The sequence below is a fragment of the Ctenopharyngodon idella genome, chromosome 16 (assembly GCF_019924925.1).
Source record: "Ctenopharyngodon idella isolate HZGC_01 chromosome 16, HZGC01, whole genome shotgun sequence".
Lineage (NCBI taxonomy): Eukaryota > Metazoa > Chordata > Actinopteri > Cypriniformes > Xenocyprididae > Ctenopharyngodon > Ctenopharyngodon idella.
This window is the reverse complement of record NC_067235.1, coordinates 31400696-31472784: the sequence shown is the minus strand read 5'-3', so window position 1 is coordinate 31472784 and position 72089 is coordinate 31400696. Positions and strand designations below refer to the sequence as shown.

General features: G+C 35.6%; 5 protein-coding genes across 8 annotated transcripts in view; 4 read left to right on the top strand and 1 right to left on the bottom strand.

The window, feature by feature from the left end:
* Window positions 1-1407, top strand: part of grinab (glutamate receptor, ionotropic, N-methyl D-aspartate-associated protein 1b (glutamate binding)) — a 10087-nt gene extending 8680 nt beyond the window's left edge. The window contains exon 7 of the mRNA XM_051865772.1: window positions 1-1407. This exon is cut by the window's left edge and continues 357 nt beyond it. The gene's annotated coding sequence lies outside the window, so the exon portion shown is untranslated.
* A 10867-nt stretch (window positions 1408-12274) lies between these two features.
* Window positions 12275-22729, top strand: smpd5 (sphingomyelin phosphodiesterase 5). 2 transcript variants are annotated; one of them, XM_051865642.1, is made up of 9 exons: window positions 12275-12469; window positions 13386-13488; window positions 15648-16740; window positions 18982-19057; window positions 19902-20042; window positions 20162-20251; window positions 20366-20429; window positions 20931-21090; window positions 22153-22729. In XM_051865642.1, the coding sequence occupies exons 3-9, from the start codon at window positions 15715-15717 to the stop codon at window positions 22252-22254; spliced, it is 1659 nt and encodes a 552-aa protein (XP_051721602.1). In that variant the 5' UTR covers window positions 12275-12469; window positions 13386-13488; window positions 15648-15714; the 3' UTR covers window positions 22255-22729. The 2 variants fall into 2 exon arrangements, with proteins under 2 accessions (XP_051721602.1, XP_051721601.1); XM_051865641.1 differs by lacking the exon at window positions 13386-13488 and having other exon boundaries at window positions 12276-12469.
* Window positions 22730-23175: 446 nt separating this feature from the next.
* Window positions 23176-29078, top strand: gpatch3 (G patch domain containing 3). The gene is made up of 7 exons (XM_051865643.1): window positions 23176-23581; window positions 24985-25442; window positions 25596-25770; window positions 25891-25950; window positions 26073-26194; window positions 28428-28555; window positions 28759-29078. The coding sequence occupies exons 1-7, from the start codon at window positions 23212-23214 to the stop codon at window positions 28943-28945; spliced, it is 1500 nt and encodes a 499-aa protein (XP_051721603.1). The 5' UTR covers window positions 23176-23211; the 3' UTR covers window positions 28946-29078.
* Window positions 29079-29760: 682 nt separating this feature from the next.
* On the top strand, window positions 29761-48792 carry sacm1lb (SAC1 like phosphatidylinositide phosphatase b). Of its 2 annotated transcripts, XM_051865224.1 has the most exons (20): window positions 29761-29893; window positions 31331-31428; window positions 32365-32439; window positions 34722-34849; window positions 35951-36100; window positions 36732-36791; window positions 36973-37006; window positions 37185-37286; window positions 37360-37445; window positions 40055-40141; window positions 41292-41360; window positions 41448-41527; window positions 41613-41711; window positions 41796-41934; window positions 42280-42349; window positions 42433-42505; window positions 42594-42687; window positions 43914-44006; window positions 44471-44528; window positions 45556-48792. In XM_051865224.1, the coding sequence occupies exons 1-20, from the start codon at window positions 29865-29867 to the stop codon at window positions 45690-45692; spliced, it is 1761 nt and encodes a 586-aa protein (XP_051721184.1). In that variant the 5' UTR covers window positions 29761-29864; the 3' UTR covers window positions 45693-48792. The 2 variants fall into 2 exon arrangements, with proteins under 2 accessions (XP_051721184.1, XP_051721183.1); XM_051865223.1 differs by having other exon boundaries at window positions 41292-41527.
* Window positions 48793-52438: 3646 nt separating this feature from the next.
* On the bottom strand, window positions 52439-68571 carry LOC127497072 (sodium- and chloride-dependent transporter XTRP3-like). 2 transcript variants are annotated; one of them, XM_051865226.1, is made up of 11 exons: window positions 68323-68571; window positions 64908-65048; window positions 64723-64814; window positions 63693-63920; window positions 62108-62218; window positions 61776-62017; window positions 58009-58171; window positions 57336-57540; window positions 55911-56070; window positions 54447-54612; window positions 52439-53171 (listed from the first exon to the last, which is right to left on the bottom strand). In XM_051865226.1, exons 1-11 carry the CDS (start codon window positions 68444-68446, stop codon window positions 52998-53000), a joined length of 1806 nt encoding a protein of 601 aa, XP_051721186.1. In that variant the 5' UTR covers window positions 68447-68571; the 3' UTR covers window positions 52439-52997. The 2 variants fall into 2 exon arrangements, with proteins under 2 accessions (XP_051721186.1, XP_051721187.1); XM_051865227.1 differs by lacking the exon at window positions 68323-68571 and adding an exon at window positions 65325-65599.
* Window positions 68572-72089: the final 3518 nt, after the last annotated feature.

Below are 72089 nucleotides of genomic sequence, written 5' to 3'. Positions count from 1 at the left end.
TGTATATATATATATATATTTCTGTCATGACAACTCTCGGGAGATTGGTATGGTAATGGAGATTGGCATGTTTATGGATATGGCAATGTTAATGTATTTGGTCTTGGTGGAATAGATCTGCTACGCTGCTGCTGCTGCTGCTGCAGAGCAAGTACCGAGACTTGCTGCTGCTATATATGTAACATACATGAATTAACCCCTGTAGCAGATCTATACAGGTGGAGCTGCGGAGGTGGAGGGTTTCTGAAGCGCGCTGCACACTTTGACCAGCAACACACCAGTATTTGTTAAGCCGCAGTTCATTTGCCACTGATGCAACAACAACCAATCAGCTGCTATGTAGATAATGACATGATCACTATCAAATGAGTTGGACCTATCAGCTTGCACATCTAGGGCCCTATCGTACACCCGGCGCAATGCGACGCCCGGTGTTTTTATGATGCAGTTATCATTTTCACGTCCAGCACAACGTTGTTTAAATAGCAAATGCACTCCACCCATCTGTTCGCCCATGGGCATGCTGGTCTGAAAACGAGGTGTGCGTATTTTGAGGCAACTGAAAATGACTCGTAGTATTTTTTTTGTTATTTAAAGGGCACGTTAGTAATATGCGCCTATAGGCGGGTACACAATGCGTGTACACTCTGCTTATTACACACACAGGGACGCGCAGCAACACACAAACATGCCAAATATTAAAAATAAAAGGATTACAATGTAAAAGATTATTATTGTGTACATAGAGATAAAAATGCCTACATGTCATAATGGATAGTCATTGCATGTATCAGAGTGACCTATTTGCAGTAATGACGAATGAAATTGGCTAATTATTTGACCAATGATGGTGCAAGCACACCTGGCTTTTAAAGGGAATGGGAGATGACTGATTAATTGCACGTTATGCCCAAAACACACCCATGACTCATTAAGAGACTAGGTACAACACTTTTGGACCATGCGTCTGGTGCGCCGACCATTTTTTCCGTCGTTAAACTAGCAAAAGTAGATTCGGACACGCCGTAACTGCACCTGCTCCATGCGCTTCAGACCATGAGCTTAGATCATTAAAATAGGGCCCCTAGAGTTTCATATATATATATATATATATATATATATACACACACACACACACACACATATATATTTACAGACTTTTATGTTAGATGCGATTAATCGATTTGACAGCACTAAGAAAAATGTGAAGCTTGTAGTCTCTGCTCATGCGCTCATTTATATGATCTTTTATACATCTGTGTAACCTGTCAATCAGTGTTAAGATAATCTTGAGAAAATACACTGATTCATTTTCCCCTTTTCTGCACTTCTGTTTATGTTACCCATTCTTTTTATGCATTCCATTGTACTTTTGAAAAGGGAATAAAGACATTTTTAATGTACAAATTCATTGTTTTGGACATTTTTTTTTCTCATCTACAGTTACATTTAGCTTCCATTGATTACATCATAGTAGCGTTCTGATTCTGATTCTTGCATTTCTCTCAAAGACAGAAGTAAAATTATTTGTGTTTGATCTGGTGGAGAGTAAAAGTGGATAAGGTAAAAAACGGTTCATTGAGAATGGATGCTGAGAAACGGTGGCATGAAATGGATCATTTGGATGAAGAAAATGCTGATCTGCAGTCAGAACCACACAGATTTACATCAACCGATGGTCCGATCACTCATACTGGTAGGAATTTTTGTTTTGGCACCATAGAAAATTGTGTATTTAATATAGATGAAGAAACATAATTTATGTTGGTTGTGCAGCCAGAGCTGATATAGTGCAGATCAAGGTTGTTATTACCTAAAACAAACTATTAAAAAACATTTCTGTTTATTGAAATAAAGCTGAATAAAATAAGATATAAATATTAGTTGAAAAACGAAAATGTTGCCTAGGCAATAAATAAGTTGAAGCACTGAAATTATTAACTGGAAATAAATAAAATTATATAAAAACAAATAGCAATATTTAAAAAAAAACTAATAAAATGGGAAAAAAGCACACAACTAAAAATATATAAATTAAAATTAATTCAAAATATTAATAAAACTACATGAATATGAAGCTATACTGTAAATATATAATACATATCATAAAGCACATGGCCTCTTTATAAATTCACATATTTTTAATCTCTCCTACACCCCAGTCCAGGGAAATGCATGTTAGACTTTGAGTTCATTCATTCGTTATTTTTATTGTAAATGTCACTGTGACTGTAATTCAGGCAGCAGATCAAATACTGAATGGAGCACCACTGTGGATGAGGGCAGATTCAGTGATGAGCTAATGAAAGGAGCCCATAAGACATCCTCACCGCTCAACCTGCTGCACACGGACGCTTCAGCTGTCAATCAAGAGGAGCTGCCCAGCTGCTCCTTCACACACCACACACTCAGAGGTGCGCAACCTTCATTTCACTCAGGGTTACCATACAAAACATTTCTGTTACTTGAACTGAAATCAAACATAATGGTAACACTTTACAATAAAGTCTCATTTGCTGTGCATTAACTAACATAAACTAAAAATAAGCAATATATACAGCATTTGGGTCATTGACGAATAAGGTTTTTAAAAGTGTAAAAAAAAACATAATGGAGATATAATTCATTTTTAAGTTTTATTAAGTGTTAACAATGAGATTATGTGGTTTTTTATAATCAATTAACACTGCTTTTGTCATTTTTTACAAGATGGACAAAATGTGTCACCAAAAAAGTCATCCCGTTTAACCAAAATTTCGGTTTTACCAAATGACACTTTTGGTTATACCGAATGATGATATTTTCAAACAATGCTAACAGGCTGATATCTAGCTAGGACAATCAAACATTTTATATTTAGTACAAGTTTTTAAAATATTACAACATTTTCCATGTTTTATAACGGTTGTACTGAATGACCTGATGTTTCGGGACATGCGTATGAGCGAGTGAAAACATGAATTTTTCAAATAGTTAAAAGAGAGTTAGTTACTTTGCTTCACGACCATGTGGTCCTTTGCAGGTGTCTGAATGATGTCACATCCTGTCACATGATATTAAACGCATGACTTGAACCAAAATGGTCCCTTTATATTGGTTACTCCGAATGACATCAATGAAATTCATTTTTCCGGACATTCTTTCTCATAACAAAGCAACGACTTCTACACATAATTTTAATACCATTTTGCACTATGTTGATATATGATGATATAAAATCAACCAGAATAAAAAATATATACGTTTATTACATTTTAAGATGTTTTAATCACAAATGAAATGGCTGTATTGGCCTTTGGACAGTTAAACCGAATGACCTTTTGACACTTCAAAATCTTTAAAATACCTTTATATGTTGCAAAATATAATTAAAACCTTTTGGATTCAATAAAAGAGATCTAGTTGTACTACCTTACATACTTTGGATGTCATATCTTTGTTTTTTATTATTATTAAGGCCTTTGGACAAAAAAATGTCATGTCATTGATCCATTTATTTTTTTATGTTCACAATGCATTAATTAACTAATGCCAACAGATACAACTTTTGATTTTAAAAAAGTATAAATAAATGTTGCGATTAACATTAACTAAGATTAATAAATGCTGTAGAACTGATGTAGTTAACTAATGTTAACAAATGGATCCTTATTGTAAAGTGTTACCAATAAAATATATATATAAACATATTTTATTTTAGTTAGTTGCAAAGACACATGAAGAGAAAAAACATTTCTCTTTATTTAGACTTAAATCAAAAATGAATAAAAACTTAACTTAAACTTAAATAAAAATGAATAAAAACTATATAGACTTTATTTATTTATTTGTTTTAAATCAAAAACCAATAAAAAATTAATTAGGAAAATATAAAAATATAAACTAATTCAAAATATTAGTAAAAAAATAATAGTATCTATAATAGTAACACTGTTTCACACAGTGTCACGAATGTGGCTCCCTCGGCCCTTCCTCCGGACCACCGGAGGGAGCCATCACCGGAATACTGATCAGTTCTCATTCGGACTACGTTTCCCATGGGCCCTCATTCCTGGGACTGATTGCACACACACCTGCACCGCATCACACTCACACTATTTAAGACACACACACACACACACACACATCGCGAAGTCTTGATTTGCCTTGGTGATCATTTCTGAGCGTTTTTCTGTGGACTGTTTACCTGTTATCGATTGGACTGTTTATTCCCTGCGACCCTTTGCTGCCGACCCTGATCTTTGCCTGTTTCCTGGACTGTGAATGTTTTGCTGCCTGCCCTGATCCTTGCCTGTACCCTGATTCTGTTTGTCTGCCGCCTGCCTCGACCATTGCCTGTTACTGTTTTTGCCTCTGCCTTTGCCCTGTCTACTCTGTAAGTACTTTTAATAAACTAGCTGCAAATGGATCCACATTCTGTCGACCCATCATTACAGAAGACTTCGCCACACAGTGATCCAGCAGCCCTCATGCAGATTTCATCTGAATTAACTGCCCAGGCCAACCAGCTGGCGGTGCATCAACATCAACTCAACCGCTTGACTTCCCTTACTGAAGAGCTGGTGAAGACGCTTCAAGACCTCCGATTCAGTCCTGCCGAAACCGCCACGCCGCCGCCCGCTGCTCCCGCCAATCCAGGCTTCGCGGCCTCTCCTGCAGTCAATCCTCGCCTAGCGCTCCCAGAAAAGTTCGACGGCACTCCAGCCAGATGTAAGGGGTTCCTTCTCCAATGTTCCCTGTTCATCAACCAGCAACGTCCCTGTACCCCACCGAATCCAGTCGGATATCGTTTGTGTGTTCCTTGCTCACCGGCAAAGCACTGGATTGGGCCACCGCGGTGTGGAGGGATGACAACCCCGTGTTTTCCACTTTTCAAGATTTCTTGTGAAACTTTAAAGAAGTCTTTGAACATCCCGAAGGAGGCAGAAGCGCTGGCGATCAGTTACTTTCTCTCAGCCAAGGTAAACAAACAGCAGCCGAGTACGCGCTGATATTTCGTACTCTGGCCGCTCAAACGAACTGGGTTGAGGACACTCTAAAGCTGTTGTTCCGAAGGGGCCTAACACTGGAACTGCAGGCCGAACTCGCATGCCGGGATGAGGGAAGTTCGCTCAACGCTTTCATTGAACTTGCCATTCACATTGACAACCTGCTACGAACCCGACACCCCGTCCGGCAATCCTCCTCAGCCAGTCCCGCTCTGGAACCCATGCAACTTGGCTATACCCCACTACTTCCCGAAGAGAGAGAAAGGAGACGACAACGACACCTGTGTCTCTACTGCGGCCAGGCTGGCCATGTCAAGATCAATTGCCCCGTACGACCTCAGTCTTCCAATTCCAAAGCGGTGAGTTCTCCTCATCACTCTAACTACTCTTCCAACTGCTTCAAAATCCCAATTCAAATTACCGTTCATGGCAAAAATCTATCCACTCACGCCCTACTGGATTCTGGAGCCGCTGGGAATTTCATGTCAGATTCATTCATCAAAGATCATAACATCCCTCTAACAGACTGTAATTCCCTGTTAACAGTGGAGGCGCTAGATGGGAAGCCCATCGGTGGAGGCAGAGTAGTCCATATCACCGCCGAGCTCACTTTGCAAGTAGGAGCTCTTCACCATGAACAAATCCGCTTCTATGTTATTCACTCACCCAACAACTCAGTGATCCTTGGTCTACCGTGGCTCAGAACCCATAACCCTCACGTTTCCTGGAAAGATGGCCAGATTGTGCAATGGGATGCTAACTGCCATAAAGGTTGCTTGAAACAAATCACCCCTCTGCCAGTTCAAACTGCTTCACTCCACGATTCTGACACCGGAAAACTTAACATACCCGAAGTATACGCTGATCTGGCTGTGGCATTCAGTAAAAACAAATCCACTGAGCTACCTCCTCATCGTCCCGGTGACTGTGCCATCGACCTGCTGCCTGGTACCACGCCTCCCAAGGGCAGGATCTTCCCCCTGTCACAACCCGAGTCGGCAGCAATGAAAACCTACATTGAGGAGGAACTAGCCAAAGGGTTTATCCGCCCGTCCACATCACCAGCAGCATCAGGGTTCTTCTTCGTGAAGAAAAAAGACGGCGGGTTAAGGCCCTGTATTGATTACCGTGGATTAAATGACATCACCGTCAAGTTCCGGTACCCCTTGCCTTTGGTTCCTCCAGCCCTTGAACAACTCAGACAAGCCGCATACTTCACCAAGCTGGACCTCCGTTGTGCATACAACTTAATCCGCATCAGAGAGGGGGACGAATGGAAGACAGCCTTTTCCACAGCCACTGGTCACTACGAGACCCTCGTCATGCCGTTCGGGCTGTCCAACAGTCCCTCTGTTTTCCAGTCCTTCATTAACGACGTCTTCCGTGACATGCTCAATCGCTGGGTCATAGTCTACATAGATGACATCCTCATCTATTCCAACTCTTTTGAGGAACATGTTCAGCATGTACGGGCAGTACTTCAAAGACTGATACAACACAGACTATATGCAAAAGCTGAGAAATGCGAATTTCACCAAACCTCCACAACCTTTCTGGGTTACGTTATCAGCCGTGAGGGCGTGGCCATGGATGACAGTAAGGTGAGGGCGGTACTGGATTGGCCACAACCTCGCACACTGAAGGAATTACAACGGTTCTTGGGGTTTGCCAACTTCTACAGGCGATTCATACGGAACTTCAGCGGCGTTGCAGCCCCGTTAACGTCCATGACCAAGCGGCAGTCCTCACGTCTCACCTGGTCCTCTGAAGCAGTACAGGCTTTCCAGGAGCTAAAGGAGCGTTTCACTTCAGCACCCATTCTCCGTCACCCAGACCCTGAGCTCCCTTTCATTGTAGAAGTGGACGCCTCCAGCACGGGCATAGGGGCCGTCCTTTCTCAGCGCCAAGGTAACCCAGAGAAGATGTACCCGTGTGCCTTTTATTCTAGAAAAATGTCGGCGGCTGAACGTAATTACGATGTGGGCAATCGGGAATTACTGGCTATGAAGGCAGCACTGGAGGAGTGGCGTCACTGGCTGGAGGGAGCAAAACATCCGTTCACCATTCTCACAGACCATAAAAACCTGGAATACCTGCGTTCCGCCAAGCGTCTAAATCCACGGCAAGCTAGATGGGCCTTGTTCTTCACACGCTTCCAGTTCTCGGTAACTTATAGACCAGGCTCTAAGAACACCAAGGCAGACGCGCTGTCACGGCAGCATGAGGAGGTGGAACGGACAGAGAACGCAGAGAATATAATCCCTGACACTTTACTGCTTGCTCCAGTTCAATGGGACATTATCACAGAGATCACACATGCTAACGAACAGACCGCTCCTCCTCCAACATGCCCACCTGATCGCACCTACGTCCCAGCACAGCTCCGAAATAGGCTACTTCATCATGTGCACGACTTCCCAAGCTCAGGTCACCCAGGTGTCACAGCCACCTTCCACCTGCTACAAAACCGGTTCTGGTGGGACTCTATGCTAACCGACACCTCCCGCTTCATCTCTAACTGCTCACTCTGTCAGACCACCAAAGCATCACATCAAGCGCCAGCCGGTTTGTTGCAACCGCTACCCATTCCCCAACGTCCCTGGTCTCATATCGCCATTGACTTCGTCACTGATCTCCCAGAATCCCAGGGCCACACCACCATTCTCACCGTCATCGACCGTTTCTCAAAAGCCTGCAGACTCATACCACTGGCCAAGCTCCCCACAGCATTCGAAACGGCCGAGCTTCTCTGCAATTATGTGTTTCGATTCTATGGACTACCCGAGGACATTGTGTCAGACAGAGGCCCACAGTTCACATCTCGAGTCTGGTCCTCCTTTTTCAAAAACCTCAATATCAATGTCAGCCTCACTTCAGGGTACCATCCAGAATCCAATGGCCAGACAGAGCGCATGAACCAGGAATTAACACGTTTTCTACGCACCTACTGCCAACGCAACCAGACGGACTGGAGTCGTTATCTGCTCTGGGCAGAGTATGCCCAAAACTCCCTACAAAAACCTGCCACTGGTGTCACGCCCTTTCAATGCGTCTTGGGCTTCCAGCCTCCATTATTTCCTTGGTCTGGGGAACCATCCAATCTACCATCTGTCACTGAATGGATGCAAAGAAGCGAGGAAACCTGGGACCAAGCTCATCAGCACTTACAACGCGCCGTAAGAAGGCAGGAGATGCAGGCCAATCGTCACCGACGTCCCAATCCCCAGTACGCCGTGGGACAATGGGTTTGGCTGTCCACTAGAGACCTCCGGCTAAGGCTTCCATGCAGAAAACTCAGTCCCAGGTTTGTAGGGCCCTTTCAAATTATCAAACAAATAACTCCAGTATCATTTCGTTTAGATTTGCCTGTTAATTACCGTGTCTCTCCCACTTTTCATGTTTCGCTGTTGAAACCCGCCGGGGGTCCGAGAGGGGAGCCAGAGGGAGCCGAGGTCCGCGCCCCCCCACCCTTGATGATTGAAGGTGAGGAAGCCTATCAAGTACGAGAGCTGCTCGATTCCAGGCGCCGGGGTAGGAGACTACAATACTTGGTCGACTGGGAGGGGTACGGCCCGGAGGAGCGATCCTGGGTCAATGCGGATGATATCCTGGACCCCTCACTCACAGAGGAATTTCATCGGACGCACCCGGAGAGACCGGCCCCTCGACCACGTGGTAGACCCCGGCGTCTGCTTCCTCGCGTCTGGAGCCGCTCACAGGGGGGGGGCTCTGTCACGAATGTGGCTCCCTCGGCCCTTCCTCCGGACCACCGGAGGGAGCCATCACCGGAATACTGATCAGTTCTCATTCGGACTACGTTTCCCATGGGCCCTCATTCCTGGGACTGATTGCACACACACCTGCACCGCATCACACTCACACTATTTAAGACACACACACACACACACACACATCGCGAAGTCTTGATTTGCCTTGGTGATCATTTCTGAGCGTTTTTCTGTGGACTGTTTACCTGTTATCGATTGGACTGTTTATTCCCTGCGACCCTTTGCTGCCGACCCTGATCTTTGCCTGTTTCCTGGACTGTGAATGTTTTGCTGCCTGCCCTGATCCTTGCCTGTACCCTGATTCTGTTTGTCTGCCGCCTGCCTCGACCATTGCCTGTTACTGTTTTTGCCTCTGCCTTTGCCCTGTCTACTCTGTAAGTACTTTTAATAAACTAGCTGCAAATGGATCCACATTCTGTCGACCCATCATTACACACAGCAGTCAAAAGTTTAGACTCACAACTCTGACTATTTTCCATCTTAGAATAATAGTAATGTGATCAAAACATGTGACCCAAATGTAAAGTCTCTTATATTTGGGCTTCATAACTTGCACTTTTCTTTCACTGCTCGAGTTCAAAAATAAATAATTATACTTTGTAACATTTATTTTATTTTCATAAAAATATTTTATATTTGTCTACAAACTAATGTCATGCATTTAATCACTTCCAATTTAGTTATTTTACTATTAGTTCAGGATAATTGGGACACTTTTTCCAACTCATCTCAACGGCAAAAAGTGTACCAATCACCCTGAATTCACCCTACTTTATTTCAGCTTTATGTAAAGTGTTTTTAATAGTTCTAGTTAACCCTGAGTGAACCCCGAAAAATGAATTTGAACTTTTAAAGCAAAAAGCTTTAGCACAGTCCTTATCTGGTCTCCTGTGTACTCCTGGATAATCTGATTAATTCCCACAGATCACAGCAGGTTACTGGGTGAAATTGCCTTCCAGCTGGACCGTCGAATCCTCTCACATGTTTTCCAGGAACAGTCTAGACTGTATGGATTCACCGTACAGAACATCCGAGATAAAATAGAGCAGGTGAGCGGGACATGATTTTGAGACACATGTAGACTGACTACGAAAAGAAAGTTAAAGGATTAGTTCACTTCAGAATTCAAATTTCCTGATAATTTACTCACCCCCATGTCATCCAAGATGTTTATGTCTTTCTTTCTTCAGTCGAAAAGAAATGAAGGTTTTTGAGGAAAACATTCCAGGATTTTCTCCATATAGTGGACTTCAACAGTTACCAACGGGTTGAAGGTCCAAATGTTTCAGTGCAGCTTCAAAGAGCTCTACACGATCCCAGACGAGGAATAAGGGTCTTATCTAGTGAAACAATCGGTCATTTTCTAGAAAAAATTTAAATTTAAATACTTTTTAACCACAAATGCTTGTCTTGCACTGCTCTGTGATCCGCACGCATTACGTAATCACGTCGGAAAGGTCACGCATGACATAGGCGGCAGTACCAATCCAGTGTCTACAAAGTGAACGTGCAAAGTCAAACGGCCTTTACAAAAAAAGGTAAAACAATGATATTGGACGATTTTTGATTTTGAGATGGAGTTTTTCGCCCTACCGTGGTACTTCCTACATCACACATGACCTTTCAATGTGTTTACGTAATGCGTGGCACATCACAGAGCAGTGCAAGATGAGCATTTGTGGTTAAAAAGTATATAATTTTTATTTTTTAAAGAAAATGATCGATCGTTTCACTGGATAAGACTCTTATTCCTCGTCTGGGATCATGTAGAGCTCTTTGAAGCTGCACTGAAACTGACATTTGGACCTTCAACCCTGTTAAAATCCACTATATGGAGAAAAATCCTGGAATGTTTTCCTCAAAAACCTTAATTTCTTTTCAACTGAAGAAAGAAAGACATAAACATCTTGGATGACATGGGGGTGAGTAAATTATCAGGAAATTTGAATTCTGAAGTGAACTAATCCTTTAACAACTATAAGTGATTCATTCATATTTCCCCTTCAAATGCAAGTGGGATTGTGTGGTTGTTCACTGGATATTAAACAAAGTGTTTACTGGCTGTAGATTCAGACCTGTGAGATCTTCTGACAGTATCTGCTGTGTCTCATTCAATATTTAACATCAGGTCTCCATTCACCCCCTGACCGGGACGGTGGATGAAGCTTATAAGTTTCAGCTGTTGGAGCGACACACAGAGATCACGGACAGGCTTCATACGCTGGGCTACAACATGAGTCTGCACCCTGCCTTCAGCGAGTTCATCGTCAACACCTACGGGATCCTGAAGGAGACGCCTGGCGCCCGGGAACCGGCCTACACCAACTCCGAGTTTTTGCGTAGGGTGATTGTTGAAACTGCCCCGTCCAGGTTGCTGAAGGATCTTCTGCTGCTGCTCAGCTGCTTGTGTTTCATGGCACGACTGGATGGACGGAGTCTGTTCCTGTGGTAGAAACATCTCAATCCACATGTCCCTTCCCTGATTTGCTCCTTTCTGAAAATAAACAACTTAGATATGCAAGAAAACACTGAGTCTGGAGGTGAATGGAAAGAAAACACACGTTCGAATGGCGTTAAATGTAACATAAATGTTACATAAGCTGGATGGGAAAAACTTCAAATCATTGTTCTGACATGCTAATAGTAACTCTTCACTCATATAGTGTATAAGAAACTATTGAAAGTAAAACAATATCATGAGTTTTATCTTGATATCTATAAAAAATCTAGAATTTTTTTGTTTAGTTTCAGCTAAAACATTATACATTTCAGCTAATACCTTATACAAACATTTTAGCCAAAATAAATAAATAAAAATAAATAAATAATGACATTTTGGCAGCTCTTGTGCTTTAAGATATGATGAATTATATTTTTAAAGACCTTTTAGTTGCTAGTCTATTTTATCTACCCACCATTAGCTAAAACTAGGTTTAAGCTAAAAATATAAACTGAAATATTTATAAACGTTAAACTTTAAAGGCATTTGCTGGGTCCCTTTATTAGGCCTAAAATTGTTAAAATATTATTGAGAAAATGTAAATTTAAGCATGGACATGTCAACATATGAAAAAATACTGTAGTATTTACTATAGTATACGTTATATATTATAGCATTTACAACACTTTGTTAATGAATACTGTAGTATTAACTATAGTGAACTGATCAACTGTAATAAACACTGTAGTATACTTTAGTTTTTACTACGGTAAACTGTAGTGTATTCACTGTAGTATAATATAGTTGTAGAAAACTTACAGTATTGGGTAAAGTAATTTGTTTATATTACTATAGTTGTTATATTACCACAACAAATTAATTCAAGTAGCTACTTTACTATAGTACGGTTAAAAAACACTATAAGTTTACTATAAATTACTATAGTATTTTTTTCATGTACTGTATGTATACTCTATGAAAGCAGTAACACCAAAACATCCAAAAAAGTAAAGTCAGTTTCCGCAGAAAGGCTTTGCGGAAGCGCGCGCACACGCGCGGGGATGTGGACGGGCGCGCGCATGACCCATTATACTGTATGCGTGCGCGTAGAAACCGCTGGAGGGACACGAGCAGCAGCAGAGAGACTAAATGAAACGAATTCACTGAATCAGAAAGGTGTCCACTACACGGGCGGACCGCAACATCAGCTCATGTTCAAAAGGAAGCCTGTCGCGCGCCACAAACCGAGTCAGGTAAGTGCCCAGATATGACAGGTAAACTTTACCAGCTCGCGACTGCTGCCATTATCCGCCCTGCTAACCGGGATCTGGTCACCAGTGACACGTGATTGTTGGTAGATTACAGAAAGCGGTAACGGGGTTTAGACGGGGAAATGACGGGAGAGAGAGAGAATAATATGATAATAATATGATAATGTCGCGCAGATGCAGGGCGACGTCTGCACACGTGTGGAGTTCATGTTTGCATTGGATCCAGTGCATGTTTTGAACTGTTTCCTGCAGTGCAATTACATGCGTCTGATTTCATTATTGATCACTATGCATCAGTGTCGTAAATGCTCTCGATCAATACATCAATAGGTATTAATCCAGTGGAGTATGCGGTTTAACTGCAGATCCCTGCTGTAAATCTCTAATCTCTGGTGCACTATTGGCTCCAGAACAGCATACTACTGTTTCTGCAGTACATACTCACGAATTAATCAGGGATGCCTCTTAGTGTATTTCTGTCAGCAAATGCACCAAGATCCTCTTAAATATTCGATACATTTCATAATATCCTGTTGTAGTTATGGGCAGTGCTGTTTTGCTGACAACATTTTATGGGTGAGTTCCCTCATTCAGAAACTCAATGAGTCAGACATAATCCATGAGACCTGGGTGATATTTGATACAGACAGTTGTGAAAAATCAAAACACAATTGTGGAGTGGAAGGAGGCGTTATTGTTACATTTGTCTTTACTTTTAACGCCAAGGTCATGGGTTCAATTCCCTGGAAATATATGGAAAAGAGTCTGCTAAATACGTAAATGTAAATGTACAAGATTTATGACCTACATTTTGAAAACCGCCAGTTGAGAACTGAATAGACAAATGAAAATAAATTCCAAACAAAGGTTATGAAAACATGTTTCTCCTGTTCAACAGGCTACGTGGAGAATGGAGATCATTGTGTTTGTCAAAGCCATTCATGGAACAAATCCATTGAAATGAAAAGGGATAGTCAACCAGCCGTCCACCAACTGACTAGGTGTATAGAGAGGTCTACTAGTTTATCTATATTATTTTTCACATTTTTAATATTTTTAAAGGGGATGATTTGAGAGACGCGACTTCTCTTCTGGGCTTTCATTAAGACACTAGTCAGTTGTTCAAACTTCAAACCAGTGTTATTTTAGTATCATTGAGATGCTATTATAGTTTTTATAAATCTTTTTAATTTTTAACTATTATTCTAACATAATAGTCAGAATTGTGTGTCTGAAGTTTTGACTGCTGTGTGAAACAGGGTTGTTTTAGTATCACTGAGATACTAAGTTTTATTAGAATAGTTTTTATTAATATTTTGATATTTGATTATTCAAATATTTCTTTATATTTTCCATTTTCAATTTTAGTTAAAGTTTTATATATTTTATTTTGTCATTTTGTAATTTTTTAATGTCTGTAGTTTTATTTATTTTTATTTCAGTTTTAGTTTTAGTAATTTTAGTACTTCAAGCTAAACTAAACTTTTTATATTGTATTTTCAGTTAAGTTTAATTTTATTTCAAGTAACACATTTTTTTAATGGTTTTAGTTAACGATAATAACCCGGGTATTTTATTTCAGTTAATGTTTATTTTATTTCAAGTAAAACAATTTATGGTTTTAGATGTAGTTAAAAGAATAGTTCACCCAAAAATGAAAACTATCCCATAATTTACTAACCCTCAAGCCATCCTAGGTGTATATCACTATCTTCTTTCAGCCGAACACAGAGTTATATTAAAAAATATCCTAGCTCTTCCCAGCTTTGTAATAGTGTCCGAGTTTTTGTAAGCAAAAATATCTTATATTTAAAACTTTATTTTTATATTTACTTTACTTGAGTTCTAAAGAGAGTCGAGTTCCGGCGGACCTCTGACCCTACGTATGATTTAGGCGTAGTGTACGCTTAGGTGAGAATAGACGCCTCTCATGCATACAGCCGTTGCCAGTGATTATACTTTATAAAATTTTAAAGGGGTCCTTGATTATGATTTCACTTTTTTAACTTTAGTTAGCGTGTAATGTTGCTGTTTGAGCACAAACAACATCTGCAAAGTTACGACGCTCAAAGTTCAATGCAAAGGGAATCGCTTATTAAGGACTACAACAAATGGCTGGTAGGGACTACAACGAGCTTCTTCCCGTGTTGGTGACATCACTAACCCTAAAATTTGCATAAACCCCGCCCCCGAGAACACGCAACAAAGGGGGTGAGGCCATGTTGGGCTGCTTTACAGAAGAGTTGTTGTAGTAGAGTGTTGTTGACATGCCGTCATTTTACGCCGGACTGCTTCACAAACGAGGGTCAATTCAATGCTGGATTTGCACAAAAGATTAACATGACGGCACATGCTAGTGGATGAGTTGAATCAATTCCACAGCAACTACATAAATTTATCCACTAACCATTCAGAAACGTCCAGTTGTAACTTCTTCCTGAGTCTCTCCATCAGTGTCGACTCCGGTTTGAACAACATAAGGCTGAACACCGTTACTGACATTCCTCATTTTGTCTGCGTGAGATTCTCCAACTTTGTTGTTGTTGAGCAACTGAAGCGTGAGCTGTTAAAGCTCCACCCTCTTTTGGAAAGGGGGCCAGGAGCAGCAGCTCATTTGCATTTAAAGGGACACACACAAAAACGGCGTGTTTTTGCTCACACCCAAATAGGGGCAAATTGGACAAGCTATAATAAATGATCTGTGGGGTATTTTGAGCTGAAACTTCACAGACACATTCTGGAGACACCAGAGACTTATATTACATCTTGTAAAAAGGGCATTATAGGTCCCCTTTAAATATGGATTTTTTTTTTTTTTACAAAAAACCCATTGCTTTTGCTTCAGAAGGCTTTTATTAACCCACTGGAGTTGTATGGATTACTTTAATGATGGATAGATGTGCATATTGGAGCTTCAAAAACTATTCAATGCCATTACAAAGCTGGGAAGAGCCAGTATATTATTTAATATAACTTCCAATTGTGGTCCGCTGGAAGAAGAAAGTCATATACACCTAGGATGGCTTGGGTGAACTATTCCTTTAACAATAATAACCCTGGTTCACTGACTAGTTGATTAGGTAAATAAATATATAGCTTTTCAATTTCCTAACATTGCAAACATTCTAACATTTTTACCTTATTTGTCATTTTGCTACAGAGTTCAAGTGGTTATGTGGAAGATCTGAGATGAGAAAGCTTCTTTCCGTGGCGTGCGGTGCTGAGGCATGTCTTTAAGAGAGTCGCCTTTCCCCAACTGTTTTTTGGAAGGTCTCCATGCTGTAGGATGGGGTCTCATCTTCCCTTGTTTCTGGTTCCTGGACCGTCTCCTCGCCGTTTGCGTCTCCACCAGTCTGGAGCGCATGTGGAGGATCGAACAGGAGTGCTACCTCCACCCGCTTAAGGTCGTCTTTGGCTCCATCCTGTTCTTCATCCTGTTTATAATTTCTACACCATTCGCCCTCCTGGGATTTGTACTATGGGTGCCGCTCCAGGCCGTACGCCGACCATTTTCGTACCACCATCAGGTGCAGAGCATTCACACGGAGGATCGTAATGCTAGATGGGAGGAGACGAGGAAGGTCAGTTTTGGGTTTCTGACAGGCAACCTGTGCCTTTTGCCCGACGGCGTAGCTCGCTTCAACAACCTCGGGTATACTCAAAATCGCGCATCATTCATCGGGAAAAGCATCGTGCAGGGTGTCACTCGCCCCCACATTCGTATTTACGTAGATTCTCCTAGTAGCTGTGGCACCATTACACCGTCCAGCAGCCTGATCCCGCAACCGACCCCGTCCTCATATGGATCTGTAGACTTTTCCATCACAGGTCAGAAGGACGAGACTGAAGCAGATGAAACCAATGGCCCAAACCAGCAGCAGCTTCCCAAACCCAACTGCAACCAGAACTCCAACCAGCACAAGCATCCGCCTCGTTCCCTAAGAGACGGCGATGTGCTGATAGAGGTGTCCTCTTTGTTCCCGTCCTCTGTGGATATAGTTTGCCTCCAGGAGGTTTTCGATAAGAGAGCTGCTCTGAAGCTTGCGCGGGCTCTCGGGCCTCTCTACGGACACGTTCTCTATGACGTCGGCGTTTACGCCTGTCAGCCTGCTGGAACTTGCTCCTCTTTTAAGTTTTTTAACAGTGGTTTGTTACTGGCCAGTCGCTATCCCGTGATGGAGGCTCAGTACCACTGCTTTCCCAACAGCCGAGGAGAGGACGCACTGGCTGCCAAAGGCCTGCTCGCTGTAAAGGTACGGCATTCAGTTTAATATTTGATCTAGAATGTTTTATACATTTTATATCGGTTTGGAAATGCAAGGCCCTGGTATACTCATGGCAAAGTTCTTTTTCGTTCTTCGCTTTAGTTTATTACCTGCATTCAGATTTAGCATTTTCCTTCTATGTTCATAATAAAAAATCTGTTTAAATGTCAGATGTATTATCTTGTCCTTTTAACAGTTAAGGGGTTTTCCCGTGACTGACAGCGCTAGTCAAAGCATTTGTCAGTTGCGTCTTGTTCCGTGTTCACAACAATTCAGTCTTTTCAATGTAAAAGTCTTCGCTACTGACTGACACACTCATAAAGACAGTCTTTGCCGCCATCTAATGGCGTAATAATGTAACTTCTGTTGCTGTTCACGGTCAGGGACTATTTTTTTCTGGCGGAAGGAAGGCTTTTAGTAAAGTTTACTTCATGAAAGTTGCATTAATACATATTTTTGGCTTTAATATTTGTATTGTGGTAACCGTTTTATAAAAGCAATAAGGTACTCAAGGCTAGTGCTGTATCGTGAATAAGTCACGGCTGAGGGGCTTCAACAACCCAAGTCAGCCGTGACTTATTCACAATACAGCACAGCCTTGAGTACCTTATTGCTTACATATTTTAAATATTTGTTTAAAAGCTATTAATTTCAACATTTATTAGGCTTTAAAAAATAACTTTTAATTTAAGTGAACTTAAAACAATCTTCACATAAACTCATTATAATAAATGTCATATTTACCTGTGGCCTTCCTGTCTATAACAGGTAGGAAATATACATAAATTGAATAAAGTTATCAAACACTTCACTGCATAAATTATAAAGTAAAATATATTATTCCTTATTAAAGCTACAATTTTCTCTGTTACCTTTGTTCTTTAATTAACATTAATAACAGACATCACAGCAACTGGTTTATTAGGCTGCTGTCACTTTAAGAGCTTCCGCTGCCGAACATGACACGGATCTGACGCGCATCTTATTTTCTCCACAACTCTTTAAGTTTATTTAAGACGTTATTCATTTAAGACGTTATTAGACTGCTCTTATGAGGATACTTGACAAAACGGGCATTTGCATGAATAAGAGCGTGATCATATAATGTAACACTAGCCAAATTATGATGGAAAAAGCGGATGCTGCGTTAATTAAATTTTAATTAAACATTAAATATTTTTAACACTAATAAAATGAAAAGATTAATCGCATGCGTTAACACGCTAATTTTTGACAGCACTAGTCTTTAATAATGTTCTCAAAACATTAGCCCAAAAATGTTATTTATACATTGTTTATGCAACTTCTTTTTTCTGAAAAGTTTTAGTTGGATTTTTTAAATGTTACTACTTGTTTTAGAACGTTCAGAGAACATTCAGAAGTAACGTTCCCAAAATGTTTGTTGAATGATAAAATGGAATGTTTCCTTAACGATTGCATAACCATGAAGGAAAAAAAGCTTTTAAACATTTTTTTTTTTGAACGTTCAGAGAACATTGAGAAATGACATTTTCATAACTTAATGGGAACATTAGCAGAACATTCTTAGAACATATTTTTGTTAACTGGGATACTTTTAGCGAACATCCAGACACTACTAACGCTGATGAATATTTAATACAGATTGTTTCAAAGTCAATACATGAAATACGTGCTGCACGCTTTCCTCTCAATAACAAAGTAAACACAACTAATATGACAGCGGTGAGAAAACAGCAGTTAAGAAAGCATCTGATTATAGCGACGTGCATATGTTTGCACCTGCTCTGCAATTCAGCACTCCAGTCAAGTCACGTCACGTTTATTTAGATTGCTTAAAAAGCAATCAGCTTTACATTATTAAACATGAAAAACTGTGTCTGTGTCACTTTCAATTAGAATTACATCTTCAGTTTCTACTATGAAGCAGTGTGTTGATGTTTGTACTCGCATCTGACCTTGAAAGACTGAACAGAAGAAATGAGTCATAGAAGGCGAAGCCTCAGAGCCACACCTGCCTATTATGTAATTGCCATGGACCAATGGTAATTCGAAGGTGTTTACCAGCAGGAAGTTAGTTTGGAATTTGTTTTAAACTCCCAAAACAAACTCCAAACGAGCTTTATTTTGGCCTGATTTTGTTCGAAATTAAGTCACACCAGTTTGTTCTTCTATTTTGCCTGCAGTATATCAGGACCTTAAACTAACTAAACTAAAAAGTGTGCCTAAACAAAATTGTTTTCTCACAAGGTGGAAATAGGGTTACAAAAAGGTGAAAAGAAAATGGTTGGGTATATTAACTGCACTCATCTGCACGCTCCTGAAGGCAAGTGTGTTGTTATTGTTATGATGCATATATAGAAATAGTTCACCGATAAAAATAATGTTTGTGTTTATTTATTCATTCACGTTGTTCCAAACCTGTATGCTGTTATTTATACACGTCTTTTCTATACAGCAGGGATTCTCAAACTTTTTGTTGTCAGCCTAACTCTTTTGAGCTGAAATATTTACTATATATTTTAATAATATTTCAACAATTTAACAACACATTCACGTTTACAGTTCTCTGATGTCAGTTAATGCTTGCATTACATGCAAATAAACACATAAAATATTTGATCTTTTTAGTGTTTTATTTTGATTTTTTTATGATTTCATTTGAGTTATTAGCTTTTTATCAACTCACAAACTCCAGTTAGAGAAACTCTGCCATACAACAAGAGTTCATAGTGACCATCTCTTCTCCAAAAAGGACAAAAACACCATTAAAGTGCCATAAAAGCATCAAAACAGTAGTCCATCCATCCATATGACTTGTGTTTTATATTACGAGCCATATGATAGCTTTATATAAAAATTAAATCACTTGCACCAAAGCTCTCAGATCTCAAATACAGGTTTGGAACAAAATAGGGATGAATAAATAATGACAGATTATTAATTTGTGGATAATTTGTGTAATGTAATCCAATCCAATTAAATTGTCTAGAATCCTAGTGGTCAAGACGGATTGTTTTTTGCATACTTGAGTATTATTGTTCTGCTGTCAGTTTGAATCATGTACAACTAATAATACTAATAATTGCAAATAATATAATTGCGCAAACATGTATAATAATATGCTTTGAAGCATATCAAATATTAAGACATTTGTGGTGTTTGATCAGGGGATGGAGAGATACGCTTTGAGCAGCTTAGCATGTTGACCAAATGGATCAGTGAGTTTCAAGCAGTGACCAGACGAGAAGATGAAATGGTGATGTTTGATGTGCTTTGTGGGGATTTTAACTTCGATAACTGCTCTCCTGGTATGTACTGAACAACAACACATACTGTACGTCTTGATCAATATTTCTGCAAAGGAAGTTCAGAAAAAAAAGGCTCATTAAATCATCATTTTCATGTGTCTTTCACGTGTTTTTACTAGACGACAGGTTGGAGCAAAGCCATAGTGTGTTTGAGGAATACACAGACCCCTGCAGAGCCGGACCTGGGAAAGAGAAGCCCTGGGTCATTGGTAACGCTCTCATTTGCTTCTTAACCACATTTGAACACACTTTATGAAATTAACATGCACATTTTGGAGTGGAAAGCTGCTGTTTCTAAAATCTTATTGTGGTTTTATTTGTAGGAACCCTGTTGGAACAGCCAACGCTCTATGATGAGAACATGAGGAACCCAGATAACCTGCAGCGGTGAGATATATTGACATTAACTTTTTTGTTCCATTGTGGCTGTGGTTTTCCAAAATGACTAGCCACTCAGCATTTTCACTGGCCACAATTTTGACATCAATACCGTGGGGAAAAACTGCCATAAAGATATTTTTTAATATTATCTTATAATTTGGCAGCAGGTATATTAGGCTGCTGTCACTTTAAGACCTGACGCGCTGATCCATTATACTGTTGCACATGCATTTTCTTTCTCAACAGTTTACATTCACTTAAACCATAACTGACTGTTTATGTGAATACTCGCCAAGACCAGCATTTTGACATTATTTTGTGTGTATTTGACTGTTTGAGTGCAATAAGCAGCAAAAAAGAATCTAATTTAATACTGAGAGGCGACTTCATGTATATCAAGTTTATGATGATATGAAGCCTTCACAAACTAAAATCTGCATTGTTTGAACAGGTTTTGATTCAGTCAGAGCGTTCCGTAATCTAATCAGTCGTTGATCTTCTCTGTAGAACTTTGGAAAGTGAAGAACTGCGCAAGGACTATTTATCTCCACCGGTGCCAGTCAACGGCGTTCCTCTGGTTTATCCTGAGCCTGATCAACCCTGGGTGGGTCGACGGATCGATTACCTTCTGTATCGAGAGAGCTCTGTCTCCAGTCACTGCAGAACGGTGCGTTTCCTGCAAATAATGACATGTTTGTGTTTACTATGAGGTCTCAGTGGTTAATGTTTGTTAATGCAATACATTTGCTACAGTTTTTTATATTTATTAATGTTAAAGGATTAGTTCACTTCAGAATTAAAATTTCCTGATAATTTACTCACCCCCATGTCATCCAAGATGTTTATGTCTTTCTTTCTTCAGTCGAAAAGAAATTAAGGTTTTTGAGGAAAACATTCCAGGATTTTTCTCCATATAGTGGACTTCAACAGTTACCAACGGGTTGAAGGTCCAAATATCAGTTTCAGTGCAGCTCTACACGATCCCAGACGAGGAATAAGGGTCTTATCTAGCAAAACGATTGGCCATTTTCTAAAAGACATTAAAATTATATACAAATGCTTGTCTTGCACTGCTCTGCGATCCACCACACGTTATGTAATCACGGTGGAAAGGTCACGTGTGACGTAGGCGGAAGTACCGTGGTAAGGCAAAAAATTCCATCTCATTTTCTCCTCCAACTTCAAAATTGTCCGACATTGTTGTTTTACCCGTTTGACTTAGTCTTTGTACGTTCGCTTTATAAAAACTTGCTCGGTACTTCCGCCTACATCACGCGTGACCTTTCCAACGTGATTACGTAATGCGTGGCACATCACAGAGCAGTGCAAGATGAGCATTTGTGGTTAAAAATTATAGAATTTTTTTTTTTTTTTTTTAGAAAATGACCAATCGTTTCACAAGACAAGACCCTTATTCCTCGTCTGGGATCATGTAGAACTCTTTGAAGCTGCACTGAAACTGACATTTGGACCTTCAACCCTGTTAAAATCCACTATATGGAGAAAAATCCTAGAATGTTTTCCTCAAAAACCTTAATTTCTTTTTGACTGAAGAAAGAAAGACATGAACATCTTGGATGACATGGGGGTGAGTAAATTATCAGGAAATTTTAAGTGAACTAATCCTTCAAAATGATGATGCAATACACTTGCTGTAAAAGTACTTTCAGATTTTAAAGGGAATAAAACTGAACTGAAGTATTTAAATATTTGCCTTTGTCCTGTGTAGGAGGTGGAAGAGTTTACATACGTGACTCAGCTGGCTGGCCTGACGGATCACATTCCTGTGGGCTTTAGACTGTCTGTCTCTCTGGATTCAGAAGAGATGTAAAAACATCAGGCCATGTGTGCTTTCCAGTGGACCAGACTGCTGACACTTTAAAATATCTATGATAAAGTAATGAATGCTTTAGAAGAATAGTTCAGCCAAAAATGATTATTCATTCACCCTCATGTGGGTTTGGAATAACATGAGGGCGACTAAACGATGAGAGAACCATTTTGTGATGAATTATTTTTTTTTAAGGATCAATAAAAGAGAAGGCCTATCATTTTTAAATGCTTGCCATGTGAAGAAAACACCAAATATCACTATATGATTCACTATTTGAACAAAGCAATAGTTCTGACACTCTGTCACTCTTTCCTATGCATATCTTCTCTGTACAGTGCCAGTAATGTGGATAGATATTACACACATAGTTTAATTTCTGTTTTTTTTTTTTTTTATTACACTTTTTTTCATGACAACACAGAAATGATTTTGGAAATATATTTTAATAAAAAGGTAGAATTCTTTTTCATAACATGCGTCTCTACATTTTTTTATAGTGATTTTTGCAGTTCTCTCTGAGATGGTATTTAAATATGTTACAGTATAATAATATATATCAAACACCACGGTATTATCATCTGATAGTATCCATGTACCTGTACTTAATTGTAAGAACATATTTGAAATATTTTATTTAAAATCTAGAATTTACAAATATTTGAACACTCACAAATATAATGTTTCATTTTATTTTTAAATAATTGCTGGAACTATGGAAGCCCATTTCCGCCACATAAAAAAATCATACTTTTGTAAATCTTAATTGACATAAAAAGTCAAAACTATGATTATGAGATTAAAAAGTCATACTTATAACGCGATTACAAATATAATAACTATCAACATACTGTACGTTATTTTAAAACCTTTTTTTTGTTTTGCTTTTACTTTTATTTTGAAACAATTTCTGCCTGCTGTATCAGAGGCGTGGATTCTGGCTTCACAGTCACAAATATGGCGGCGTCGGGAGAGGTGACGTATTTTGTTGTAAACAACATTCCTTCCCGGCTCAGATCCGCAGATCTTAGGAACTATTTCAGTCAGTTTATAGAAAGTAAAGGCTTCTTGTGTTTCCATTATCGCCATCGGCCGGAGGTTAGTGTGCCGTTTACCGCGGCAGATGCTGGAGCCAGTGAGCGGGCGGAGGGTTCCGATGGTCCTGGTGGGAAACAAGCGGGTTTGTGTTGTTGTGTGGTGTCGGTTCGCTCACGGGAATCCGACAGATTCGTGAAGATGTATTCAGGGAACCAGTGGATCGATTCGAAAGGAAACTGGCTGCGGAGAAAATGTTTGATTCGGAGAGTCAGAGTGTCAGAGCAGGCCGGTGAGTGACCTTTCAAAATAAAAGTACCACGATATACGTTACGATGTTTTGGACTTTGGTTTTTCTGCTTGTGTTTTCACTGGCCCACACACGCACACACACATTATAAATGCACTTTTTTGATAAATTAAGATTTATCATTTTATGTTTATATTTCTATGTTTCATAATTAAAATGTAAAAGTAATAAATGCTTTTTTCATAAATTAAGATCGACCAATATTTACAGTATTTTTAATATTTACAGTTATACATTTTTATAATTAGTTATATATTAATATATTTTTATAATTTTAAGATTAATTATTGTATAATTATTTTGTTATGTTTTTTAAATTAAAAAGTTAAATGAAATAAATGTTTTTTTTTTTCATTAATTAAGATGTATCATTTTATATTTACATGTATCATTTTGTAATTAACATTAAAAATTATACATTTTTTTCCCATAAATTAAGGTTTATCGGTATATCTTTGTTTATAATTTCTTATGATTAAAATAATTTATTTATTTATAAAATAACATTTATATATTTTATAATTAAAATTAAGAAAATGTAAATGTAATTTTCATAAATTAAGATTACTGTATCTTTATTTATATTTTTTAATTAAAATGTTAAATAATATATGAGGGGGTTTTTTTCCATAAATGAGGATTTATTATATATTTACATTTATAATTTTATAATTAACATTAAAAAATTATGAATTATTTTTTTTCCCCATAAATTAAGGTTTATAATTTTATCTTTACATCTTTAATTTCTTATAATTAAAATAAAAAATATAAATGTATTTTTTTCATAAATTAAGATTTATCATTTAATATTTATATATTTTATAATTGAAAGAAAATAAATATGAATGTAATTTTTAATAAATTAAGACTAATTTTTTTTATTTTCATTTATTTGTAATTAAAATATATATGTATTTTTTCATAAATTAAGATTTATCACTTTTAATAATTAAAATGAAACAAATCATAAATGTTTAGAATAGATTTATCATTTTATATTTAAATTTATATATATTTTTAATAATAATAATAATTTAATATAATAATTATAATTTAAAAAAAGTATACATTTATTTTTCAATAATTTTTTATCATGCTATTTACATTTGTATTTTCTATCATTAAAATAAATTAATTAAAAAGATTGTTAGACAAACAAAGCTTCTTCTAAATGTTTTGTGAAGTTGTTTAGGGGTGAACATAAACCATCTGATGGTATTAAATTACAAAGAGAAAATGGGAATTATGGATAAGAGTCAAAGGTCACCCGGTTTGAAATGTCTCTTACGATCTAAAATGCCAATGGTGCTCTAAACTAAAAGTCAACACCCATCTGATTGTTGCATGAGCAGATAATCATCATATTTTATTTCTGTTTATAGAGCATAATTCATTCCCCTACAAGACAAAGAGTGAGATGAGACGCCACATTGCCCAATCAGAGCATTTCACCATGACTGACCTCAAGGGCCTGCCGGAGCTCAATCCGCCCTCCCTCATGCCAGCGGGGAACGTCGGCACCCCCGTGACTGTTTTCCTAGAGCTCATTCAGTCCTGTCGCCTGCCGCCGCGCCTCATCCGCAAGCTGGGTCTCACTTTTCCCAAGACGGGCTCGAATCGGCGCTACGGCAACGTTCCCTACCTGTATCGCAACAGCACAGTCGTGACGCCTGCAGAGGAGAGCGTGTTCACCGCAGGAGGAGTGGAGATCTCGGGCCCCGGCGGCCTGGACACGCCCACAACCACACTAACAGAAGACGAGGACACGCCCACTTCTCCACCTGTCAATCAAGAGTCACAGGAAGCAGGAAGTGAAGAGGAGCTGTCAGGCCCTGATGATGTGAGTTAGAGCTGGCTGATACGTAGAACTAAATATCGCAATGTCAGTGTTTTCCAATATCGTGAGGGACTTTAATGTGCCAATGAATGTTTTTGCGGTCAGATGAATCATATTCGATCAAAAAGCTGCATGTTGAACATGTGTCCTCTGCAGGACGATGACCGCTGTGAGGAGTGGGAGCGTCACGAGGCCCTCCACGATGACGTCACCAGCCAGGAGCGCACCAAAGAGAGGCTGTATGAGGAGGAGATCGAGCTCAAGTGGGAGAAGGGCGGATCGGGCCTCGTCTTCTACACAGACGCTCAGTTCTGGCAGGAGGAAGAAGGAGGTACCATGTACTTATTGGTGTCATTCGCAAACATTTTTTGGTTGATGAAATTTCCAAGTTGTAATAAAATAGTCCATCCATTCAGTTGTTGCTCATTTCACCCCTTTGATTTTTACCCAGATTTCGATGAGCAAACAGCGGATGACTGGGATGTGGATATGAGCGTCTATTATGATAAAGGTAAACGCTTCATGATTAGATTGTTATGACAGATATATTACAGACTGACAGCATCTGTGTCCTGTTTATATGACATCAAACACAAGCTGTAGTGATGCATTACTGCGATTGTTTCTGCTCAGACGGAGGCGACATGGATGCCAGAGATTACGTGCGCATGCGCTCTGAAAGGAGACTGCGGGAGGGTCTGGACGGGCTGCCGGGACGGCAACAAAAAATCGGCAGCTTTGAGAGGTTTACAAAGGTTTGGATGTTTTTATAATTCGCTGCTCAATAACTCTGCAGTGTAGACTAGTGATAGTTCTTTACTTACCGTTTTGAATGTTTGAAAGCATTCATTACTTTTGTACCTTTTAGTCTCACTTTAAATAGAGAAACATTTTAAAAACTAGTGTGAACAATAAATAGCAGGGCTCAACAAAAAGGTTTTTTTTAAAAACATTTTTAAACAGTAGTTCAGATTTCTATTTGCCCTGCCAATATTTTCACTTGCCACAAAAGTGGCACAAAAAATTATTAATGCATTTTTTTTCATAAATTAAAATGTACTATTTTGTATTTACATTCATATTTTTATAATTAAAATGAAACCATTATTAATGTAATTTTCATGAATTAAGATTTATTATTTATTTAAAATAAAAAATTATAAATATATTTTTTTCATAAATTAAAATGTTCAATTTTATATTTACATGTATATTTAATATTAAAATGAAACAATTATTAATGTAATTTTTCATGAATTAATATGTATTATTTATTTTAAATAAAAAATCATATTTTTTTTCATAAATTAAAATGCACCATTTTATATATACATTCATATTTTTATAATTAAAATGATGCCATCATTAATGTATTTTTCATGGATTAAGATTTATTTATTTAAAATAAAAAATTATAAATGCATTTTTTTATAAATTAAAATGAAACCATTATTAATGTAATTTTTCAGGAATTAATATGTATTATTTATTTTAAATAAACAAAATCATATATATTTTTTCATAAATTAAAATGCACCATTTTATATATACATTCATATTTTTATAATTAAAATGATGCCATCATTAATGTATTTTTCATGGATTAAGATGTATTTATTTAAAATAAAAAATTATAAATGCATTTTTTTATAAATTAAAATGAAACCATTATTAATGTAATTTGTCAGGAATTAATATGTATTATTTATTTTAAATAAACAAAATCATATATATTTTTTCATATATTAAAATGCACCATTTTATATATACATTCATAATTTTATAATTAAAATGATGCCATCATTAATGTATTTTTCATGAATTAAGATTTATTATTTATTTAAAATAAAAAAAATTATTTTTATAAATTAAAATGTACCATTTTATATTTACATTTATATTTAATAATTAAAATGAAACCATTATTAATGTAATTTTCATGAATTAATATTCATTATTTATTTAAAATAAAAAATGTAATTTTTTCATAAATTAAAATATACCATTTTATATTTACATTCATATTTTTATATTAAAAATGATGCCATTATTAATGTATTTTTCATGAATTAAGATTTATTATTTATTTAAAATAAATTATAAATGTATTTTTTTCATAAACTTAAATTTACCATTTTATATTTATTCATATTTTTATTATTAAAATGAAACCATTATTAATGTAATTTTCATGAATTAAGATGTATTATTTATTCATAAAAAAATTATAAATGTATTTTTTATAAATTAAAATGTACCATTTTATATTTATTCATATTTTTATAATTAAAATGAAACCATTGTTAATGTAATTAATTCATGAATTAAGGTTTATTATTTATTTAAAATTAAAAAAAATATGTAAAAGTTATTTTGTTCATAAATTTAAATTTACCATTTTATGTTTACATTTATCATTCATAATTATTTTTTTCAGAAATTGGGACTTACCTTTTTATGTATACACTTAATTTTTCAGAAATAAAACAAAAAAATCTGTGACACAGGGTTTGAAATGTAGTGTGTGTGTGTATATATATATTATATATATATATATATATATATATATATATATATTATATGAAACATTATGAGCATGTAAGATTGTTAGACAAACAAATGTTTTGTTAAGTTTTTTATGGGTGAACATGAACCATCTGATACATGAACTATCATCACCCGGTCGCATCACACCCTGAAAGATTAAAAACAGCTCATATGATCTCTCAGATGCCATTGCCAAGTAAACAGCTCTCTAAACTAAAAGTAAATGTAACACCTGTCTTAACAAGGTCCAGATTGTTGCATGAGCAGATAATTATCATATTTTGTCTTGTTTTGTGGAGCATAATTCATTGGTACAAGATGAGACAAGTACTTGATTATACAGTTGAACATGTTTGAAAGCATTCATTATTTATTAGTCACACCTTTAAATTGTAAAATCTTTTAAAACAACCTGTGCTTAAAAGCTTTGGTGTGTTGTAGGGATTCGGCAGGCGTGTGATGGAGAAACAGGGCTGGAAGGACGGAGAAGGGCTCGGGAACAGCCAGGCGGGAATGACGGAGGCTTTAGAGAGTGAAGGGCAGCATCCCAACTGTAAGAGAGGCTTTGGGTGAGTGTGGACTTTCACACATTACATCCTGCTACTATTCTTTATTCACAATGGATGCTTTATACATCCTTACTGATTTTTATGAAGTAAACGTAAGAATAACTTCTATATTTTTAGTAATATTTCAAGATGAACACTTACTGAAGCAACTTAGATTCACTCTAGACATTATCACTAATTATTTGATTTTATTTTTTTTGCAGGTACCATGGAGAGAAGCTCAGCTCATTCCTTCCACTTAAAAAACCCAGAAAAGAATTTCATATATCAACAATTTATGATGAACCTAAAGACATTGATAAAGGTGACGAAGTCCTGCGGCGTCAACCCAGCACCAGCATGAAGCACAGACACTGGCGGCCAGGGGGCAGCACTAACTCAACCAGCTGACCGCTGCTTTCTAGTGATATTCACTAACATTTTATAAAGACTGCATATTTATTGTCTGTCAAAGAATGTTTTTACACAGATCTGTAAATGTTTTTCTGTGATTTCTGTATTAAAAGTGTTCAAAGGAAAGAAACACGCTTTGGTTTTGTCTTATTAATCTTTACACTGTTAGGAATTTTGTGTAGATGTGTATCATCATCATCATCATCATCATTATTACATAGCAGCTGTATGAATTGTTAGATGTGTTACAGAAATTACTTTCTAAAGTATTGACAATGTAAAAAATGTGTGAAAAATCTCTAATGCAATGTCATATTTATAATATATATGGCAACAGTTTACAATAAGGTCTTATTTGTTAACATTAGTTAATGTATTAACAAACATAAACTTACAATGAGCATTTGTTACATTGTTTATTAATCTTTGTTAATGTTAGTTAATAAAAATTTAGTTGTTCATTGTTAGTTCACAGTGCATTAACTAATGTTAACAAATACAACATTTGATTTTAATAATGTATTAGTAAATTTTGAAATTAACTAAGATTAATAAATGCTGTAGAAGTCTTGTTTATTCTTAGTTCTTAATAACTAAAGTTGTTAACTAAAGAAACGTTATTGTAAATGTAAAGTGTTTTTTAAAATATTTTGAAAAAAGCGTTAGTTTGCTAACTTTAATCACGCACCATCTAATCTCAGACATCCTGACGTGCAAAATGACTATTAATAACTATTTTATTTTTACATTCAAGAGGTTCTAAAAAACAAAAACATATTACACTGGGACTTTTATTACAAAATGGGACTTTTATTTATCCTCCAGAGGTCATTTCCTGTTATTAGTAGCTGACTGTCGTTAGATTCCCGCTGCCGTATTGACACGTCACGAAGGTCAGGAACGAACTGATGGAAAAATGGCGACCACCTACAACACCTTCAATTTGTGAGTATTAATTTACTCCTCTGATGCTCATTGATTACTGATTATCGATAAGGTTAATCGAAAAGAGATCAGTGGTCATCTTTGATCTATAAAGTCTGTAAATAGTCTCAGGAAGCAGCAGTGACTTGCATGTTCAGTGAACTACAGGCTCCCTGTCTGTGCCTGTGGCTGTGTCTCAAAACCTAGTGAGCTGTCTACATAGACAACATTTTTGGGCAGCATTCTAGTGAAGTGCTTGTCTAGACAGCATACAAAGGCATTATTATTCCTCAAAATGTTAGTAAGTGGACAGCTCGTTTTGTTTTGCTGGTCATCAATCATGGTGATCAGATTCCAGTCCATTCATATCAAAAATCAATTCATTTAAACTAAAAATGTGAAACTATATTGTTTTATTGATGGTCAGCAATAGATTACTTGAACCTTTTAGCAATTCGGCTACCTCATTTTGTTGTTGTAGTAGTAGTAGTAGTAGTAGTAGTAGTTGTTGTAGTTGTTGTTGTTGTTGATGATGAAGCGGATGCCAACATATTACAGAAATTAAATAACGAACCATATCAAGAAATAAATCCAAGCAGCATACAAGTGAGTGTTACACCCTGTTTCTTAAAGGGTTAGTTCACCCAAAAATGAAAATAATGTCATTTATTTCTCACCCTCATGCCGTTCCACACCCGTAAGACCTTCGTTCATCTTCGGAACACAAATTAAGATATTTTTGATGAAATCCGATGGCTCAGTGAGGCCTGCATAGGGAGCAATGACATTTCCTCTCTCAAGATCCATAAAGGTACTAAAAACATATTTAAATCAGTTCATGTGAGTACAGTTCAATGTTAATATTATAAAGCGACGAGAATATTTTTGGTGCGCCAACAAAACAAAATAACGACTTATATAGTGTTGGCCGATTTCAAAACACTGCTTCATGAAGCTTCGGAGCGTTATGAATCTTTTGTGTCGAATCAGCGGTTCGGAGCGCCAGAGTCACGTGATTTCAGCAGTTTGGCGGTTTGACACGCGAATCATGATTTGACACAAAAGATTCATAACGCCCCGAAGCTTAATGAAACAGTGTTTTGAAATCGGCCATCACTATATAAGTTGTTATTTTGTTTTTTTGGCGCACCAAAAATATTCTCGTCGCTTTATAATATTAATATTGAACCACTGTACTCACATGAACTGATTTAAATATGTTTTTAGTACATTAATGGATCTTGAGAGAGGAAATGTCATTGCTGGCTATGCCTCACTGAGCCATCGGATTTCAACAAAAATATCTTAATTTGCGTTCCGAAGATGAACGAAGGTCTTACGGGTGTGGAACGACATGAGGGCGAGTAATTAATGACAGAATTTTCATTTTTGGGTGAACTGGATTTTACTACATTGTGCATTAAGTCTGATAATCTTCACTTTCCTCTCCATTCACAGGCACACGGCCCCTGAGAAGTTCTACATCGAAGCCTGTGATGATGGTGTTGGAGACGTCCTCGCCATTGACAGGGTGTCCACAGAAATGACCCTGACAGGTACAAAAGAGAACTGGACGGTTGAAATGCAAATTTTGCTTCTGTAGCATAGAACTGATAAATGGACAGACAATATCTGTATCTGTACACACTGAAGGCTTTATCTGCTGATAAGTAACTTGCCTTATTTTATGAGGGTGTTTATTGCATAAATGTTTTGAGTTGAAAGCTCTTTTGAGGTCACAGAAGCATTTGAATGAATTATGTGTTTCCAGAGTCATTCCTTAGTTAAATATCAGCAGAATTTTCATCCCAAATTAGGATGCAAATGAAAAGTCATATTTGGAAAATGGTTAGAAGTAGATCGTAATTCATTCTGCAGGGGTGTCAATAGTTCACAGCTAAATATCTAACATTGTCTGACAAATATTCAGTATCATATAATATAGTTTTGAAAAATGTCATTATTTAACATATTAAATAATATTAAAATTATGTATTTTAGTTATAATAATATAATAATTATTACTATTTTTATATATATATATATATATATATATATATATATATATATATTTTTTTATGATTATTTAATATAATATATAATTATAATTTTTTGGTAACACTTTACAATAAGTTTCATTAGTTAAACATTAGTTAATGTATTAACTAACATGAACTAACCATGAGCAATACGTTTGTTACTGTATTTACTAACCTTCGTTAACGTTAGTTAATGAAAATACAGTTGTTCTTTGTTTGTTCGTGTTAGTTCACAGTGCATTAACTAATGTTAACAAGATTTTAATAATGTATTAGTAAATGTTGAAATTAACATTAGCAAAGATTAATAAATGCTGTAGAAGTGCAGGTCATTATTAGTTCATGTTAACTAATGAACCTTATTGTAAAGTTACTAATTTTTTCTATAATATAATTAAAAAAACACTGATGCAGACATATAACCTTAATATTCTGTCTTCTGTTCTCTTTCAGTGAGGAAGGACGTCCCTCCTTCAGCAGTGACACGACCAATATGTGGCATCATGGGAACCATACGGCTGGTGGCAGGTACGATCTCTGTCAGGACGGCCTCCTTCATGTTGTCCTTATGTTTTAATGGTTTGACTTTCATGAGTTGGACAAAAACATGAGTGTGATATTAATTAATGAGCGTGAATTTGAATTAAATTGGTCACAAAAGTTCAGTATTGTCTAAACAATTAACAGCCAATAAAAGCAGATTTTATCTCACAGCACTAAAAATGTCATATATATATATATATATATATATACACATACAGTAAAACCAAAAATTATTCAGACATTTTTGATATTTTTGATATATTTTTTAGGGATGCACCGATGTGTCAATTTACAACCATCGGCATATCGGCTGTAGTAGGAAAAAGGCAGATATAACAAACCGATGCTTTATAAACTGCATGAAGGCACTGAGCTGTATAATGACTGTTGCGTAATCCTAGCGCTGCTGTCTGTGCTTTAATGCTAATCAAATAACAAAAGATCGCACACTATTCTTGACTAAATAACTTTTGTAACTTTAATAAGTATAGCAGACCCCATCTGAATGATGACCAAAACTTTACTGATGTTTTATAAAGTTTATTGCGTCCGTTTTCACTCCAAACAAATCACCACAAAAGCTAAACATTACAGAGCACAAGAAGTGCGCATTAAACTCTCTCTCTCTCCATTGCATTATCATCAACATACAGCGAATTACTCAAAACACTTATTACAACTAACAGTTAACAAATACATACATATCTTATGCCTTTTCGGGGGATGCTTAATAAACGAACAAACTTTAAATCTGTATATATATAATTTATACAGTGAAGAATATGCAGTGCTATTTTACATTTGTTTACTTTATTTCTGTGACTGAAAACTTTTAAACCTACCTAAAAAGCACTGTTTATTTCATATGTATCTTTGTTCTGTTGTCTTTATGTAGGCCTGCTGAATGTTAAATGGATCAAATCCATGTTCATTAAAAATTATTTGATGATGCAGCAATAAACCTGCTAGTATATTTTAATGCAGGTGTTTTTGAACTTTGCTTATTTAAAACATGATAAATACTATCTATTTTGATGACAAAATTTTAAATAAGAGGGCAAGTGACAAATATCGGTATCGACCAATAATTGTTTGTATCTGTATCGGCCCCCAAAAAATCATATCGGTGCATCCCTAATATTTTTATTAGTGGGTGCAGGACACTATAGTTCATTTATGTAAGTGAGGATAGCAAAATAAAGTAAACTGTGACATATTATAACCAAAAATTCTTCATACAGTGGATTACCAGTAAAATTTATACAAATTTGGAACCAAAAATTATTCAGACACTTTGACCTGACCATGTTTTGCTTAAGTGTTATCTGACATAATTAGGATTATTTTTTTCTGACACAGTTGAGATCTTGTCATATTTTATTACCATTTTTTTAAACTACAGTGAATAAACTGTAATAATGCATGGAATGTTCAAGGTGTCTAAATAAATTTTGGTTTGACTGTGTATATATAGTGAAATCTCATTTTGACTCTAAATTGATTAGGTATTGATGTTCGGCTCCATTTTGAATTGTTTGAGGTAAATTAGAGCATTCTGGGAAATACAGTTTTCTTCCACCAATTCCCATACAATAAAAGATCATTTAATCATTATAATAAAACAAAACATTGCAAATATTGTATTCTGTTGACTATTTATTCAATGTTCAATATCTGTTAAATCTATTACATTTTTATTAATGTGATTTTAAACATTTATTTTTAACATCATATGAAGTTTTTGTTTCATACTGGCAAATGTATTAAAAACTATAGCTACAGCAGTTACATTTCAATTTCCTTAGTTTAAATCATAACTCCACTTCCTGATTACTACCTTAATTCATATTTAATTCAAGGAATTGAATTGGAATTTAAAATGGGTATCACTTTACAGTAACACTTTATTAGTTAACATTAGTTAACTACATTAGTTAACATGAACTAAGAATGAACTTCTTTAACCTTTGTTAATCTTTGTTAATGTTAAATTCACCATTTAATAATAACGTTATTAAAAGCATTAACATTAGTTAATGCACTGTGAACTAACATGAACAAACAATGAACAATTAGATTTTTACTAACATAAAGAAAGATTAATAACTGCTTTAAAATATATTGCTCATTGTTCGTTAATGTTAGCTAATGCATGTATTAATGAGAATTTACTGTAAAGTGTTACCTTAAACTGCATTCTGAGCTCTGAATGATGCTGAGCCCTGCTCTCTCTGTTTTTTTTTTTGTTTTTTTTTTGTTTTTTTCAGGCACGTATCTCATCGTCATTACAAAGAAGAAGAAAGTGGGTGACCTGTTTGGCCACACGGTCTGGAAGGCGGCTGAGTTTGACATCATTTCCTACAAGAAAACGGTTCTGCATCTGACTGATAATCAGGTCGGTTTGTTCGCTGAATGTTTATGGTGTCACCGCAGGGAGTTGTTATTTTGACTGGATGTTTGCCCTCAGTATTTATGGGACATTTTAGCATCTCTTTATTTAAACAGAACCAAACCACGATCTTGAACCATTGAATGCTTCAAAATGTATTTTGAGCTGAGATATTTTTGTTTTGCTTTAAAATTGGAGCGTGCATACTTTGGTTGGCTTTTCTCAAGAAAAGTTGTCCAAGTCACATTTTTCCACAACAATAAAAAAAACAAACATGATATTAAATTAATAAAATGCAAAATGTGTTCTTTAAACAGGCTCCTTTTTCTTTAAGCAAAATCATATTTAATGACGTGTGACCATGTTCTCAACAGGTTTTGTGAGATTCACTGTTTTACAGTTTAGTGTGTCAAATAAATCAACCAAAATTCACTAGAGAAACAATGTGACATTGACATTGTTTTGGAGAAGTCACACTTTTGTGGCTTTAAAGGTGAAGTATATGTTTATGTTAAAGTACATTAGTATCTCATTCATGTGTTTATCTCCCCCAAAAGGGTAAACATTGAGTAAATTAACGTAAAATGACCAGAATGACTACACAAATATGCTGTTCACACCATTAAGAGACCCATTCACACATCAGCACCAAAATACCAGTAAATTCTGTAATGTCAGTCATTGGAAATGATCTTTAAACGCTACGCTGTTGTCTTCATTCCCACTTGAGGAGAAGCTTTTTCTATTATTTTCTGTCTGTTCAATTTGACAACATTTTTTGACTTCTGAGTGACAGACGTAAGGGGATGATCACACAGAACGAGTTTTTGCTCTTAAAAAACATGAGTTTGAGTTGGGGGAGGCACAACACAAGGTTGTAATTCCACTAGCTGCCACTAGTGTCGCAGAAACTACATACTTCATCTTTAACACCATTTTGTGGTTTCAATGTTAATATTTTCTTGGTTAAGGTGTGTTTATGTTGTTGCTTTTAGTCAGCAGAAATAAAAACACTATTCAAGTACGTTGTGCTGCTTTCTCAAAATATACCTGGATGCAGCCTAATAAGTCTAATTGAAACTAATAATATTTCTATGGATCTTCCAGATGCAAGACAACAAAGCCTTCCTGTCCATGATCAACAGCGTCCTGAATACAGATGGTTTCTACTTTGCCACGGACTATGACCTGACGCACACGCTACAGCGCCTGGCCAACACCAGCCCAGAGTTTCAGGAGATGACCTTACTGGAGCGGGTGAGAGAGATGCTTTGTTCCAACATTTACATGCACATTTATTCATTTAGCAGACGCTTTAATCCAAAGTGGCATACAAATGAGGAATACACCAAGCAATTCATTATAAAGGGGACCTTTTGTAAAGTCTTGGTTTTGTTTTTGGGTTCTACTTGAAAGATTTTCATGCTTGAATGTTCAATAAATACATTATTTTCCCCATATTTGACATTGTTGCAGCTCCTCTCTTCCCAGTCTGTCAGTAAAGCTCTGTTTAGTTCCTGTCTCTATGAAGCCCCTCCTTCTGAAAAGAGCAGTGAGCTCTGATTAACGTTGGATAATGCATTAACTAACATTAAATAACAATGAGCATTACATTTGTTACAGCATTTATTGATCGTTGTTTATGTTAGCTCAGGTCCGTTAAATAATATTTACAGATACAACTAATTTTAATTATGTATTAGTAAATGTTGAATTCAACCTTTCATTTCATTGTTAGTTCATGCTAATTAATGTAGTTAACTAAAGTTAACAAATTAAACCTTTATTGTAAAGTGTTACCGTTTTTATTTCATGTTTTTCTTGACCTCTGGTATGAGGTATGACAGGTGAAACTGTTATTATAGCCTCATATTATTGTTTTATACAGGCGGATCAGAGATTCGTGTGGAACGGTCACCTTCTCAGAGAATTCATGGCACAGCCTGAGGTAAACGCAAGATTGTTTTAGGTCGAGCTACTATTTTAGGAGTAACTCATTTAGACATTGTGTTGAATTCTGCAAGAAACGCCACATGTTTCTGGGCCTGATTATATGTAGAAAAATCTTTATCTAAAGAAGGAATTAATGTTTCCTGGTTCTTTTTGACGCTTTTTGTTTTCTCTTACAGCTACACAAATTCGTCTACCCGGTTGTTCACGGCTGTATCCTTTAACCAGACAAACATTGTCATCTCTGACACATTTCAGACCACATCGATGTGCAATTTTGGGCCTTTAATGTTTTGCGTATATGAACACTGTTGCAGTGCTTCTAACATCTTCATATGTCATTGTCCGAACACTCTCAGTTAGATATATTGTCCTTAATCTCTGCTCTCAGTCATCACTATGAAGTCATGCTGTATCAACGGTAAAATCTTTGACTGGATCATTGTTTCTAGGAGGAGCTGCTTCCGCGCTGGTGTCCGCTACTACGTCAGAGGTAACGCTTGTGCGATTTGAGATGGTGGCTGTTTTTGCTTCATATGCTACTAAACTCTCTCTTCCTCTTCCAGGTATCGACTCTGAGGGTCATGCAGCCAACTTTGTCGAGACAGAACAGATTGTTCAGTATAATGGAGGAAAAGCGTCATTTGTTCAGGTAAGCCTTTGAAATGTAAGCATCCAAATATCAGTTTTCATGCTGTTATGCGGATCCATTTACTGAGGAAATACATTTTTCACATTTCTGCCAATATGGGAACTTTCCAGTCGTCTCTCTGATGGTTCAACCGGTAAATCAACTAGTTTTTGTCAATAAAGAAGCAATGCGATAGTCAAGAAAACGACATGTGAAAATCCTGATCTTGTTCCTCAAAAAGTTGTCTAGGTCACATTTTACCCCAACAATGAAAAACAAAATAATATTATATAAATAAATTGCAAAATATGTTCTTTAAAAGGCTTCTTTTTCTTTAAGCAGGATAATATTTTTATGATTTTAGGGTGATATTTGACATGTTCTTGATGGGTTTTGTGAGTTTTACTTTTTTTTACAGTTTTAGCTTGTCAAATAAATCAACCAAACTTCACTAGAGAAACACTGTAATATTGTTTTTAAGAAGTCACACTTGTAAAAGTCACACTTTTGTAGCTTTAAAATGGTTTTGTGGTGTTAATGTTTATATTTTCTAGGTTAAACAGATGCATGTATGTTGCATAAAAATTTTATTGATTTTAGTCAGGAATTATGTTTTTCACATTTCTTCCAAGACAAAAACTTTCCAGTCAGCTCTCTGATGTTTCAGTCAGGAAATTAAACAGTTTTTGTTGATAAAGTGGTGATATGTTAGTCAAGGAAACTGCGATTTTCATGAAAATTTTGTTCCTCATTAATTTGTCAACTTGTGAGTGGAGTACAATATAATGAAAACTGTTCCAATCAAACTGAAATGATCAGGAATATTGTTAAAATTAAAATTCTGTAGAAAAATGGGATAGGAATGGGATCCAAATCCATTTTTTTAATTTAATTTACTACCATGTAAGAGGGAAATGTAGTAGCACACTGATCTGCCTGTCGTCTGTCTCTCCTCGTGTCTTTGCGCAATGATGCATTTAAAAGTTAATGACAAAACGTATCTTTATAAAAGTTTTCAGTGCTGTTGCAGGTGAAATATAATGTGGATAACATTAAATAAATGTTTTTTCATCAGTTTAGTTAGTGATTATTAATCACTCAAACCACTTTATCTAAATTTCTCTACTTGAAGGGTTAGTTCACCCAAAAATGAAAATAATGTCATTTATTACTAACCCTCATGCCGTTCCACACGCATAAGACCTTCGTTCATCTTCAGAACACAAATTAAGATATTTTTGATAAAATCCGATGTCTCAGTGAGGCCTGCATTCACAGCAATGGTACTTACTCTCTCAAGATCCATAAAGGTACTAAAAACATATTTAAAACCGTTCATGTGAGTTCAGTGGTTCAACCTTAATATTATAAAGCGACGAGAATACTTTTTGTGTGCCAAAAAAACACAAAAAACACTTTTCAACAATATAGTGATGGGCCGATTTTAAAACACTGCTTCGGAGCTTTACGAATCGAATCAGTGATTTGGAGCGCCAAAATTACGTGATTTCAGCAGTTTGATAGGAGATCCGAATCACTGATTCAATTCGTAAAGCTCCGAAGCAGTGTTTTGAAATTTAATCAAAATATCTTAATTTGTGTTCTGATGATGAACGAAGGTCTTATGGGAGTAGACCTTCGACATGAGGGTGAGTAATAAATGACATTATTTTCATTTTTGGGTGAACTAACCCTTTAACTGTCGGTCTTGCGCATCTGACATGTTTGTAGTTTTTTTAATTCATTTTTGTAGTTCTAATCGAAACCTCATCCAACGCGCAATGGGTTGTGGGCAATATTAGCCGTTAGAGAGTGCATGGATCTAACCAGAAAAAGGAGACCATCTGTGTCTCTTTGGAATACTTATTTCAACATACTACTACTATTATTTGAGACTCACTAATTCTAATTTCAGATTCTATTTAGGACAGATAGTATGTGAATTGTGACACAGACTTTGTGTTTTGTGAACATCTTCATCTTCCAAACATATTTTCTTCATCCAGTGTAGTTTCAGTGGACTGTGTATACTGAGCTCTTAATGTTGCTCTACATGGTACATTAAACTGTTTTATTTCAAACTATCAAGAACATTTTTTTTTTTAATGATATGATCCCTTTATATAAACTTTTAGAAACCATTAATTAAGAATGAAGCCATGATCTTTATGGTATCACTCCTAAATTTCCGTCTTTCGGGTTGATTCTCAAGGGTACAAAGGCAAACAGCATCTGTGGGCAGCGGAGATGAATGTCATGTGGTTTGATGGATCATGAACCACAGATATCAAATAAATACGTGCTTGTTTTTGATCTGTGAATCCATGAATAGATGTGCAGTCGTACAACGTCATACTTTGCACAAAAAAAAAAAAAAAAAAAAAAAACGGATTCAGACCCTGAGGTTTCCTTTTCCCACAGTCGGGAGAGGAAACTTACTGGAATGTTGCTCGGTTCTTGTTTATTTTTCATGCATTTGTCTCCATTCTGAATACAGGTTGCTATTTTTCAATGTCATTTGAGGAGCGAGAATCCTAACATCTCTTGTAACACAAAGTTGTCTCTTTTTTTAGATATCTGCTAATGAATGAATGACTAATCAAGTAAATTTCCTTAATCTTTGTCCACAGACTCGAGGCTCCATCCCGTTCTACTGGTCTCAGAGACCCAACCTCAAATACAAACCAAAACCACAGATCAGCAAAAGCATCAATCACGTGAGATGCTTTCTTTACTTTTCTTTTTGTTTTGTTTGAGGGTCAGTGTCGAATAAAGATGTGTTCATGATGGTTTGATATGGTTTTGAACATCTGGTGATATCACTTTATAATAAGGTCTCATTTTTTTGTATTAGTGATGCATTGGCTTATGGCTAATATAAACAAAACAAATAGTGAGCAATTTATTAATCTTTGTTAATGTTAGTTCATGCAAACTAATGTAGTGAACTAATGTTAGCAAATTAAACCTTATTGAAAAGTGACTAAACATTTATTTTATATAAAATATTTTATCAAATCAAATCCAAATCAAAGCTATATATCTAAACAAGTTGTGTTCCAGATTTGAAGTTGAGATTACAAAAATTTAAGTTCCCATGAGATTTTGTTTAGGCGCTGTACCGAAAATATCCACCAAATGTCACCCACAGTCCATTGAAATTTTTTTGATGCATTCTCCTGTAACATATTTATAAATTTCTATCCAAATATCACTTCTACCACAAAACAATCACCAAATATGGAACCTTGAGAGTCAGACCTGTCTGATGATATGTGTTTTGTCAAGAAAAGGTTTTTGTTTAGAAAAAGTTTTAAATATAAAGTAGTTAAAATAAAATTTGTAATATGAAACCTGACACCGCCCACTAGGGGAGGAGCCTGCTAAAAGAATTTAGAGTACTCTTTCCATGGTAACACAACATCCAATTTCAAAATGGGTTTTCACAGGGTAAGGTAAGCAGGTAAACAGGTAAGCTTTCGAATGATACCTGATTTATGATGATTACTAAAATATGTGATATGCACTAAATAAAAAGAGCGGCAAGCATCCCGGTTGCGGGACGGTGATAATTAAGGGGTTAAAGAAATAATAATAAAACCTGTTATGGTCTTGGGATGCGTAGACATTTTGTATTTTAAACTTCACAAAAAAAACAAAAAAAAAAACATTTTATTACGAAAACTTGTGTGTATGTATGAGAGAGAGAGAGAGAGAGAAATAGTGTTAAATACTAGTTAGATAACTATGTTCTATTTTTAAATGTTTAAGAAATGTGTCAAGACATGTATTTAAAATTGATTAGCTTATAATAATCAATCTTCCGTTATTATGTGTCTTCATTTGTGTACCGCTTCTCTCTCACAGCTGGATGGTTTTCAGAGACATTTTGACTCTCAGATCATCACATACGGCAAACAAGTGATTCTGAATCTGGTATGTTTCCCTGTATTTGCTCCATTCACACTGAGGTGTCGCTCCCAGGCTGGAAATATCTCATTAAGATCTGTTTTTATTCTCCAGGTCAATCAGAAAGGCTCAGAAAAGCCACTGGAACAGGCCTTTGAAAAGATGGTGGGCAGTTTGGGCAATGGCATGATCAAGTGAGTGAGTTGATGGGAAAATTTCATAAAGTACTGATGATACTAATACGCAAATGGTGAACTCACAGACTGTGTTCTTCCGCAGGTACATCGCGTTTGACTTTCACAAGGAGTGCAGCCGTATGAGGTGGCATCGCCTGCAGATCCTGGTGGACATGGTGGCAGAAATGCAGGATGAGTTCGGGTATGTGGTGTTTGCATGCTAAAAGTGATTGTTATCTGTTGGTCCTGGGCGTAATCTGAATGCTCTTGTTTATTTTTTCAATAGCTACTTCCTGGTGGATTCAGATGGGACGGTCCAAATGCAGCAGGACGGGACGTTCCGAAGCAATTGCATGGACTGTTTGGACCGAACCAACGTCATCCAGAGTCTGCTGGCCCGTCGCTCGCTGCAGTCACAGTTAGAGGTGTGTGTGACGAGACAATTTATTATAATCTATGGGAGCGTCATTGGGCCAAAATTCACATTGAATTAGGGGTGTGTGATATCACGATTATATATAGCGAATATCACCAAAATATGGAAATATATTTGAGAAATTTTAGCTGTATTGCCCAGCCCTACGTAAAAGATTAGTCATTATTTGTGGTCCGATGGGAAAGACGGTACAGAGACTGTTTGAATTGTGTGTAATGTCTGCTAAAAGATAATTTTTTCAGTTTATAGGAGTACACAAACATATAGATGAGCTTTTAGTTCCTGTTTGTTAGCTGTGAGGTTACCACATATTTTATGTCTTGTTTATATGTAGAGGATGGGAGTTTTACATGTGGGGCAACGGATTGAAGATCAGGCAGATTTTGAAAAAATATACAAGAATGGTAAGCAAACACTAACACTGATATTCAATAGTCTGGTTGTGTGAGACTCTCTCATTCATACCCTTTCTGTTCTTTATCTGCAGCATGGGCAGATAACGCCAATGCGTGTGCCAAACAGTACGCTGGCACAGGAGCCCTGAAGACTGATTTCACACGGTAAGCGGGACCATCTTCCGCTCTGCTTGTGTTTGAGAGTAAATGTTTCATTGGATTGCAGAATATGATTGGTTCTCTGTGTCCTCAGGACGGGAAAGAGAACCCAGTGGGGTTTGCTGATGGACGGATGGAACTCCATGATCAGATACTACAAGAACAACTTCTCAGATGGGTTCAGACAGGTGAGCATCACATGGACAAACCAGTGTTCCTTAATTTGTCTTAAACAATAATGAAATAATACTCTAAATAAGAAACTTAAAACTGACAGTAGGTGGCGGTAAATGTCTAAATGAGTAAGTTGAGTCATTCATTCATTCGATTCGTTCAAAAAGCTGATTCATTCAGGAATGAAGTAAATGGCTCTCTTTATGAATGGGCCATTGAATCACCCGATTGATTCGCTCAAAACCCGGATTCATTCAGAAATGAAACACCGCTGTGGGTTGTTCGGAGACACACAACAGCTCTGCTCTGGCTTTAGGTAATATTTTCGTTGGCAAAATTGAGCAAAAACAGGCAGTATTATGTCTAAAATACAACACAATATTAACTTATTTATTGAACTGTTGTTTAAAATCAATATCACATTTGCTATTCTGGACAAAAACAGCACTTGTGTGATATTGCTTAACTATATCATATGATATAAATATGAAACAAAAACTCATAAGGGCATTTCTGCCCTGATATCTTGAATTTTAGGGGCATATAACTGCATTTTATAGGCTTCATCACGCAGTAAGTTTTTGCCCTGCTTCATGTTCATCTTCAATCAACTGTATGAAATGTAAGATGAACTGCGTAGGTCTGGGGCAGGTGCGTTAAATGCGTTAATATTTTTAACACGTTATTTTTTTCCCCATAACTAATTAATTAAATTAACACGTTTGACAGCCCTAATTATTACATTATTATTGAAATACTAGTGTTTCAATAATTTAACAATTTACCAATACATTTCCATGTTTAAAAAAAAAATAAAGATTTTAAAGATTGATTGTTTTCATTTTAAAATAATTATTTTAATAATAAATAATAATTATTATTATTATTTATTATTATTCTTATTATTCATAATAAATAAAAATAATTATTTATTTTAATTATTACATTTTTTTTATTGTAATTTTTTTAATTAATTATTATTTTTATTTTATTTTATATGTAATTAATTTTTAATTAAGTGTTTTGTTTTCATTTGTTTTTATTTTAAAATTGCGTATTTTATTTGACATTTTTATGATTTAATTAAAACACTTGTCTAGGGAATAAAATCAGTCACAAAGGCACTAAAATAGAAAGTCATGTGTTGTGTGTTTAATTTCTTTGCTGTGGGTCTGTAGATGAAGAATGCAGGAGCCCTGATATGGAGGTTCATGCTGTGAATAATATTTGTTTTCTCCAGGACTCCATTGACCTGTTCTTGGGGAACTATGCTGTGGAAGAGGCGGATATAAACACTCCTCTACATGAGCCCAAAGACTGGAAGTTCCTCACGGTAAGAACAAGATTAGAGAGAAACCAGGGCCAGATTAATGTATCATTGTGTCCCTGGACACACTGTCCTACGGCCTTCTTGTCTGGGACATCTTTGGCCATTTAGCAGCATCTCTCATTTTCAGCAGCAGAATACAGCAGAATTGTACGCAGGATCTTTTTTTTTTTTTACAATCCACTCAGACTCCAGTTTTGAGTGTCACGCCCACATCTCAACATCCAATCAACAACTGACAGATAGAACCAAGACCCCACCCTAATTTTATTTCCTTTCAATAATCCATTACACTACGATGTACTTCACAATTTGGAAAAAAATATCTGTCACTACTGTCGTTTCTTCTTGACTTTAAACATTTTGAATCAGTATTAATTTTGGCATTGATATGGAGATTGAGACTAAAAGTGTCAAAAGGCTGAAAATTATTACAATCAGCGTTAACATTTTTTTCCCCTCTCTTTCAGCTGCCAATCATCATGGTGGTTGCTTTCTCAATGTGCATCATATGTCTCCTTATGGCTGGTAAGACACTGATTATGTTTTTATTACATTAGAATGAGCCATTTCTATCTACATACACCACGGGTCCCTTTACATGTTAAGTCGCCATTTTGCGGCGGCATGTTTCTATAGTAGCCCTAAACGGACAAACACTCTACAAAACGCATTTGCTTGACTGGCTACTCTCTTCTGTGTCAGATGACGACTTATTTGTCCTGTGTTGGCCACCGTAGCTTCTCTATATTGCATTTCGCAACCTCACCACTAGATGCCGCTAAAATTTACACACTGCACCTTTAAGGCACGACACTAAAGGCAAAACCATGTTTTTTTTTCATGCACTTGTCAATGGAAGAATAATGGGAAGGAAACATTCTAAATACACATTAAAATGTTTATTTTTTGCACTTAATCTATTTGCGTCTGTAGATTTCAATGACAATACATATCTTTTATTCTTTTCTTAAAAAGCAGCTTTACATACACCAATCTTTACAGTTTTATTCCTATCTTTATTCTGAAGGCTTCTTCATATATCATTAACCTGATATATATATATATATAATATATATATATATATATATATATATATATATATATATATATATATATAATATATATACACACATAACATTTTATTCCTAAAAACATGATGAAAATGTATTTGTTTTCTGGCTGTTGACAGTATATTCTGATTTATGGTGTAATAAAAAGAGATATCCATAATATAATATCAAATATTTGATTCTGGGTTTATCCAATGTTAAGATTTCTGTTCTGGAAATACATGCAAATATGTGCTTATTTAATTAGATAATGCCTCATTTGCATATTTAAACATAACATTTAAGAAAATTTGTAATATAAAAAATGTTTGCAATTCTTATTATAATTAATCAACTGTGGAAGCATGGTGATATGTATTAGTAAAATTTTTTTTTTTTTACTATATTCACCCCTAATGTCTTGCCTTAATATTAATATTCTAATATTTTAATTAACATTAGTGCCTGTGGAAACGGTTACTCATTCTCACTGTATTACCCAGGCGACACCTGGACGGAGACTCTGGCGTACGTGTTGTTCTGGGGCTCGGCGAGTGTTGTGACCGGCGGCGTGATCCTCTTCAACGGCCGGGACTTCGTCGACGCGCCCAAACTGGTACAGAAGGAGAAGATGGACTGAACCTGCGTGTGTGGGAAGCAGCTTGGTCCCACCGAGTCTTCATCCTCCTCCTCCTCCTCATCCTCAGTCCTGTCTTACTCTCAGCTTCACCGGGCCTGGAGCCTGTACTGACGCCACACGGCGAGGAGGAAGAGGACGAAGGCCGGGGGCCGGACGGGACCGAACGCGCATGGACGCACCCGCTGCTCTCCACACGGGAATCGTATCACGCGGGACCATCTCACAGAGATCCCATAATTCCATCTGCATATAGGCAGCTTTACAGGAGCAACGCTGGAAAATCAAGCACCTTATACTCGACCATGAGGTTCTCGGCCCCGTCCTCGTGGTTCACACGTCCCGAAGGCGTTTTTCATAGACACCCGTGTCTAAACGCACACGCCTGCCGATATCCCACCGGCTCTCATAAGTCGCAGCTCTCGGACTGTTTGTGTAAAACCAAACGCATTTGTATCGCATCTGCCGTCACCTCAAAATCATTGTCTTGTTTTCTAATAAAGATATGTACACAATAAGATATATTGATATCACTTTACAATAAGGTTTAACTACATTAGTTAACATGAACTAACAATGATTAGATTTTATCAATCTTGGTCAATGTTAATTTCAACATTTACTAATACATTATTAAAATCAAAAGTTGTATATGTTAACATTATAGTTAATGCACTGTGAACTAACATGAACAAACAATGAACAACTATATTTTTACAGAATAACATCAACTAAGATAATAAATACTTCAAAAATATATTGTTCACTTAGTTCATGTTAACTAATGTAAACAAATTAATGTTCTGTAATACAATAAGGTTCTGTATGTTAGCATTGGCTAATGCCATAGCTAGCATGAACAAATGATGAACAATACATTTACAGCATTTATTATTTCTGCATATACATTTTAATATACATATGCATTTTTAAAGTTAACTGATATATTATGAATGAACAACATGAATTAACATTTATTCTATTATTTTCAACCTGTAAAAATGTTAATTTTTAGTTGATGAAACTTTGATGTAAACAAACTGAAACTTGTTGTAAGCTTTGATCTCGGCAAATATATCTTTCTCTAAATGATTTATTTAAATTGTAATAGTTTTTTCTTGTTTTAAGTAAGAAAATATGATAGCTTGTTTCCGCCACAGAATAAAAAAAAAAGACAATTGCGACTTTTTATCTCGCAATTCCGACTTTTTTTCTCTGAATTATAAACTCGTAATTTTGACTTTTTTCTCAGAATTGTGAGATATAGTCACAATTGCAAGTTTTAAAGTCAGAATTGCGTGATATAAAGTCACAATTACGTGTTTTTAAAGTCAGAATTGTGAGTTATAGTCACAATTCCGTGATATAAAGTCAGAATTGCTTGATATAAAGTCAGAATTGTTATGTAAAGTCAGAATTGCGAGATATAAACTAAATTTTTACTTTTTTCTCAGAATTGCGATATAAAGTCGCAATTGTGAGTTATAAAGTCAGAATTGCGAGTTTTAAAGTCAGAATTGTGTTATAAAGTCAGATTTGCAAGATATAAACTCACAATTTTGACTTTTTCCTCAGAATTGCGATATAAAGTCGCAATTGTGAGTTATAAAGTCAGAAATTCGTTACATAAAGTCAGTATTGCAAGATATAAACTCACAATTTTGACTTTTTTCTCAGAATTGTGAGTTTTAAAGTCACAATTGCGAGTTATAAAGTCAGAATTGTGAGATATAAACTCGCAATTGACTTTTTTTTTCTCAGAATTGCAGAATGTAAATTAGCAATTGTGAGAAAAAAAGTCGAAATTACCTTTTTTATTTTTTATTCAGTGGCGGAAACGAGCTTCCGTAAGAAAATGTTTGAAGCGAGAAAAAAACATTACAAAAATCAATGTAATTTTTTAAAAACATCTTAATATCTTCAATTATATATTTAATTCTGCATTACACGTTATTTAAATTTTTTGTTCTTGAGAGTGCTTAAATTTATTTATTTAATTTCATTTTTTTTTACTGGAAAACAAGACAAACATAGCGATTTGCATTGCGGCAGCTGCATGTCTCAGCATTTTGTAGTGAATTCGAGCATTTGAGACGGACCCAGAGTTCATGTGCGGTTAAAAGGACTCGTTTTATCCTCGCCTTCAATATCATGGTCTTCCTCAGTCAGAGTTTTGGGAGCCTTTACAAATGAACTGTTTATTAAAGTGATTCGAGGCATTCTGTGGAGCTTAATGAACTGATTCTGTTCGTAATCAAAACTGATTCATATGAATCTTTACTTGGGACCAGCGTCTCATTGGCCAAAGGAGTTTACAGCAGGATCGTCCCATCACTGAACCGCTGTGCCATATCTGTGTTTCTTTCATGAGTCTGCGGAGGATTGATGCCTTATGTTTGCTGTGCTCTTCATTTGATCCCTCTGTATCTTCACTGCAGGACGTTCTTCTCATGTCTGGCACCTGCTTATCGGAGAATGTTAAAATGATGTGTATTATTGTTATTAAAGTTATTATCATGATGCTCTTGTGTCGGGAAGTTTCGGTTCTAAAGGGAAAAGAGCGTCCCGAGCACAAGCTGTCCTTGGAAAGCTTCAGCACTGACGGATGTTGCAAAAAATGCATTACAAAATTACAAACTGTTGAAGATCTGTTGAGGACTGTGTTCAGTTTGCTCGCTTCATGTCACTCACACTAGTTTTATCTGCATTGACTGGAACATGTTTGCATGACATTCCTGGTAGGAATTTCAAAAAGTGCGTTGCTTTGAACGAGCTCAAATTGAATGGGAATAACAGGCTCAAAATGCCACAGCAGATCAGCCGAAACAAGAGTGCAAACCGTGACCCGTGTGCATGTCTGCAGGGGTTCGTCCAATTAACAGCATTTTCTCCACATGAACTCCATGGCCAGTCAACTTCAATCTTACTGCATTGAAAAAGTTCATCTGCAAATGATCAACTCTGTCAAGTCGTTCCAAACTTGCATAACACAAATGAGACGTTCAGTACATTCATGCTGTTTTTGCTGTTTTCATAGCGATAATTCATTGTGAACATTTCTGTCAATCTGCAAAAATGATCATTTTATAAATCATTAATATGATTCATGAGTCCAAGTCTTTTGAAGTCATACGATGATGTGTGTGAGAAACAGACTGAATTTAAAGGGTTAGTTCACCCCAAAATGAAATTTCTGTCATTTATTACTCACCCTCATGTCATTCCACACACGTAAGACTTTCGTTCATCTTCAGAACACAAATTAAGATATTTTTGATGAAATCTGTGAGATTTCTGGCCTCTGATAGACTGCAACGTTATTACCACTTTCAAGGCCCAGAAAGGTATTAAAGACATATAAAATAGTCAACGTGACTACAGTGGTTCAACCTTAATTTTATGAGGCGATGGGAATACTTTTTGTGCGTAAAAAAACAAATAACCGGCCAAAAATGAGTCGTTGTTCTGACGTAGAGCCTGGAAGCGCTGCACTGTCTACATCGTAAACAGCATAGGAGACTTTTTTGTTGACTAAAGTTTAGTTTTTGTGCACAAAAAGTATTCTTGTTGCTTCATAACATTAAGGTTGAACCACTGTAGTCACATGAACTGTTTTAAATATGTCTTTAGTACCTTTCTGGCCCTTGAAAGTAATAACGTTGCGGTCTATCAGAGGCCAGAAAGCTCTCGGATTTCATCAGAAATATCTTAATTTGTCAGTCAAAGATGAACGAAGGGTTCAGGGTAGTTCATTAATTACTCACCCTCATGTCGTTCCAAACCTGCAAGACCTTCGTTCATCTTTAGAACACAAATTAAGATATTTTTGATGAAATCCGTGTTTTTTTGTTTTTTTTTATATCTCCCATAGAAAGCAACAAAACTACCACATTCAAGGTCCAGAGAAGTCCAGAGAAACTTTGATAAAACAGTTCATGTGACTACAGTGGTTCAACCTTTATGTTATGAAGCGGCGAGAATACTTTTTGTGCGCTAAAACAAAAGTAATGACTTTATTCAACAATTTTTCCTCTTCCTTGTCAGTACACAGTTGGTCGGCGCAGTGAACGCAGTGCAGCGCTTCCATGTTTACATCCGAATGCTGGCTCAGTATTGGCCAATGCCTGTTCACTTCATAACATTAAGGTTGAACCACTGTAGTCACGTTGACTATTTTAACGATGTCTTTACTACCTTTCTGGGTGGTAAGTGGTAATAACGTTGCACTCCATTGGAGGCCAGAAATCTCTCGGATTTCATCAGAAATATCTTAATTTGTGTTCTGAAGATGAATGAAGGTCTTACGGGTGTGGAACGACATGAGGGTGAGTAATTAATGACAAATTTCATTTGTCCCAAGTTAGATTCCGCTGAATAATGTTTTTCTCAGAAATATCACGTATTGCTTATGCCTTTTCATGTTGACTTTAATGAGCAGGTTTTAATGCCATGGCTAAGACACAATATGAAACATATGCATTTGTTTGAATATTACACACAACTATAAATCTAGAAATTTATTTCAAATAACTGATTTTTGTTTAGTGATGATGTGCTTCATACTGGCACAGCCTTTGATTACTTGAACATATAGTTTCCATACATTTTCAAAGACCATAAAGCTAAAAGTAAATAAATATTACAGAAAAGGCTACAAAAATATCAAATATAAAAAGAGACAGTGAATCAAAAGAGCTTATATTAAACATTAAACTACACAAGTATACAAATTCAAGACTATAACCTTCTTTGATATGATTCTGTGCAACTCTTTCTTTCTTAAATGCTGGCAAACATGATATTGATAAAGACCAGAAAAACAGTTCATCAGGACTTCAACTCAGTTGAGCCCACCAAAATACATTTTGGCAAGAAATGTAGGACATGAAGATTATTATCAATAATTCACTGATATTCCTCAGAATATAGATATTTCATTTCTCCAAATACGCCACAGCTCAAGTCATTCAAACAAGTCGAACATGTTCTCTCTCTGTATATATATATCTATATATCTATAGTGCTGTCAAACGATTAATCACATCCAAAATAAGTTTGTTTACATAATGTGTATATTTATTATGTATATACATCTAAACATACACATACATGTATACATTTAAGAACTATTTACATGTACAGTATCTCACAGAAGTGAGTACACCCCTCACATTTTTGTAAATATTTTATTATATCTTTTCATGTGACAACAGTGAAGAAATGACACTTTGCTACAATGTAAAGTAGTGAGTGTACAGCTTGTATAACAGTGTAAATTTGCTTTCCCCTCAAAATAACTCAACACACAGCCATTAATGTCTAAACCGCTGGCCACAAAAGTGAGTACACCCCTAAGTGCAAATGTCCAAATTGGGCCCAATTAGCCATTTTCTCTCCCCGGTGTCATGTGACTCGTTAGTGTTACAAGGTCTCAGGTGTGAATGGGGAGCAGGTATGTTAAATTTGGTGTTATCGCTCTCACTCTCTCATACTGGTCACTGGAAGTTCAACATGGCACCTCATGGCAAAGAACCCTCTGAGGATCTGAAAAAAAGAATTGTTGCTCTACATAAAGATGGCGTAGGCTATAAGAAGATTGCCAAGACCCTGAAACTGAGCTGCAGCACGGTGGCCAAGACCATACAGCGGTTTAACAGGACAGGTTCCACTCAGAACAGGCCTCGCCATGGTCGACCAAAGAAGTTGAGTGCATGTGCTCAGCGTCATATCCAGAGGTTGTGTTTGGGAAGTAGACGTATGAGTGCTGCCAGCATTGCTGCAGAGGTTGAAGGGGTGAGGGGTCAGCCTGTCAGTGCTCAGATCATATGCCGCACACTGCATCATATTGGTCTGCATGGCTGTCGTCCCAGAAGGAAGTTTCTTCTAAAGATGATGCACAAGAAAGCTCGCAAACAGATTGCTGAAGACAAGCAGACTAAGCACATGGATTACTGGAACCATGTCCTGTGGTCTGACGAGACCAAGATAAACTTATTTGGTTCAGATGGTGTCAAGCGTGTGTAGCGGCAACCAGGTGAGGAGTACAAAGACAAGTGTGTCTTGTCTACAGTCAAGCATGGTGGTGGGAGTGTCATGGTCTGGGGCTGCATGAGTGCTGCCGGCACTGGGGAGCTACAGTTCATTGAGGGAACCATGAATGCCAACATGTACTGTGACATACTGAAGCAGAGCATGATCCCCTCCCTTCAGAGACTGGGCCGCAGGGCAGTATTCCAACATAACGACCCCAAACACACCTCCAAGACGACCACTGCCTTGCTAAAGAAGCTGAGGGTACCTAAACCCTATTGAGCATCTGTGGGACATCCTCAAACGGAAGGTGGAAGAGGACTCCAGTGGCAACCTGTGAGGCTCTGGTGAACTCCATGCTCAAGAGGGTTAAGGCAGTGCTGGAAAATAATTATGGCCACACAAAATATTGACACCTTGGGCCCAATTTGGACATTTTCACTTAAGGGTGTACTCACTTTTGTGGCCAGCGGTTTAGACATTAATGGCTGTGTGTTATTTTGAGCAAAAAGTGTCAAAGTGTCACTTCTTCAGTGTTGTCACATGAAAAGATATAATAAAATATTTACAAAAATGTGAGGGGTGTACTCACTTCTGTGAGATACTGTATATATATTTATATTATATATAAATATTTTATATATAAATATATTTTTTGTTAAATATATACATGCATGTGTATTTATATATACATAATAAATATACACAGTACACACATATTATGTAAACACAAACTTTTATTTTGGATGCGATTAATAATTTGACAGCACTAATATACAGTATATATATATATATATAAAGATATACTGTATATAAATATATATAAATCAAGAGCAAAAAATAATGAAATACAGGGAAAACATTCACTCATTTGGTAATTAGTCGTATAAAATATTGATTTGACATTTACAAAAATTGTATTTACTACTAAAATATCACAAGCTCTGATGTAAAAAGATATTTACACAGTTTTACACATTTTTATACGGTTATATTTGATGTTCACAGTGATTGGATAGTCATCTGCTGTTCATATAATGTAAAACAGTCCTTTTCTAAGCATCCTTAATCATTACCAGACATGATTTTCATATTTTCTGTTGGAAATGTAAATGTAAAAATGTTTTAGTCCTAATGACTAGTTTTCAGAACTAACTCTATTGTACAACCAACCAAAAGCTGAAAATGTTCATATATTTCTACAGCTTACAAAATAAAAATAATTTTGCTCTGGCCTCTGTGGTCCCAAACATGTCCATTTCCCAAGAGTCTTTGAGTTTAAATGTCAGAGGACGCAGTGCTGACGGTTTGCTGACGGATCGCCGTTCCTCGCTGCTTCCTCCTACAGAGGGCGTAGAGAGCCGCCAGCGGGACGCAGCTGACCGACGACAACAGCAGCAGAGCGATGAAGGCCTGACCGTACACCGGATACTCCTTCACCACAGACTTACCCTGGGAAACAAACACTATTATGCGCTTATTTCTTTATCTGACACTCAAGAGCTCAATGCTGACGGTTCATGGATCATTCATTGGAATTGAACCTAGAATTGTTTGGTTATAAGACCATTTATTTTCATTTTACATTTTTATAATTTAAATCATTTTTAGTGAGTGTATTATTTTGATTATTGTTTTTATTTTTACATTATTTTCATTTTATACTTTTATGATTTTAATTTTTTAATTTTAAAATTATCTATTTATTTTAATTGTATGTTTTTATATTTTAAGTAATTGTTAGTAAATGTCTAATTTTTTTTTATATTTTAAAATTATTTATTTTCATTTTAGATTTTCATGAAGTGATTTATTCAGAGTTTTTCTTTTAAAATGATTTATTTTCATTTTACAGCTTATAATTCAAGTCATTTTTATTAAGTTTCTATTTTTATTTTACGTTTTCATGATTTAATTTTTTTGTATGCAGTTTATTTTGATCGTTTTATTTTAAAGTTATTTATTTTCATTTTACCTTTTAAAAAATAATTTAATTTTTAGTAAGTGTCTTTAATTGTTTTTATTTTTAAATTAATAATTTTCATTTTACATTTCATGATTTAATAACATTTTTGTGATTTATTTTTGATTGTTTTTATTTTAAAATTATTTATTTTTATTTTACATTTTTATAATTTATGTAATTTTTAGTAAGTGTCTTTATTTTCATTTTACATTTTCATGGTTACATTTTTAGTAAATGTTTCATTTTGATTGTTTTTATTTCAAAAGTATTTATTTTCGTTTTACATTTTTATAATTTAAGTCATTTTTGGTAAGTGTTTTATTTTAAAATTATTTACAGTTTATATTTTCATGATTTATTTATTTTTTTGCAAATGTTTTATTGTTTTTATTTACATGGTTGTACTTTAAAATTATTTATTTATTTATCTTCATTTTACATTTTTATAATTTAAGTAATTTTTAGTAAGTTTACATTTTCATGATTTAATTTTTTAGTATGCGGTTTATTTTCGTATTTGGTTATTTTAAAATTATTTATTTTCATTTTACCTTTTTATAATTTAAGTAATTTTTAGTGAGTGGTTATTTTGATATTTCTTTCGATTTTACATTTTTATTGTTTAATCTTTAGTAATTGTTTTATTTTGACTGCTTTTATTTTAAATTTTACATTTGCATGATTTAATTAAATATCAGTTTGTCATCAACTCATAAATCCCTGCAGGTTCCTCATGAAGCCCAGTTTGAATGTTGCCGTACCAGATCTTTGTCCCAGGCCTGGTAGGTGGGTGTGCCGCCCTGGATGTAGTTGATGATGTAGAAGATGAAGAGGCTGATGAGGAGCACCGGACTGATAACGGCCCACATCACCTTCCAGTACCAGTTCGGCCGATGCCCCAACATGTCCTCGATGTCTTTTTCAAACCTGTGAATGACAAACAACATCAGTACAAACATCGAAATCATCAGAGACATGAAAATCTTTTTAGTTTAACAAGGTTCACGGAAGAAAAAAAGAACAAAGAACAAAAAATATAAGGGCATAGGTAATATTTTATATATCCCATATATTGCATTCAGGTTTCAGTCATACTCATCAGTACAAACAATATTAAGGGTTAAATACAAGTATTTGAAAGCGCATGACTAACAATTCTTCATTATAATATTATCTTAAGCAACTAATGTAATATTTTGGTCTTTTAACTATTTGCCTGAGTATGATGAGATTTTATCACTATGTTTAATGAACAGGTCACAGCTTTACCCACATTTTGTACAACTTCGTGCCATTTCAGAATTCAATTCTTCTTTTAATTCATGAGTGTGAATTTGAGTTAAACAGGAAACTCATCTAACAAACATATGTTATCGGAACGTTCTGCTAACATTCCCATAAAGTTATAGAAACATTATTTCTGAATGTTCTCTTTTCTTGGTTATGTGAATGTTAAGGGAACATTCCATTTAGCAAAAGTTCTGAGAATGTTACTTTTGAATGTCCTCTGAACATTCCGAAACTAGTAACATTTCAAAAACATTTCCAATGTTTTAGCTAAAAATGTTCCATGAACAATGTATAAATAATGTTTTTGTGCTAACATTTTGAGAACATTATTAAAGAGGAGATAACTTTGCACAAATGTTTTATTAACATTACTGGAAGAACGTCTGTTCATAGCTTTGAGAGAACGTTAGCTTAAGTTCTGAGAACGTTTCCTGTCAAACAGTGAAATTTACTAAACTGCAAATCAATTCAACACTTCAGAATCTTCTCAGGTGTTTTTTTTTTTTTTTCCATCAAGCGTTCTCAGTTCAGTTCAGGAATTTCCAAAATAAAAATGTATATATGAAAAACACCCATAATAACAAGCATTATTATAATCCTCAAAGAGTTTTAAACCGTGCAGAGCTTATGAACACATTTACAGATGATTATGTAATGTACAATGAAAAATTATGAAACAGTAAGTGTATTATGAGTTTAAATGCTGCAGACTTTAGTCCTGAAGGAAACTGTTTTACTCATATAAATGTAAAATATTAATTTGACCTTCTGAGGTTGGAAGGATTCCTGAAGACTTTTACTGACAAGAAAAACACAAGAAAATAAATAGCTTTTTAAGAGTTTTGCACCCTATTTTGTACCTTGTTTGTGCTGTTAAAGTGAATTGAGCCCTCATCACTGGAGTCTGTACACTAAAGAGCCATTGAATTTCTCACCGTCTCAGTCCATAGATGTAACACACACTGACGACTTCAATGAACACGATGAAGAGCAAAGAAAATGTCGCCGCGTATTCGTTAAAGATGGTGAACCAATAGTTGCCCGAGCGGCTGGTGAAGCCGAAACCCAGAAGAAAACAGAGAAGACACACCAGACCTGCCAGAAACCAGAGGAAACTACAGTCAGAAAACAGACTAGACTGAATGAAACACATAAACATGATTTTGCTTAGGTATTAGAAAGAAGCAAAAATATGAAGAGCATCTGCTGATCTATCGTGTAATAAGGTTATTCTGGATTGCCCCTGCCAAACAAACAAACAATGAAGCAACATCAAGAATATTGGGATGGTTTTGCAAAACAAATAAAAATAAATAGAATGAATGAATGAATGAATGAAGGAATGAACAATTAAGCAACATCAAGAATGTTCAGATGGTTTTGTAATACAAATAAAATAAAATAAAATATAAATAAAAAACAAAAAAATAAAAACAAATGAATGAATGAATGAATGAAACAATTAAGCAACATCAACAATATTGGGATGGTTTTGTAAAACATAAAATAAATAAAATAAAATAAAAACAAATGAATGAATGAAAGAATGAATGAATGAATAAGCTACATCAAGAATATTTGGATGGTTTTGTTATACAAATAAAATAAAATAAAAATAAATAAAAACAAATGAATGAATGAATGAATGAATAAGCTACATCAAGAATATTTGGATGGTTTTGTAATACAAATATAAATATAAATAAATAAATAGATGAATAAATGAATGAAGGAAGGAAGGAAGGATGGAATGAATGAATGAATGAATTAATTAAGCTACATCAAGAATATTTGGATGGTTTTGTAATACAAATAAAAATAAATTAAAAATAAAAATGAATGAATGAATGAATGAATGAAGGAAGGAAGGAAGGAAGGAACAATTAAGCAACATCAAGAATATTCGGATGGTTTTGTAATACAAATAAAATAAAAACAAATAAATAAAAATTAAAAAACAAAAAAATTAAAATAAATGGATGAATGATTAATTGAATTAATTAATTAATGAACAATTAAGCAACATCAAGAATGTTGGGATGGTTTTGTGATACAGGCTCATAGAAAACATTTTTAATACAATATTCACTCAAATTTCAATGCAAATATTTGAAATATCAACATTTTCCATTGATAATCAGTGAAGCCGACAAGGTTTTCACCTGACAGTAATCTGAAAGTGGCCACATATCAGCCAATTAATCAGCATAGCTGATGTTAAACTAGTTCAAACTACATGACTGACCAGTCCAAGGTGTGTTTAGGGCATCTACCTGCTTAACCTGCTTGTTCCAGTGACAGAGCAGCATTAATCTTGAAATTCCAGCTGTCTAAACAGAAGACTGCCGTGTCCTTCTTACCGTTGATGGTCTCGTTGCTGAGGGTGCGTGACAGAAACTTGAGGTCTCCGAGCGGGGTGATGATGGCCGTGACGTTTCCCAGCATGCTCCCCATCCCTAACAGCAGCAGCATGATGAAGTAGAGCACAGACCAGAGCTGAGACAGAGGCATGTTCTTAATGGCCTCGCTGTACACGATGAACGCCAGACCGGTGCCCTCCACCGCCTGCACACACACATCAAAATATACTGATAGCTAAAAATAATCCCCATTTTTATTTTGATTTATATAGGACTTCGCTCATATGGCAAAAATAAATAGATTTTTTTTGGCCAAAATATAGAATCAGAATCAGAATGAGCTTTATATATATATATATATATATATATATATATATATATATATATATATATATATATATATATATATTATATATATATATTTATGCTTAATACATGCTTTATATATATATATATATATATATATATATATATATATATATATATATATATATATATACACATACAGTATATGTAGAATATATGCTAAATACATGCTGTAAACAGCATGGCTTAAGAAAATATATAATTTTAAATAGATTTCATTTAAAACTTCAAATGGCAAAAGGGCAAGAAAATAAATTTTCAATATTAAAATATATTTTGGGTAAATGCAATGTATTTTGGACTTTACCGTGTCCAGTTCAGCCTCTAGACTGCAGTCTTCGATCTTCGAAGCGATAGCCGCAAACCTCTCAGGATGAGTGTAGTTCAAATGACTGATCCAAGAGCTGATGTTCTCAACGCTGATGGTCTCCTCAGACAGATCGAAGGTGTTGAGCAGTAACAGCCTCATCCTGGATCAACAGAGGAACACAAACAGCAGAGAAAAAGTCAAAAATGGGTGTTCTGATCTGAAGAGCTTCATCAATTGAAGGATGTTTTGTGGATGTTAAAATATTTTTTTGTATCACAATTTAATGTTCCGAGTCCCTATAAGTCGTCATTTGTTGTTTGACTTCCTGTTTGAACGGCCTGTCAAGACAACTTCAATGACCATGTTTACATGCACATCAACATTTGGAATTTAGCAAATATATTAATATTAGTACTGAGTCATGTAAGTGGTGCAATCTGATTGCCTGACTGAGTTTTTGACTCCCCAAATTCAGATTCCCACCTCTGGAATATGCCTGTTTTAATGTTTTATACACTGATCAGGCACAACATTATGACCACTGACAGGTGAAGTGAATAACACTGAAGGCTGGCCCGTGTGGCCCGATCCAACAGACGAGCTACTGTAGCTCAAATTGATCAAGAAGTTAATGCTGGTTCTGATAGAAAGGTGTCAGAATACACAGTGCATCGCAGTTTGTTGCGTATGGGGCTGTATAGCTGCAGACCAGTCAGGGTGCCCATGCTGACCCCTGCCGAAAGCGCCAACAGTGGGCATGTGAGCATCAGAACTGATGCGCTTACTGATACGCTGTTTACGCCCAGTGCATCCAGGTTCTGTGTCAGAACGCCGGCTCATTATTGGCCAATACTGAGCCGGCTTTCTGACGTAGAACCTGGAAGCACTGGACATAAACAGTGTATCAGTAAGGCAGGGGAGAGAAGATATTGTTAAATAAAGTTGTTATTTTTGATTCTGCACACAAAAAGTATTCTCGTCGCTTCAAAACATTAAGGTTGAACCACTGTAGTCACGTCGACTATTTTAACGATGTTTTTACTACTTTTCTGGACCTTGAATGATGGTAATTATGTTGCTTTCTATGGGAGATAAAAAAAAAAACTCTCGGATTTCATCAAAAATATCTTAATTTGTGTTCTGAAGATGAACGAAGGTCTTACGGGTGTGGAACGACATGAGGGTGAGTAATCAATGACAGAAATTTCATTTTGGGGTGAACTAACCCTTTAAAACAAGCGAGTTTATAGGGGTATTCAGATGCCTGTTTGCATATAAACTAGGGCTGCACGATACTGGGAAAATATCCGATATGCGATAACGATATTTCTTGCGATATAAGATTTCCCTAGAGAAATGCGATTTTTATTAGCTATTTTAAAAAAAAAAAAAATTTTATATATGTAATGATCATACTAAAATAAACAGGAAATAGATATTCTTCTGATCTAATTAAATCTGATCTAATTAAAGGTGCAAAGTATAGTTATATCAACCTAAATCTTAACATCAAGAACATCCAGGTAAACAAAAACACCTGAAACTAGGGGTGGACGACTAGTTATTTTTGTTATTTTAATTTATTTATCTTTGTTATTAAAAATTAATAACTACAGACAATAGGACAAATACAATAGGACAAATTCTTACTTGAAATAGCGTTCAAGTAACAGTCGTGTGCCCAGTCTATTCACTGCTATATGCGTTGACCTAAAACTCTGACTTTTCGCAACGTTTTGTAGTAGCCTATTAAAATCATTCATATATCGCATGCCGTTGTGATATGCATATCGCGATATGTACATTTGCGATATTGCGATAATTTCGATATATCGCGCATCCCTAATATAAAAATACCCGCGCTGGCAAAATGAGTAGCAATGAGCAAATTTTCAAAAATGAGTTGTTATTTTCACATTCTCTGTTTAAAAAAAAAAAAAAAAAAATCTTAAAAATGATGTATGATTTGTTGGAATCCGACAAAAAAATTAATAAGCTACACCTGTTTGAAATCAATAGCAAAGTCAATTTTGAGAAAAATCAAAGGTTTGGCACATACCAAGTCAAAAGCAAATATCTATGAGAACAATATTCAACTTAATTTTCCATGATACCACAGTTGTTTGATTAACATTAATGAAACAAACCTATATATTAAGACCTGCACGGATCTAATGCTACACATCAGATGTTTTCCCCCAACAGTTAAACGTTCACTTAAGACATAACAGATAATGTTTGCGTGAATACTCGCCAAGACAGATATTTTGAAATACTGTAATTCTGTGTAATTCTGGATTCTCGCTTCGGATCCGTCAGTCAGCGTGAGTAAGATCGTTTTGTTTACATCAGCATGAGTTTGAAAATCACATTTCATTGGTTCAGACTCATGCCATAGAGAATTTGCCATGAGTATTCACAAAGTTGGAATGCTGCGCTTTAAAACGATACCAAACTTGTGATGAGGGGAAGCGACAGTCGTCGAGAAACGAGCAGAGAAAAACGGCTTTTTTTCATGGAAATTTAAGGTACTCCTCTCAGAAAACGTACAAATAAAGATACTTTTAGATGTTTAATTGCTGTCTGGAGCATTGTGAGCATCGCTAGACGAGGGCTTAATGAACTCATTTTTGTGAAAAACTCAAATTCGACCAAAATTGATATTATACAACGGATAGTTCCGACCCTTGTTTCTGATTGGTTGAGCCGCGTTTGAAACCGTTGTAAAATTCCCGAAAACATACAGCTGACCAGTGTTGTTTTTCATGTCCGCGGGTTGAATTTACCAAAATAACGTGATATTTAGCCCCAGAAATGCAAATTTTACCAGGGGAGACCCTCCTGAAATGCGATTTGGCTAGTTTTGAGGAGCAAATAGGCAGGTTTTGTTGTGAAAACCTGGCAACCCTGCAGCTGACCGCATTACATAAGTATCGCTGCGCCACTCAGTGTGTATGTTGCTGCGTCAGTCTTAGCAACCACTCTTAACAACGTAAACATGTTTGTTCCCAATTGATTTTGTTTATTGAAGCTTACTGCATTATGTATTGTGAGAGAGATATAGAGTGAGCAAGTGTAGGCTACCTGCATTCAGATTTAGCATTTCGCTTCAGGTCAGCCCTATGTATACAATAAAAAATAGAAAATTTGAATGTCCGCTGCGATCTTGTCCTTTTAACATTTAATAGGTTTTCCGTGCCCTGCTGACACTAACAGCGCTAGTCAAAGCATTTGTCATTTGCGTCCTGTTCCGTGTTCACAACAAGTTTCAATATAAAAGTCTTTGCGACTGAGTGACTCGCTCATAAAAACAATCTTTGCCGCCATCTAATGGCGTAATAAATGTAACTTCTGTTGCTGTTCACGGTCAGGGACTATTTTTTCTAGCGGAAGGAAGGCTTTTAATGATTTTACTTCATTGATACATATTTTTTGGAAACCTATTTTTGGAAAAACATAATTATTTTTTGCAATTGCAGTGCAGATTTCATAACATGGTCTTCTCTTTCCATTTAGTTCTGTTAATAATCGATGGATGATTCTCCATAGATGGCAGTTTAATGTCCTAAAACATTCTGTGAAAAGCCAAGAGATCGTAAAATGAACAGACTGCCAACATTCAGTTTAATGTTTGATGGAATAATGAGAGAACGATCATTCATTCTGCACATCATAAAACCCAAGAGGTTTGTGTTCGTGCATCTCTTGATGAGATCACAGATCGACTAAACCTGACATATGTTAGAACGTCGCTGGCATCTCACCTTTCCAAACAGCTTTCGTAGTTGAACGTGGCTTTAAAGCCGTAGATGGAGAAGGTCACGATGCTGGCGAACACAGACGTGCAGCTGTTGATGAGTGACACGACGACGGCCTGCCTCTCAAAGTTATTGTTGTGGTGGTTGTAACTGGCGAAAGCGATCAAAGAGCCGAAGCCCAAACCCAGAGAGAAGAAGATCTGAGTGGCAGCGTTGATCCATGTTTGAGGGTTTGCCAGCTGCTCCAGCTAAACACACGTGTGTTTAATGAACACTCAACTACAACTGAACACTCAGAAAATCATTAAAGAAGCCACCAATGAGCAGGACTCTCTTACCTTGGGCGTGAACATGTACTTCACTCCGTTCCAGGCTCCATGAAGAGTCACACCACGGATCAGATAGATGATCAGAACCACATATGGAAACGTAGCTGTAAAATACACGACCTGTGGAGGAAAGTCCACATATTTAATTTGCATACAATATAAAACTACCACTTTCAAGCCCTAGAAAGATAGTTAAAACATCATTAAAGTAATTTAAGTGGTTTAACCTCAATTTTATGAAGCAACACAAGTACTTTGTGCAAAAAACATTATTTACCACTTTATTTACAAAATATTAAACTCAGACATGCAAACAAAAGTACTTGCGTCGCTTAATAAACTTGATGTTAAATCACTTAGGTCACATGGATTACTTTAATGATGTCTTTACTACCTTTCTGGGGCTTGAAAGTGTCAGTTGCGTAGACTGTCAGTGGAGGTACAGAAAGCTCTCAGATTTCATCAAAAAGATCTTAATTTGTGTTCTGAAGATGAACGAAAATCTTATGGGTGTGGAACGACATGAGGGTAAGTAATTAATGACAGAAATTTCATTTTTGGGAGAACTAAGCCTTTAATCTTATATAAATTTATCCTTAATCTTAAAATATTTCAGAAGTTCATAATTAGTAAATTAAAACATTTAAATACATTTCAATGTTTGATTTTGAGGACATTTCTGTTAAAGGATTAGTTCAGTTCAGAATTAAAATTTCCTGATAATTTACTCACCCCCATGTCATCCAAGATGTTTGTGTCTTTCTTTTTTCAGTTGGAAAGAAATGAAGGTTTTTGAGGAAAACATTTCAGGATTTTCCTCCATATAGTGAACTTCAACAGTTACCAACGGGTTGAAGGTCCAAATGTCAGTTTCAGTGCAGCTTCAAAGAGCTCTACACGATCCCAGACGAGGAATAAGGGTCTTATCTAGCGAAACGATCGATCATTTTCTAAAAAAAAATAATATACTTTTTAACCACAAATGCTCATCTTGCACTGCTCTGTGATGTGCCACGCATTACGTAATCACGTTGGAAAGGTCACGTGTGACGTAGGCGGAAGTACCGATTCAGTGTTTACAAAGCGAACGTGCAAAGACTAAGTCAAACGGCCTTTACAAAAAAAGGTAAAGGTACCCCTACCGCGGTACTTTCGCCTACGTAACGTGACCTTTCCAACGTGATTATGTAATGCGTGGCGCATCACAGAGCAGTGCAAGACCAGCATTTGTGGTTATAAAGTATATAATTTTTTATTTTTTTTAGAAAATGACCGATGGTTTCTCTAGATAATACCTTATTCCTCATCTGGGATCATGTAGAGCTCTTTGAAGCTGCACTGAAACTGACATTTGGACCTTCAACCCGTTGGTAACTGTTGAAGTCCACTATATGGAGAAAAATCCTGGAATGTTTTCCTCAAAAAACCTTAATTTCTTTTTGACTGAAGAAAGAAAGATGGATGGATGACATGGGGATGGGAGTGAGTAAATTATGAGGAAATTTGAATTCTGAAGTGAAATAATCCTTTAACTTTTGTACAACAGACAGGTTTGGTCCTGTGTTGGTCACCAGTATCAGATGGTTAGTCTCACCATTCCGGTTGATTTGACCCCTCGGACGATGAACAGGTAGACTATGATCCAGGCCAGCAGGAGACACAACGCCTGGCCCATGTGAATGCCTCCGTTCTCATCGATGGAGGACGAGATGTTCAGCGTCTCGCGGTAGAAGAAGTACTGTGTGGGTGAAGCCACCTCACACTCCTCCAGATACCCCGTCCGGTTACTGTTGACGGGACACTCGGCCCAGGGCAGCACTGACTGCAGACACATGATAAAACACATGAAGACATTTCGGATCTACAGATGGGGAAAATACTTCCTCAACTACACCATCATACTCATTATATGAAGTAGTTCCACCAGAGTCAAGCAATTCCTGTCAGAAATTAGTTATAAGCTACTAAGAAAAGTTTTATTCTGGGCTGATTTTTAGATTATTTAGTCATTTTTTGCATTCGCCAGTAAGTTTAGTTTGGTTTACACATCAAAAAGTGATTTTCTTCCTCAATATTTCTGTCTTGTTTTCCAGTAAAATACATGTACTGTTGATACATTTACTTTAGATGCAACATGACAAAAGTCTTGTTTTATGAGAAACTGATCAAAATTAAGTGATCGTTTGACCCCATTGACAGATTTTTTTTTTAAAAATGTAGTTTTAAACAAACATTCAGTTAATCTTATATTTTTTTTTCTTGATTTAAGCAAAAATAATCACTTAATTTTGATCAATTTCTCCAAAAGCAAATGTTATTTTTCTACATTCTGAGAAAATATTCTGAAAAATACATGTTAACTTCTTTTTATGTGCATCCTAGTCACTATTATTAAATTATACTTAACAAATACACAAACATATACATGTGTAACATATTTTGATGGATTTGATACTTCAGCTGTCCATAAAAGTGTAATCCACATTTAACCATGGTTAAATCTATTCTGCAGAATTTCCCCCAAAATCAGCACATAAAATGTGGGCTTCAACCATCAGCCTTCCTCATCTCTTAATATCAGCAATGGGATAGAAACATCTACATTTATTTTTTAGTAGACTAACCTGAAATGAATGGAAGAGATACCAGAAGCTCCAGGCGTTGATGACGTTGTAGTACAGACACAAGTATATGGAGGTCACAACACTGGCAATACCTGTACAATGCATTGCAAATCACATGAATAAAAGATGATATCATATTATTTTATGGCATTAAATGTTTCGTAAATGAAGTACGGGTCACTGACCCACTCCACCCAGATACGGGTTGATGGCAGTCCACGCTCCGATGCTGCCCAGACGCATCTTCTGGCCGATGGCCAGCTCCATGCAGAACAGAGGAATACCCTCCAGCACCAACATCAGCAGATACGGGATCAGAAACCCACCTGGAGAAATACAAACACACATTCAGAGAAACACTTGAAATGAATGGCACTTTAAAGTCAACATGAAATGGAAGATGTGATCTTTATTTCTTCCCCAGTGTAAACAGGGCCTTTGTTGTAGTAGAGTGTTGTTACCATGCCGTCATTTTACGCCGGACTGCTTCACAAACGAGGGTCAATTCAACACTGGATTTGCGCAAAAGATTAACATGACGGCACATGCTAGTCGATGAGTTGAATCAACTTCACAGCAACTATATAAATTTATCCACTAACCATTCAGAAACGTCCAGTTTCATTCTAAAAGTTGTAACTTCTTCCTGAGTCTCTCCATCAGTGTCGACTCCGGTTTGAACAATGTAAGGCTGAACACCGTTACTGACAATCCTCATTTTGTCTGCGTGAGATTCTCCAGCTTTGTTGTTGTTGAGCAACCGAAGCGCGAGCTGTTAAAGCTCCGCCCTCTTCTGGAAAGGGGGCCGGGAGCAGCAGCTCATTTGCATTTAAAGAGACACACACAAAAACTGCGTGTTTTTGCTCACACCCAAATAGGGGCAAATTTGACAAGCTATAATAAATGATCTGTGGGGTATTTTGAGCTGAAACTTCACAGACACATGCTGGGGACACCAGAAACTTATATTACATCTTGTAAAAGGGGCATAATAGGTCCCCTTTAAAAAAAATAGTGATGTGCATGGATAAATCATTTATAATAAATACTGCAATATTCCATAAAAAAACAAGTACTGCCAATTTTGATTTCATGGTGCCTTTAACCAGTTCACTATCTCTCTTTGTCAGTGTATATTTCGTCATTTTATAAGCAGAAACACTTTAGCTTTGTGTGGCTTTATGATGAGGGACTAAAACTCATCTAACTAAAACTAAAACCATAAAAAAAAAAAACATTTTAATAAGTTGGTATGAAAATAAACATTACCTGAAATGATATATATATATATATATATACACACACACACACACAGTCCAAAATTTATTCAGACACCTTGAACATTTATTCATTAATACAGTTTATTGATTTAAAAAATGGTAATAAAATACGATAAGATCTCAGAGTTAAACTGTGTCAGAAAATATTAATCTTAATTATGTCAGATAACACTTAAGCAAAACATGGTCAGGTCAAAGCGTCTGAATAATTTTTGGTTCCAAATGTTTATCAATTTTACTGGTAGTCCACTGTATGAAGAATTTATATATATATATATATATATATATATATACATATATATAAAACTTCAAACTTATTTTATTTCAGCTAAATGCCAAGGCAGCATTTCTAATTTTCATTTAGGTTAAGAAGTACTAAAATAACTAAAACTAAATAAACTAAAACTAAAATGTAATTAAAACTATATAGACATACTTAAAAAAAATCTAATTAAAATGGGTAAAAAGACAACAAAATGACTAAAACTTTAACTAAATTTAAAATGAAAACAAGTAAAAAATAAGATAAATAAAAAAATAAAATAAAAATAAAATCTAATTCAAAATATTAACAAAAACTTTAATAGTATATCACTGATACTGAAAAATATCACTGTATGGATTTCATGCATTTTTACCAAAGAATTTCCATGACTTTTCAGCGATTTGTAATTATTGGAGGACTTTTACAGATCAGTTAATAGAGATTTAAGGAGCGCATATCAGGAATTTATAGATTTAAATGATCAAAAAGTTTGTTATTATTCATGAAATCACTATTTTGAAATGATTTTCATGATATAAAATTGGAAATATAAATATGCAAATGCTAGATACATTTATGTCACGCATAATGCGATTAATAACAAAATTTTATTTACTGGATGTCATGTTACATTAGAGTACTTTCCATGTTGTTTGTATACAGTGTAAATATGAAACGGTGTTGAGCACCTCTAACTCTCTCTAATCCTCACAGGAAAACAGGATTACTCTGGATAATGAAGGAATTTTGGAATATTTGACAGCATCATGCAAATCAGCAGTGACTGACTGCGCATAACATCGCCTCCTTCACGTTTGTACTTTGATCACATTGCTAAACGGTGAACAAAAGGTTTGTGAATTGTTATTCAGGTGATGCTCCTCAAAGATGCACTGAATGCATAACCAGAGACGTTTAGCAGACGAATGAAACGGAGAAGAAATGCTAATCAGTTTTCTCCTCAGAAAAGTAAAGCGGAAATCTCAGTTGCAACAGTAAATTTGACCGCAGAACAACTGATATGTGCTGAGAATCTGGATGAGATGCTCAATGAAGTTCACGGACGATAAAACCCTAACACTGTGACTTTCTGTACAATCTCACACTGTTACTTGAGTTCAATCCAGAGACGTTTGTTCACTTTTACACTTGTCAGTCTGCACTTGAAGAGTCAGTGAACGAGAGAAATATCTAAAACGCTTACTTCACTTATCTAACACACTGCAATTTCATTCAAACAAAACTGAAAAGACCTGCATTTTCTCATATACACACACAAACATAAAAAAACAAACATTTTGATTTAAGATTTAATAACTTAACATGACACACTAAAATGAGAAAAATCAATGTAATTGCTATTAATGAATAATATATAGTAACAACCACAGTGTAAAAAGTAAATATTGGCATTTGTTACTATAATGAACTATTTAATGTGATTCAGATAACATAATATTTTGAGTTTCTGTTGATTAAACCAATAGCCTTCATTGTATTAACTCAAATTCTTAATTTCAATGAACTCAAAATTTTAAGACAACCAGGTAGAATACTTTAAGTTAAACCAACAATTATTTTTACCTGATCTAACTTGTAAAGAAACTTCATTTAGTTCATTTAGCCATTGCCACATGAAGTATTGTTTGTTCATTAAATAAAAGGCATAAGATGACTGACATGTTTTATTATAGACTGCAGTTAATATGGAACAAAATAACATTTTTATTTCATCTCCTAATGTTCAGACCTTCATAGAGAAGTTTGAAAGGATTAAACTTTTATTAAAGAGTCTGCATCATCATGGAGGATATAGATAATCAATATAGTGTAAAATACATAATCATCCATGGATATTATTTATAAATACAGCTAAATTTAATTTATGAAGAACCAACCACAAAGTAGAGTTGTTTTTAAATCTAAGATTTAAAAAGAAAAAAAAAATCTATTAATTTTTTGAGAATTTTTCTGGACATATTCTGTTTAGTTCTGTTGTTATCAAGGTCTACACTGCAAGCATGAGGAGAAAAAGTAAAACACTAATCATCTTACCTCCTCCATGCATTTGGCAGAGATACGGAAAACGCCAGACATTCCCAAGTCCCACTGCATAAGACACACATGCCAGGACAAACTGCATAGGACTGTCCCAGGACGGACGGGCTTCCTTGCTCATGATGATGATGATGATAATGTCCTTCAACAGGAGGAGATCAGTCACACTGCACTCTGGAAACAGACAAATCCCCCGTGAACGACAGAGTCTGGGAATATTTCAGTGTGTAAATGTGAAGTTGAACTTGGAGTGTAAAGTGGGAGTTTTCTAATGACGAGGGAGGGACGCAGTTTAACTGGCTGAATTTATTTACGTAATTCAGGTGAATGTTTGATCGTGGTGTTATCTCCTCAGACATTCATTATCATGTCTTTTTTTTTTCTTGCAGAGTTTGTAAAAGAGCCAAGTGCATATTGTAAAAACTGAGTTTATAACTGCGATAGCAGATAAACAGAGGTATTAAAACAAGCTTTGAGTGAGGTTTGCTAGCGGAAATAACCTGAGTATAAACAAGGCTTTAAAAGTGTTTTTAGTTCATGTCTGTCAGGCTCATCTATATTTGTAGCAGGTTCATCTATTTAAAATGTACAATCTTAGAATGAGAATGTCCCTCCCCTAATACCACCTGAAAATGACGTCCAAGTGGTTGATCATGATAGAAATATTTTTTTGACTTGTGGGCTTGTTAGTCACATGAAATAGACATTTTGCATTTTAAGACAATGTGTCAAGTTTAAAATATTTCAGGAAAAAAGTTCAACCCATTCTGTTTCATTCTGATATTAAACACTTACACAAATTAAACACTTACACTTTGCAAAAATGCATTCTGTTCCACTGTGACATTATTGCACAAATGTAAATTTAAAATAAATTACTTTAAATGCATTCTAGATTATGTTCCATTTTTGTAAACATGTCAAATTAAAATATAAATAAATGAATAATTTTAAATAAAAACAAAATAAACACACCTTGCAAAATACATTGTTCGATTTTCTAGATTCTGTTCCATTTTTTTTGCAAACATGTAAATAAATGATTTTAAATAAAAACAAATAAAAATAAAAACACTTTGCAAAAATGCATTTTGGATTCTGTTCCATTTTTGTAAAAATTTAAGATCAAGCAATCAATCAATCAATCAATCAATCAATCAAACAAACAAACAAACAAAATAAGACACTAAAACAATGCATTCTGTTCCATGTTGTTCAGAAATTTTACATTTCAGAAATTTGTTCAGAAATTGTTCAGAAATTTTACATTTCTGAACAAATGTAAAATTAAAAAATAAATGAATACTTTTAAATCAAAACAAATAAAAAAATAAACACCTTGCAGCAGCAAAAAAAAAATGTTCTAGATTATGTTCCATTTTTGCAAACGTAGCATTAAAATAAAAAATGAATTTAAATAAAAACAAATAAAAATACACACTTAGCAAAAATGCATTCTGGATTCTGTTCCATTTTTGTAAATGTAAGATAAATAAATAAATAAATAAATAAATATAAACAAACAAATCAGACACTAGACACTAAACAATGCATTCTGTTCCATTCTGTGACATTTTTTGAACAAATTTAAAATAAATTTATATTTTAAATGTATAATAATTTTTTTATTAAAAAAAAACCCTGAATCAAAACACTTATTCTTTGCAAAATATGTTCCATTTTGCCACATGTAATAAATAAATTAATAACATGTTCCAATTTTGTAAGAATTTAAACTTTAAAAATAAATAATAAAATACAAATAAAAACAAATAAAAATAAAGAGACATTTTTTCCACATGTAAAATTTGAATACATAATTTTAAATAAAAACAAATAAAAACACTTACACTTGGCAAAAATACATTCTAGATTGTTCCATTTTTGTACAAATGTAAAATTAAAATAAATAAATAAATAATATATTTATCAAAATAAAACACTTTCACTTCACAAAAATGTCACAGAATGAAACAGAATGCAGATTGACCTTTTTTCTGACCTATCTTAACCTTGACACATGGTCTTGAAATGCAAAATGTTTACTGCATGTGACCAAAAAGCATCATGGATATGCTGACACATTATGAACTTAGTGACGTTCACTATCCAACATCTGCTGTCCTCACTAACCTTCATTTATTTACATATTTCCCAGCATCCTCCGCCCTGTATTCAGTATTGTGTTGACACAAGCCCCAAATCAGTGTCTTTCCCTGATAAATAAACACCCATGTGTCACGACCCCATCAGGATGACAAAGGTCATGAAGGTCACACACACCTCAAACCTCATTTACCTTTAACCACTTATAATGAGAATGAAACACTGCTGGGAAACATTTTCAAGCTAACAGGTGGATGTCCGTTAATAATGCACTATTTGACAATTTTTTACATTTTTAAATGCTTACTAAGATAAAGTGAGTAGTATTTGGCTTGTCAAATCGGGAACAGAAAACAAAGGGAAACATTTCCCCAGTGCAATGGAAGCGTTCAGTGACAGGTGCGTCCCATCTGTGGACGTTTCATCACGCTGGACAGTCACACAGTGTGACCGATGCTTGCTTCATTGGAGGGTCGCAGCAGGCGACACAGCTGTATAACTGCATGCAAACTTGTTTTTCCACATGCATCCCACTGGTAGGACACCCAAACACATCTATTTGCTCCAGGAGTGACCTCCAATGTGCAGGTTTATTTGATGTCTCAGCGGCCTCACTGATCAAGCCGTTCTGTCCCGCAGTGATGACGCGCTAATTGTTCTGGAACAAAATTCTCATAAACAGTTGGAGGATCCAAGCCGCTCAATGGGAGACGCACACAACAAGTACAGGAACACAGACACTGAACCGGGTCATGCAGAGTGGAAGTGACTGTAAAGAACTGGCAAACATTCTTCCGGTAAAGTTAACAAAATCTTCATTCAAAATGATATCACAAAAATAGTATAGCAATCTACACTGTCATCTTGTGCTTTATAAATATAAACGCAGTGTCATTACACACCTTTACATAAAAAATAATGAATGAATAATGTGATTTAATGAAAAATTATGAAGCATTATAGGTCCAAACACCATTTTTGCTCATGTCCCACACCTGCGGTCTCAATGCTGAGATACGTAAAATTAGCTAATTCTTTTACAATATAACATTATTTCAAATGAATTAGTATCATATATAGGGTGACTATATTTCTCATGATGGAATACGGAACGGGTGAGCAAAGGGTGGGCAATATGACCACTTTATTTGTAATATGAGAAATTTTATTTCACGGTAATTATTGTTATATATATATATATATATATATAAAAAAATAAATTTACAAACAATACAACAAATACAATAGAGATACAAGTTGTTTTTCAGATACAGTATGTTTACTTACCATGCATACATTTATTTAACATATTTTGTTGTTTAACATTAATGACAGACAAAAATTTAATTAGGCTACTGTCCCTTTAAGACGGAATTCATGTTAATATACGTACGTATACACACATATCCGGTTTTCACCCACCTGTTTACGTCCACTTAAGCCATAACCGACTGTATTTACATGAGATACTCCACACGATGGACGTTTTGGCAACTATGTGTGCATTTGACCATTCAGGCACAAGGAGAACTGATCGCGCACTGTCTGAGAGAACTGGGATCGCGCGCGCGCGCTTCTGGTGTGTCATCATTCAGCGCGATTCCTCCTATCCCGCCTTCACTAACGGCAAGTTAATCGATAACGAATTTATTTATTTA

Coding starts and splice junctions, on each gene's coding strand:
- smpd5 (XM_051865642.1), top strand. CDS start 15,715: ATGTCTTTAAGAGAGTCGCCTTTCCCCAACTGTTTTTTGGAAGGTCTC. Junction 20,043..20,161: donor CTTCGATAACTGCTCTCCTG/GTATGTACTGAA, acceptor TGTTTTTACTAG/ACGACAGGTTGGAGCAAAGC. Junction 21,091..22,152: donor TCTCCAGTCACTGCAGAACG/GTGCGTTTCCTG, acceptor TGTCCTGTGTAG/GAGGTGGAAGAGTTTACATA.
- gpatch3 (XM_051865643.1), top strand. CDS start 23,212: ATGGCGGCGTCGGGAGAGGTGACGTATTTTGTTGTAAACAACATTCCT. Junction 26,195..28,427: donor GCTTTGAGAGGTTTACAAAG/GTTTGGATGTTT, acceptor GGTGTGTTGTAG/GGATTCGGCAGGCGTGTGAT. Junction 28,556..28,758: donor AACTGTAAGAGAGGCTTTGG/GTGAGTGTGGAC, acceptor TTTTTTTTGCAG/GTACCATGGAGAGAAGCTCA.
- sacm1lb (XM_051865223.1), top strand. CDS start 29,865: ATGGCGACCACCTACAACACCTTCAATTT. Junction 36,792..36,972: donor AATTCATGGCACAGCCTGAG/GTAAACGCAAGA, acceptor TTTCTCTTACAG/CTACACAAATTCGTCTACCC. Junction 41,528..41,612: donor TTGGGCAATGGCATGATCAA/GTGAGTGAGTTG, acceptor GTTCTTCCGCAG/GTACATCGCGTTTGACTTTC.
- LOC127497072 (XM_051865226.1), bottom strand. CDS start 68,446: ATGAGCAAGGAAGCCCGTCCGTCCTGGGACAGTCCTATGCAGTTTGTC. Junction 65,049..68,322: donor CTGCCAAATGCATGGAGGAG/GTAAGATGATTA, acceptor GTATTTCTCCAG/GTGGGTTTCTGATCCCGTAT. Junction 63,921..64,722: donor ATCTCTTCCATTCATTTCAG/GTTAGTCTACTA, acceptor ATGTGTCTGCAG/TCAGTGCTGCCCTGGGCCGA.